This window comes from Dysidea avara, chromosome 14 (assembly GCF_963678975.1).
Source record: "Dysidea avara chromosome 14, odDysAvar1.4, whole genome shotgun sequence".
Classification (NCBI taxonomy): domain Eukaryota; kingdom Metazoa; phylum Porifera; class Demospongiae; order Dictyoceratida; family Dysideidae; genus Dysidea; species Dysidea avara.
In genome coordinates, this window is record NC_089285.1 from 9,795,959 (window position 1) to 9,857,360 (window position 61,402).

Here is a 61,402-nt window from a genome sequence, read left to right on the forward strand (position 1 = left end):
TACTCTACACCTGCTACTTTGATCGGCGCATACAGTTTGATTGTACCATTAACAGGAGTGGTTATGTCATTAATGTAGAGTAAAAATAGTAGTGGGGCTAGTACAGTCCCTTGCAGGACACCTGAAATAACTGAAGTTGGTCTACTAGATAATCCATCAAGTACTACAGATTGAGATCGATCAGATAGGTAGTTCTTGATCCATGATAAAAGTTACCATTGATTCCATAAGGAGATAGTTTGTGACAGAGCTTAGTGTTAGAAACTTTGTCAAACGCTTTAGCAAAATTAAGAAAGATAGCGTCAATGTGTTTTTTATTGTTGAGGCATTGTTGGAAGTCAGAGATAGCACTAATAAGTCGAGTTCCACATGATGGTCGTGTACAAAACCCATGTTGGTTATCAGTTAATATTTGGTGGTTTTCTAGATGTGAAAATATTGACGAGTATACTATGTGTTCAAGAGTCTTGCAGCAGACACTAGTCAGGGAAATTGGCCGGTAGTATTGAAGGGTCTGTTCTTTTTCCTTTTTTGTGTATAGGTGTGACATTAGCTGATTTCCAGTCAGAAGGCAATTGTGACCCAGTCTGAGAAAACCGGTCTTATCACCCATGTCAGCAGATTCAATTTTTCACCCAGGACATAAAGCTACATGAATGAACTATCTAATTCCACAATTAAAATCAGCTAGACTTGAGTGGTCTGGTTTTGCTGGCAGCTTTTCCCAAGCCCTGTGGTGATCCACACGTGCGGTGTAGTGCCTTAATGGAGCTCTGGTCAGCTTGGGGATGACTGTATTGGGCTGTACAGCTCTGTGGTGTTGAAGAAGCACCTCTGCTGTCAATTTTATTTTACTTTAGCCAATTTTGAGACCTCAACACAGCAAAAATAGTGTTCCAATACTACGTATTCTAACCCCGTCTTTATTCAGTATTGGAACAACTATTTTTAAAAACTTATAATGAGACAAAACGAAGATCAAATCTATAAATGACTATAAAGTTTTTCACTATTGGGGGCTGTGATCTGTTTTTGTTTGAGCCAAGGTAGAATATTTGGACTATTAGTTCCAACACCTAAACATAGACGGAATAAATACAGTCAGTATTTGTGTAAGAATTATGCTGTGCAATGGCCCAAGGCTTGGCCTAATTCATCCCTAAGCCTTCTTTTTCATTTTATGAACACCATCTTGCCCGCCTTCCAGGCCCCCTGTCTCCCACCCATTTTGCAGCTCGCCTGATACAGTTTAAAAATTATCTAAAATGGCAGGAAATTTAGTTGTTGGCTACTTGCACAGTGGATGCTGTGGAAGGTAAGGAATTGGTGTAAGATGTGTGAAAATTGGATACACATAGCTTCAACCATTGGCAAGCTACAGCACACTAAATACTTAAAACCGGCATTTCTCGATACTTTTAAATAGGCGGTTTTCCCATGCTGGGTCACAATTTTACCTGCTTGGAAGATAAATGTAAGCAGTGGGGCCATTTGCTGTGCAGTTTCTTTAAGCAATCATGTTGGTATGTTGTCAGGACCTGCTGCTTGTAAGGGTCTAAGTTGACTAAAAGGTTGCACACTCCATCTACTTCAACTGATATTTGTGAGATGTTAGGAACTGGCTCATTGCTTAGGAGTCATTGAAAACAGAGGAAAAGTGGTCATTGAGAATGTTGGCTTTGGAGCAGCTTCCAGTTGACATTAGGAAGGTTTATGTCCCCACCTATCCATATGGAAGTTGTTGGATTGTTTACTGCAATATCTTCAAGTATTGAAATTAAATCTTGAGTGTAGGTGATGTCTGATGATGGTGGTCTATATATGGAACAAACAATAACTCTTTAAACTTGAGAGCACAAGCAATTATTTCACATTCATTTGCATTAGTTGTAACATAGTGATGTATTCTATGATGATGCATTATAGCAATGATGTATGACTGATTACGTAATGATTGATGATGTAACTACACTGTATGACTGTAGTATATGTGTTTAACATTGTTATGATGAATCAGTCGTGATCGTAACATGGTGTCAGAAGTGCTGTTGTAAAGATGTCCATTCTTTGCAAGCCACCAGAGCCTTTGTCCTTCACAGGAAATGTCGCACAAAACTGGCGAGAGTTTGCAGAGCAGCTGCAATGGTTCCTTGCAGGAACTGAATCAACCGAAAAGGGTGACGAAGTCAAAATTGGCATAATGCTGTCTTATGCAGGCAAAGCACGAGAAATTTACAAGACGTTGCCGTGGACCTCCGAAGGAGATGCAAACAAATTTGATAAAGTGCTAGAAGCCTTTCAGAACTATTGCTCGCCGCGCAAGAACATTATCTACGAGAGATATACATTCTGGAGCCTTCGACAAGAAGAGGGTGAATCCATTGACGCGTACCTAACGCGACTGAAAGTCAAGATAGACACGTGCGAGTACAACAAAGAAGGCTGGCCTGCAGCTGTGCGACAGGAACTAATTCGCGACAAGTTCGTCTTCGGGCTGACCGATGATTCCCTGAAAGAGAGACTTCTTCGCGAAGCATCCTTGACTCTCAGCAAAGCGATAGAGATAGCTCAGCGTTCAGAATCGTCGAAACAGCAAATCAAAGACATGACTCGGTCTTCGCACAGTCCGAATGTACACACTATGAAAGGACGGAGTGGCTCAAAAGCTACCTACTGTGGACAATGCGGACAGACACACAAACCGAAAGATTGCCCAGCATATGGACAAAAATGCTCAATATGCCACAAATTGCACCATTTTGCTAAAGTGTGCCGCAACAAGACGTCCCTACCAAGACACAAATATAGTACAAAACCACAGAGAACCTCATTCAAAAGTGATCACGACTCAAGAACTGGCACCAAACTGAGACGAAAACTCCATGAAATACAAGAGACTGACCACAGCACACAAAGTGATCTGAACTCAGACAACGAGAGTGATTCTTATCAATCATCTGATGAATTTGCTCTAAGCCCACTACAGATTGAAGGTATCAAGAAATCTTCTGCATGGCTCACTGACATTCTAGTCAATGGCAATCGTGATAAGCTGACAGTAAAGCTGGACACTGGAGCAGAAGTGAGTGTGTTACCATGGCATTTGTACAATAAGTTACAAATAAAACCCCCACTCAAAACCACAAGCATGAAGCTGAGTGCCTATGGTGGTACTTCCATTAAACCTACTGGTACATGCAAACTTACCTGTACTGGTAACAGTAAGGTGTGTGACGTTAAGTTTTATGTTGCACCAGTAAATGCACAAGCAATACTGGGTCTAACTGATTGTGTACAACTTGGCTTAGTCAAGAGAGTGAATGCCCTGCAATCTGAGTTGCTGTCTAAGGATGCCATCAGAGACAATTATCCTAGCTGTTTTAGAGGACTTGGCAACCTTGGGAGGTACCACATCACCATGGTAGCTAATTGCACACCTGTTGTCAACCCACCTAGGCGAGTCCCACACTCACTAAAGCAAAGGTTGCATCATGCCCTAGACAAAAATGTGAAGTCAGGTGTTTTGGTAAAGGTTGACCAACCAACAGACTGGGTCAACAACCTGGTCATAGTAGAAAAGAAGAATGGCTCATTAAGACTTTGCCTTGACCCAAGAGACCTGAACAAAGCAATAAAGCGTGAGCATTACAAGATCCCAACAATGCAAGAGATTGCTAGTGAGTTTGCAGGCAAAACTGTTTTCTCAACCCTAGACCTAAAAGATGGTTATTGGCAAGTGCAATTAGATGAGAAAAGCTCACTGCTATGCACCTTCAACACACCATTTGGCAGGTACAGATTCACTAGAATGCCCTTTGGTATTAAATCAGCCAGTGAAGTGTTTCAAAAAAAGAATGAAGAAGCCTTCTCAGGCATCAATGGAATCCATATTGTGGCTGATGACATAATCATAGCAGCTGTGAATATTGAAGAGCATGACCAAATTCTCAAACAAGTCCTTGAGAGAGCCAAAGAGAAAAACATCAAATTTAACTTTGACAAACTTCAATTACGTGTGAGTGAAGTTAGATACCTAGGAACCATGGTCACCCCAGAAGGGATTAAACCAGACCCAATGAAAGTCAGTGCAATTGTCAAGATGGCTAGTCCCACTGATAAAGCAGGTATCAGACGCCTACTAGGTATGATCAACTTCTTAGCAGCTCACATCCCAAATGTTTCCACCATCACCCCTAAGAAGCTTGCTTAAATCTGACATACTTTTCACCTGGGGTCCAGAGCAAGCAAAAGCCCTCACAAACATCAAAGAAGTCCTCTCCACAGCTCCTGTATTAAGCTATTTCGATCCAACCGTCACCAGCACCATACAAGCTGATGCAAGTCAACATGGCCTTGGAGCATGTTTACTACAGAAAGGCAAACCTATTGCTTATGCCTCCAGAAGCCTTAATCCTGCAGAGTGTAACTATGCTCAAATTGAAAAGGAACTGTTGGCCATAGTATTCGCTTGTCAGAAATTCCACCAATACATTTATGGCTTCGAAACCAAAGTACAGAGTGACCACAAGCCACTAGAATCCATTGTACACAAACCACTGTACAAAGTTTCACCAAGACTTCAGAGAATGCTACTTAAACTCCAAAATTATGACCTATCAATCAGGTATGTAAAAGGAAAAGACCTGCATATAGCAGACACACTGTCACGAGCATATCTAACCAACCTTGATGACTCAACTCAGAGCAAAGACTTAGAGTTTGCAATACATGCCATGATAGAGAATCTTCCTGTATCTGAAGAGAAAAGGTCCCAACTCCAGGTAGCAACAGCTACAGACCACCAGCTACAGCAGTTACTGGCACTGATGAGAAGTGGATGGCCAGAGGATGTTTCTAGTGTACCCATATCACTTCGTGAGTACTGGAAAATTAGGCACAATCTATGCTGTGCTGAAAACCTCATTTTCATGAACAACCGAATTGTGATACCATCTACCATGAGGCAAGAAATCTTGAAGTGTATCCATGAGGGACACATGGGCATAGAGAAATGCAAAGCTAGAGCTAGAGTATGTGTGTACTGGCCTGCAATGTATGAAGCCATTGAGAATGAAGTGAGGAAATGCCCAGTATGCAACAAGTACGGCAAGGGAAACCAGAAAGAGCCAATGATACCACATGACATTCCGAATCGTCCATGGGAGAAACTTGGTGCTGTTAGTTATTGACTATTTCTCAAAATATCCAGAAGTAGTTCGTATTAACAGTAAGACAGCTGAAGCAACCATAAACAAGATGAAGCAGATATTCTCCCGACATGGCATTCCCAACACTCTTGTAGCTGATAACATGCCATTTAACAGCAAAGCATTCAGGCAATTTGCGAAAGAATGGGATTTTTCAGTTGTCACCTCCAGTCCCAACTATGCACAGTCAAATGGTCTTGCAGAAAGAAATGTCCAAACCATAAAGACATTACTGAAAAAGGCTAAAGAGGGGATGAAAGATGAACAATTAGCTTTGTTAGAATTCAGAAACACTCCAATTACTGGACTGCAAGAATCCCTCGCACAGTTACTAATGAGTCGAAGGCTACGTTCAACTCTTCCAATGACTGTTCCGATGCTACAGCCACATGTTAGTGCAAATACTAAGAGCAAACTTAAACTTAGACAAAACACCCAGAAGAAGCACTACGATAAGAGAGCCAAGAACTTACCTACATTGCAGCCTGATGATGTAGTTCGGTACCAAGGCAAACAATCATGGAAGCCTGCCGTGGTACTCAGTCACCATCCTGCTCCCAGGTCGTACAATATCAAGACTGCTGATGGAACATTGCTGAGACGTAACAGGCGACACTTAAAGAAAACTATTGAGAATTCCCCAGATGTAACTACCAATCTGGATGACTCATTTACTATTGAAGACTCAGTCCCAGCAGTCAATAATCAGATGCCACATCCAGAGCAACCACTAGCTAGAGTTCCAACATGTAATGAGAAACGTACAAGAAGTGGCCGAATAGTACGACCTCCTGCTAGATTTTGTGATGACTGCTACTGACTGACTTTATGTATACATGTAGAGTAAGTTGTTGTGTTTATTTTGACTTAGTTGTAGTTTTGATTTTAAAGTTGATTGTATAGGTTTTGGTTGTATACACCTGTTAGTTATTTAGCTTTGTATATCTGGAAAGGAGGGTGTAACATAGTGATGTATTCTATGATGATGCATTATAGCAATGATGTATGACTGATTACGTAATGATTGATGATGTAACTACACTGTATGACTGTAGTATATGTGTTTAACATTGTTATGATGAATCAGTCGTGATCGTAACATTAGTTATTTGGTACTCTATTACAGTTAGGTCTTTCTTGAAGGCTAGTAAAACTCCACCATATCCATCAGATTGATCTTTTTGGAACAAGAAATAGCCAGTTGGGAGGAATTCAGTGGAATTGGTGTTAGGGGAGAGCCACATTTCTGTGCCAAAAATAACATCAGGTTGATGTTCGTGAATTAGAATAGAGAGCTCTGCTCTTTTAGCTAGCACACTTTGAAAATTGATCACAAATACTTTTAAAGAGATTGGGTTATTATTTATCAGTGCATGACAGGGATCTAGTCCCTCCTCAGCACTATTATCCCGTTTTTATTCTGTAGTGATTTCCGCCCTTGTTCATCTCTGAGCTTAAGACACAATTGTTGGTTGGCTTCTCTCTCAGTGGGAGTTGGATCTGGAGTGATGTAAACTTTGGTAAAAAGGCTAGATGGATCAGCCTTTCGGAGGTTTGTACAACTTCGCAGAATAAAAATCTTGGACTCTAAAGTGTCTACAGTTATCTTCAACAATCTTGGTTTATTGGATTTTTTTCCTAATCTAATAGCTTTGGTCACACTAGCCTTTGCCCCGAGAAACTTAAAAATATCAGTAACATACTTAATATCATCTGTCTTACGAACTCCTTCATTTGTATTGGATTCAACAAGGTTATGAACAATCAAGTTAAGTTGTCTTCTTTCCCTTTCTCTTTCTTCATTAAATGCTGTGGTAACTGTGCTTGCTATAAGTGCAGGTGGTTTAGGGGCACTGTCATTATGTGTATACGGCATTTAGACAATTGAAGGGTCAGTTCTTCCTTAAATCTCAAGCAGTTTTGTTTCAACCACTGTTATTTTGTTTTCAAGTTGGTTCTGTTTATTAGGTAGACTGTCCTTCAGAATTTGCGCTGCTGGTTTGGCCTTGTTTTCATAAAAAAACTCAAGGGCCTCATCAAGGTTTGGTGCACTAGTGATGCAAAAATACACAAGATTGATGCTAGATTTATATAGAATATTACCTCATCCATCAATTTGGAGCAACTACTGTGCACCCATGACTGACACCACTGGCACTGAATACTAATTCCTTATCACCCTTAATTACAGACTTACACTCAACACATGTGTCACTTCCCTGGTATTGTTTCTTTGACTGGTTTGCTTCCGTTGAGACTGAGCTAGTCAGTTCTTTTCACTAATGCTATTGAATCGTTTTTGGGATAATGAAGGAGTTTACTAAAGACCTAGATAGGTAAGCTTGCTTGTAGAGTGGTTACTCTGTGCAGGGTAGTAGCTTCATGATGAGGGCATGTCCATATTCGAAAATGTGTGGAAACAATTGGTGAATAAGCTACAACAGCTAGTTTTCACCTTTTCCCAATGTTTTTCAATTCTTACGAAATGCTCTGTCTATTTTCATGGCGAAATCCAAGGTGCACATCCTAATCAATCCTTACAATCGACGTCTATATAATCACTGCCCAGTTGTAGCCCGGTCTACATTTCGTAAATTACTATAGTATGTTCACGCTGAGCTGAATCCTCAAAAACATTTAATAACTCACAGATGCAGTTATACATGATCTTGAAATTTGGCTCATTTGTAGTGCTGCTTGGCCTGCTAAAAATATTTCAAAATCTTGTTGTTCAAATGTTTTACATAATATTTACAGCCAATCAAAATTTTCACAATACATTTCCTATGGGGAAGCCATATAAGTACAGTGTCCATTATAGCCCTTTCCCGAACTTGTAATGGATCCAAACTGTACGTGTCTGTTGTTGACACCTTTGCTGTTACCAATAATCATCTGGTTGGTTGAAATGTTAAATCTTTTGAGAAAAAATCAACTTTTAATTTTAGCTGTTTTTCAGGATTCAGCTCAACGTGAACATACTATAGCTATTTAAAAAATTAAAAATTTCTAAAGGAAGTAGGGTGAATATACACGCTACAAAAAGTACGGAAACAAGTTTTAAAATGTTACAGCTGAAATGAGAAATGATCCAGCAGTGAAAAGCAAGGAAACAAGATTAGACAACTACTTGCTAAAATGAGACACACTTCAATGCTTTTGGCTAGCATCTTGAAATGAACCATCAAGTTAGCCAAAAGTAGATATTAAAGTGTGTCTCATTTTAGCAAGTAGTCGTCTAATCTTGTTTCCTTGCTTTTTACTGCTGGATCATTTATCATTTCAGCTATAAAAATTTTAAACTTGTTTCAATACTTTTTGTAGCATGTATACTCATTATATAGTATATCAACCCCTACCTCCTTTAGAATTTTTTACATAGCTAGCTTGTTAACTTTTTGTCTAGCTAGCTAGCTATATTATACTCTTTTTGTTTTCCACATAGTATAAATATCACTTGAAGCAGCTCTATTACCTTCATATGCAATAAGCGCCTTTAAAAATTATCATTTTGTATTTAAAGCTATTACAGCAACTGTTTAAGGCTTCAGCTACATTTCTAATGGCCTAAATGTTGATAATTTTACAGTAAAACATCACTGGAGAGTCCACCATTATAAGAGTGGAACCCTCGCTTTTAGAAGTCTGGATCCTGAGGTGGATCCGCCCCTCAAAGACATTATTAGCTAGCTACCTCACAAAAAAGCTAAGCTGGTAATTAAGACTATATAAAACGACTATCCAGCATTAATAAATGCTAGGGACAACTCCTTGGGTAATACACCCATTCACCCTCATCTTACACACACGTATTCACACTTTGTTAAAATCACGTGTTTGGGTTGTGGCGCGCGCCGCAACTATTAAGCACCACAACTATTAATTATCCTTCGACAAGAACAAAGAAACAAATCAATGATAGCATAGTGCAGCGGACAGAATACAATCGGAACAACAGATTTGTGAATCTGCCGTCATTACCTTGGCTGTCTGATGTTTCTGGAGCTGTACACCTAGCGCTACCGGGTCTTACAGCAGGCAGGCAAAATGTACATGAATTTAAAACTCACTGTACATTGAAATATTCGGGGGAATCATTTCGGGGGAATCATTTCGGTTTTGGGGAAATCATTTCGGTTGCGATCGGCCAATACTGAAGATGGGGCACGTCTTGATGTTGTTGCTAATGGCTTCTGGGAACGCGGGCAGAATGCTTATTTTGATGTTAAAGTCTTCAATCCTTTTGCTCCTACGCACTGTTCAATTTCTTTATCACAGTGCTACAGGCGTGCGGAGCTAGAGAAGAAGAGAAAATATGAGGAGAGAATCCGGGAAGTTGAGCATGGGTCATTTTCGCCATTGATTTTTTCATGTACTGGAGGTATGGGACCTTTGGCCACCGTTGTTTACAAACGAATTGCCACACTACTCGCTGAGAAGCATGGACAATCATATAGCAAAACATTGTACTGGTTACGATGTAGGCTGGGATTTTCATTGCTCCGTTCAGCTGTTCAATGTTTAAGAGGTTCAAGGTCCTCTTACCACCGCTGTGGATCGGGCGAGACAGCTGTCATTGACCTTGCTTATGCAGAAGGCAGGCTGGACTCAGCTTCACCTGACTAACTTTATATTTGTTTCATGTGCCTGTAAATATGCGTCCTTTATTTTATGCACAAAATATAACAACTACTAACAGCAAAAAAAAAACAAAAAAAAAACATTGAAATATTTAACTTTTCGCTTCGTTTATGCAAGGTACAGCATCATTATAACAGTACTAATGCATTCCAGGTGGTTTTTCGGGTAAAACTTATTGCAAGGCCGTTTTTGTGGTCTAACGTAAAAGGGGCGTGGTCATTGTGGTCTTGATCAATAATACACACATCCCACCGGTGAGTTTGTTGTTGTGGTGTAAAATGGTGACCATATGCTGCTTCGTTTGGGCTCTAGGCTTGTGACTGTGGTCAGTGAGTGAGTGAGGTAGTAATACGAAATTCGAGTTTTTAAAAAATTCTATATCCGGCTGCCAGTAAGCATTTTCTTGTTTTTAATGCTACATTTAATATTATTCCGTAAAAGTGATTTTCGTCGTGTAAGAAGTTTCTAAGCTGGTTTTTTTAAAAGGCGGTATTTTTGGCAGTGCACGTTGTTTTGGGGGGATTCCTACTTTGATAATGTAGCAAGAGAAGGAAATATACAAACTAATCAAACAGTACTACCTTCTCTTGCTACATTATCATAAAAAATATACTCGTTAATTCGTTCGTTCGTTCATGTAAAGAATATTCGAACACTCATTTTTAATATTTGTTTTGCCCCTACTATTCTATGATACAAACCTATCTTTGCTCCATCGTTGAATCATGTGATATCCATCGTTGAATCATGTGATATCAAGTCTTTCAACTTATTATGCACTAGTTCAGCATGATTCATCATCGAAATCATCTCTCGTATCAGTATCCAGCAGTGGATTTATAGTTCAGCACAGATTTTCTACACAATGCACCTCTTAACTGCTGAAATTAAGCAATAAACGTTAGTACGTAATAACATCACTGGTAAGATTTCACCTAATTCTTCACCTCAAAAGTGGGTAGTCTTTTCCCAAAGGATTTCACCTTCAAATAGCAATCATTTCATTGAGTGTGATTGCATATTCACTCATGGCACAGTCAAAATTACAGAAGACCACTGAAAATTCCAGGGGTGTTCCATTGTCTAAGTAAATGATCACGTGATATCTGGTCTACAAGACATTTGGGGCTTAAATCAAGGAGATTTAGTGTGCCTTAGGAAATTTTATTGAAAATCGTGATAACAAGGCTGAAATTGTGTGTCTCACTACCAAATTTTGAGAGTTGAGAGGTCTGTATCATACAGTATGATAGGTCTGTATCATACAGTATGATAGGACTGTATGGTAGGACGACAAAGATGTGGGCGTGGTCTACAAAGATAAATCAAGCCAAAATCATCTTTGCAAACCCTTCACGGCCACTTGACAGTATTGGTCAGGTATAACCAAGCCCAAACATGCCTTCAGAACAACCAGAAGCATGTTCGATTAGGTGCTACGAAATTTAAAAAATATATATTTTCGCGAATTTTCTACTGCCTCACTGCCTGCCTGCCTGATGCGTTCAGTCAAGCGTAGCGGAAAATTAGCTACAGTTACAGCCTTACTTCTTTGGCGGAAATGCTTCGAATTTCATGGAGATGAAACTTTTAGTATTTTAAATATCCTACAATGTATGCGGTATTGCTTACTGATTTTCCTTTGATCCTTCTTTACCGTGGCCATTGCTCATCAGTAGGGCTTCCATAATCATTGTGAATACATGTGTTATCGCACCAAACTTTTAGAATACGTTTGTGATTTGACGTTTGGTTTATACAGGACCTATTGTGCATCGTCGACAAGATACACGCGTAAGACATCTTGTTTAGTATTAGTGTGTTTGTTGTTTAGCAGCTAGGTTTAACTGCTTGCATTTCTAAACGCATTTCATTGCGACTAACACATTCTTTGCTATTACAGTATTAAAACTTCTTTATGTATCCTTGCATGTGCTTGCTATTGTTTACACAAGTCAGCAAAACCATATACATACTTGATTGGAATAGTCAAATAACTTTCCAAAGCTGTTAACACTATTAAGTGTAAAATGCATATACAAAACTTCTAATTCAATGCATGAATAATAATGTATTAAGTACATAATCTCATAGAAACCCTGCATATTATGTTTTGTCACAATTCCTTGTCAGTTGTCAGTCGCTCCAACAGCATCGTCCTTATGTGCAACAATTACTTATTGTGTTCCACCATATTCCCACTACAATGATCAATGTGTACTGTATAGCTAACCTATGACAGGTACAAAGAAAGCATAGCTTATTTGGTGACATCATTGTTAACAAAGTTATAGCTAACGAATGTGTAAAAGGTAGAGTAGGGCTTATCATACTGTACGATAGTAACTGTATAGTAGGGACCACAAAGGAGTAGGCGTGGCCCACAAAATAATATCACCCAAACATCAGCCTCAATTTTCCCTTACAACGATGAGGCAGTATTGGTGAGGTAAAACTAAACCCAAACAAGCTTTCAGATCAACCCGAAATGCTTTCAACAAGTTCTTGATTAAAATGCTGTGTAACGGGTTGAACATAGCTGACAACGAAGTGTAATGGTAACTTCACTTTTCACACGATAATTGATGTAGCTGGGGTACGCGGTGCCTTTTCAGATGCGATATGCGTGGGGTCACTAGCTATAATAAAAAAATTATTTACAAAAAAAGTTAACAAACAAGTAAACGAAAAAATTCAGAATTTTCAACCAGAGTAGGGACGACAGTACATTGATAAAAAGTACTGAAACAAGTGCATAGGGGTAGTGAACAATACTAAAATACAGTTAAATAATAAGACGTGTTATATCCCTACTATTATTTAATTGTATTTTAGTATTGTTCACTACCCCTATGCACTTGTTTTAGTACTTTTTATCAATGTACTGTCGTCCCTACTCTAGTTGAAAATTCCAAATTTTTTTGTGTATTTGTATACTTGGTTAAATACCATGGCATTTATTACCTATTGATGTGGGATCAACTAGGGTTCCACCGATACAGAAAAATAACTACCGATCCGATACCGATACCTAGAAGCAAATTTTCACCGATACAGATACCGATACCGATAATTGCTATACAATTTACAATCATCTCAAGCTGGCTATGTGTGACTGTTCTAGTAGAATATATTATTGTGCAGTGACTGTTCTATTAGAGTATTTCGATCTTTTTCATGCAAACATAGTAAGTAGCAGTTGCTTGATGTTTAGCAAAGCAATTCCTGCACCTTTTATGCTAGAATAATACTCAACACTATTTTCAACTTGTTATACCTCACGTTTTGCTAGCATAGGATTTATGATGATAGTTATGGTTATGACGATTGGCGCGAGTGGCTATTAATCGGTATCGGAATACCTGAATAACCGATACCGATCGATACGAAAAGCCCAATATCGGCTCCGATACGATACCGATCCGATTATCGGTGGAACACTAGGATCAACCACTACCCAATGCTCAAAGCTACTAATTTTTAATTTATCATTGCACCAAGAGAAAAGAAAACTACAGGTGCTGAGCACCACATAACATTAAGTTCATATGAAGAGTATGTAAAACCAGATAGAAATTGCTGCAGGAGTAAAGATTTATGAATCTGATTTAAAAATTGGGAAAACTTTGCTGAAGAGTAAGTTTCAAAACGTAGCAGGCTTACAGAAAAGCCAAAAATGTTTGTTTGATAATAAAGAGTAAATCCTTTGGATTCTTGCGTCAATAGAACTGCAAGATTAAACTAGTTAACGTTTATGAGAGCAGTTGTACAGGAGATGATCCAATCAGCTCCAAGGAAGTTGTGGCTTTATTAGTTAACACACCTGGAAAGCACTTGTGCCAAACGTTTCTGGATGACCACCAGCAAACAGATGGTTCTGACTGTGCATTGTTTGTTCTTGCATTTGCTTATACTGAGCAGTACCAGAGAAAATGACATGTCACACTTTTTCCAGCTCATGAGAGCTTCTGCAAAACCATTACTGAAAACCTTTAGGGATTACTACACTTGTCAACTTCCTGACATTAGGAATGGTCAACTACCTGATATAAGGAATGGTATGGTAAAATGTCATCAGTGCTTGACACGTTTTCACTGGTCAAGTATTCAGGCAGATAAAGACACTCTACTCTCCACGTGGTACTGTTCTGCATGCATTAAGGAACATGACGGTACAAACTGAGGAACCAATTGTGTGTTCTGTATTTATCTTTTCAGTGCAAAAATGTACAGAGGGGTTGTGCATGTATATATTACAGTGACAAATAACTGATTTGATAATGCACTGATGGCACAATGGCATCCTGTGCCAGTGCCCAAAAACAAAAGTAAATATAATAAGATCTCATTAGATCAATACCTCTGTCATCTTGACACACCAAATAATCCATAAACTAGCTATCTCAGACTAACAACCCAGCCAGTTGAAAGTTCACCTTGAAAGTCCACTGAATTTGAAATAACACACACCTCAGGTTACTATAATTATTGTGGATATCAACGTCCTAATAAGATACAACAGAGCAACTCAATTCAGGTACACCTATTTTCCAACAACCTTATTTATTCTAAGCGCAGAGCTATTAATTATGAACACCTGTGTACTCTTATATCATCGCCCAATCCTTACATTATAACATTACATTATAACATCCTTACATTATAACATTTACAACATTATAGCAAAAGAGCCACGATTCATAGAGTACTTCAACGGGCAGTATGCAAATCGGACTGGTACGGTACATTTGTAGTTATGGCAAGGCTTTGTCAGATCCCCACCCGCATTGCAATGTCTCACTGCCTAAATTTAGTCAAATTATAACATCATGCAAGTTTTCACTATTATTCAATCATTTAAATGATTAATGATTGCATGGGAGTAATAAATTAATTTTCTTGCATAGTTAGGCATAAAGAAAGTACGCTAGGTAGACTAAAGATCCATCTAATGTCAAGGGGAAGCTGCTTTTAGCCCATTCTCTTCTTAAGATAGTGGGGTAGTGATTACTAGCAGATCAAAATACTGTAATAGAGAAGTTAGTTGACTTTAATAAAACAATCTAAGAACAGTGAGCTGCTTTCCCACAACGGTTTTCCTAATCTGATACATAAAACATTAATTAGGGCTGCAGAAAACTAAAGTGGCATGCTGGCACTTTGATCACAAAGACACCGACATTAACATATTTTGTGGAAAGATATGGATTAGTTATACATTATGAATCTTATAATTGTTACATGTGCAGTTTCTTTAATAAACTGAAGTAATCCTAAATATTTCACTCACAAAGTTAAGAGATGTGATGATCTCACTGAAGTACTGATAACAATTGAGACAGATGTATTTTTGAGGATTATTATCTACAGGCGACGCTTCAAAGAAGCAAGGAGACAAACATAACAGGGGAATGAGGGTAGAGGTTTCAAGATGTAAGTACACACATAGATAATAGACCCACCTGGATATGAAACTAATCACTTGCGCGCATGAGTTTCTATTGGAATTCAATATCCTATCCTAGTTTCGCACGTAAAAAAAGAAGCCGTATGGTTTGTGGCCTAGCCAGCTGATAAACGCTTACAAGTGCTGCAAGTAGTTTGTTTAGGTGGTTTTGTGGATTGTTCTCTGGTTGAAGCCACTTATCGTAAGTGGGTTTATTATGTTGATATTGTGGTCAGTCATATTTGTCAACGCATTGCTCGCTAATGTATTGGTTGAGCTGTAATGTCGTTGCTAAATCTTGCTTTGTTACTCTGTAACGTGTGTTATTATCCCTGTTTTGAATGGATTCGGTGTTGTTTGCTGCATGCGTTTGTTCCATGCAATCAATTTTGTCACCACATTCATTTGGTGCCTGTATAACCCAGAGCTTTAAACTCACATGATTTAATCTTTGTACATTATACTGTGTTATAAAGCAAATCCCATAGCCACAGTGTATTTTACCACAGATTTATATTATCATGAAATCAGTGTATTGAAATGTTGTATTCATCACTAGCTATAGCCCTCACTCTCCCTGCATATCACTTGATGTACCCCTGATGCCCAGAACACAGAGGAAGCATGGTAAAGGCCCCAGAAGCAAGGCTCGTATAGGTCGTAGATATAAAAACAACTTGTGGAGCAGAAAACAGACCAGCTTGGATAATGAATTTGGATCAACTAGATTGGAAGATGAAAGCGGGAAGCCACCAGATAGTAGCAGGGAGCCATCACATGATAACAGGGCTGAGCCACGTGAAGATAACAGGAAGCCACCAGATGATAGCAAGAAACCACCAGATGATAGGCACCCAATGTTCCTGTAAGTTGTGGCGTAGACATTGTGATATTAATGCTCTTGTTTAGTAATTATTAGTAATTAATAGTGTACAGTCACTGTTAATTGATGTGTTTTTGTATAGGCAGATGATTGTTCAGAAACAATGCAACTGCAAGCCTCTGTTCCAGGTATTGTCATTAGTGTATATTGTGGTAGAAACTATCTAGGAATCTCTTGACTCTTGTGCTCAGTTATTAGCTCTGAATGGACTACCAGAAGGGTGGTTCTTTAGCTATACTCAAGTGGAGTTAAGAATATTTGAAACTTTCAGTCAGTGTCATCTCAAACCACTAATCATATTACGGCTTTTGTTAATTAAAGAAGATCTTACCTGGGAAGTTCATGTTGCTGACCATGCTGTTCCCTATCAATGTGCTATTCTTGACCAATTTCCCTCATCTATGAATAACGAAAGTTTGTTAAGTTTGATTGGTGCTGTTTCCTCTGCTAGTGTTTGTCAGGGAAATTTTGATGTCAGATATATTGCCATGGCCAGGATTCGGAAAGGAATTTTCACATCACAAGGTGGAGAAGTTGTGGCTTACTTAGATCAATCATTTTGCATAACGGTCAACGGAGAACAGCACAGTACAACCATTCGACATGCTAAATGTGAACTGCTAATTGCTGGCGATCTGTGTGCTCCATGTTATGGATTTCGTAACACACTTCGAGCATTGTTTTCTAAGCTCAGAAACAGGTCAGTTGTTCCATCTGTGTATACCAACACAAGATGTTTAAGAACACCACAAAAGAGTGCTCGCATAAAATCACTTCAGAAAGCTTTACATATTAAAACCAGGCAGTTAAAGCAGTTGAGAATGAGGCTAGACAGCATACTGGAAAGCAATGGAGTGGTTGTGGCAGATGATCTCAGATGTGATTTAGAAAAGGTTGTAGACAGCCATCAAGTACCGGAAGAAGATGAATTTAAGCGGGTATTTTGGGAACAGCAGGTAGGCTGTGTACCTATGAAAAATGTAAAGACTACAACTTTCTATGTTTTAGGTTGCTGCATGGAAAGCAAAGAAGACCGGAGTTCGATGGCACCCTTTATTCATACGATGGTGTTTAAATATTATGCTAACATCAAGCAAAACATACCAGATAATTCGAGAATCTGGCTTTATTTGTTTGCCATCACAGCGAACTCTTAAAGACTACACACATTGGACCAAATTGCAACCTGGCTTTAATGCAGACTTGTTCAATCATATGATCCAAGAAGCTAAGGTAGATCAGATGAAGGATTGGGAAAGGTCTGATCATGGTTACTAATTAAGGTTTTTGTATTTTAATTTGTGTACAGGTACGTTATTTTGGTGTTAGATGAAATGAAGATCCCTGCTGACTTGGTGTTCAACAAGATGTCTGGGGAGATTACCGGCTTTGTTGATTATGGAGCAGGAACCCTAGAGCACAAGTTTACACAGTTACAGCAACAATGCAAGCAGCAAAAACTTTCTGACAGAGAAGTAGCAACACATATGCTAACCGTGATGGTCAGGGGGTTAACTTTTCATTTGGATTTACCAATTGCTCATTTTGCAACAACAGGTGTGATAGTTCAAGTGTAAATTGTAGATGATAATTTTTGTAGGTGCAACAGCAGAGCAGCTCATGGCTGTTGTGTGGAGGGCCATCAGGATGTTGCAGCTTGCTGGTTTGACAGTTGTTTCTGTGGTTGCAGATGGTGCTTCTAGTAAGCAAAAATTTTTCCGACTGCATAATATTTCAGAATACCAGAAATCTGGTGTTACATACAAAGCACCAAATATCAGTCGGAGTGGCCACTTTGTGTATCTCATGCCAGATGCACCACACTTGTTGAAGACAATCTGTAATGCATGGTACAATTCACAAGTTAAAGGAACCCGGAATTTGATAGTAAGAGTAAATCTGATATATATGTTATTCATGTTAATTTGTATGGCAGAATGATGGACATGAGATACAGTGGGCACATTTGGTAGAATTGTGTGAGAAAACAGTTGCTGAGACTGGGCTGTACATTGGAAAAAAACTGACTCGTGAACACATACAACTGACATCTTATTCACGTATGAATGTGCGACTAGCAGCCCAGGTATGAGATACTATCCCTTGTTTTATGTTCATTATAGTTATTTATGTTTAGGTATTGAGTACTTCAGTTGCCAATGGTTTCCAGACCCTAAGGACACTGAAGGAACCCTTGATACCATAGCAACAGAGATGTTTTGCAGAATTTTTGACAAGTTTTTTGACATATGCAACACGCGCTCTGTAGATGAACATATAATCAAAAAAAAGCCTAATGTCAAACCATTTTATGAAGCTGGTGATGAAAGGCTTGAGGTAGTTCATATATTTTCCTTGGTCTAGACAATACAATACTTGGTGTTTACATTATAGTGGTTGGAAGGGACCCTGCTTAAGTATTTGGATGACTGGCAGAAATGGGTGGAAGGCAATGAGAAGATTCCTGCTGGAGTCAAGAAATACTGTTTATTACCAGACCAGACTGTGGAAGGAATAAAGATTTGTGGAAGGTGATGCTAAAAAGCTGTTATTGTTTAGTTCATTCACTGAGAGAAGTAATCAAGTTTCTATTGGATCAAAATGGAATAGAGTATGTGTTGACAGAGCGCTTTAATCAGGACCTATTTGAAATCTTCTTTGGCCAGCAGAGATCCAGGGGTTTCCGCAATGACAACCCATCTATGAAGCAGTGCTTGGAGAATGCCCAGGCACTGGTAGTTCAAAAGTCATTAGCCTGTGGCGGGAGTAGTAACATTGCCAAGAAAAGAAAGAGCATGGGCTCAGTATCCCCATTGTCCAGACCCTTACCCAAGCGTAAATGCAAACGACTTAATTTTAATTAATTACTGTTATTCTGACTTGAAAAGAAATTAAATTTATAACAATGTGACAATGTTTAATTACTAACATAATGATTGTACTAATGTAATTCTTTTCTTGTTCCTTTTGTACCTTTGATGTTCTTTTTAGTAGCTAATTTGTACTGCTCCACAAGCTGGCTTGCAATGGAGAATCCTCTAATAGTAAACCACTCTTGAGCAACTTCTCGTAAAAGTGACATCTTTACTTTTCATCAGAAATATCAGTAGCGATTTCCCACAGGAACTTTACATTTCATCACAAACCACCTCACACATCACCTTTTCTTTTTGCTCTCCTGCTGCAATAAGCCTATATAGGTGATCATCTCAATGGCGACAAAGCACCTATATGTATCATCAGATACATGCCGCAAGCCTCCCCTATCATTAGTGCAGGTCCACGTTTTGACATAGTCCAGGTATGAGCTGGTATCCTGAGGGGTGTCCCCAACAGCATCTTGCCCAACCATGGACAATAATGCCCCCACAATTTTAACTGCCCTTTCTTCTGTGCTCTGCCGATGTTTCTTGATTAGTTTATAAACAACATATCCTGCGGCATAGTAAATAGCATTTTCTTCAATCTGCGACAACTGGCATGTTGGCTCTGCCTCAGTGGGTACTAGCTGGTCTTCTGCATTATCAACTTGAAATAATCTGTCCACAATCATCTATGTATATATAAATGTATTTATGCTCGGTAAGCATAGACATAATATACTCCACATGGATATGAAACTAGGAAGCGCACTCATTCTACACTACTAGACAGCTTTAGTACGACAATATTATTATAAATTTAAAAGATTAAAACAATGGTTCAAAATACTTGCCAGCAAAGTATATTATTCAGCTACACAGGTGCACATGTAAAGTTGGCATTTCTTGATATCACACCAAATGAACATACTCAAAGGCCTCTAGCCTAACCAGGTACGGTCAAGAGATGTGACCTGCCTACTGATAAAAAAGTTACAGTGTAACCGGCTAACCTGCCACAATATGATGTCGTTCATGCTGCCTTCTTCCTCGGTCCCTAGTCGCTGCAGCACGGTAGGCAACCTCTCTACTTGATATAAGTATGCAGCTTGAAACAACTTTTGTTTAACGGTCACCGTCTTCCTCTTCTCCTGTATTTCTTCGCGTATTAACTTGTACATAGCACAAGAATCATTGTTCTCTTTAACACACAAACCGTCGATTGTCACCAAAATGTTTTTACATCGATCAGACTGAATCTTTAAGTCTTCAGAAAAATAAATATCTCGCAGGACTTCTTGGAAACAACTAACTGTGCCTTCTGTGACGGATTTTTACCTTTAGCCGCCATATCTGCATTAACAATAGTGTAGTGGGCGCGCGAGGGGCGCGAAACCAGCCTATAACCGGGGGCGCTTATTAGTTTTATATCCAGGTGGGTATATTATCTATGGTACACATTAAAGCCGTGTAATGTTATCAATACTACCCAGTATCATGATACCGAGTGGAAATTGTTTGCAATATAATTAGACAGTTGATGATGCTGCCTTGATGGAGTTTTGGCCAGCCTGGGGATGTCACTTGATGATATCAGCAGCGTCCAAGGAATGGAGCACCAAAGTTTCAGCCTTCTGTGGTGCGTAGTTTAGGAATTATAGCGCTAGACAGTGGGAAGAGCAAGATAATCAATTTGTACAGCGACTATACTGAAAATAAACTACAGGCGCTTACATTCGCAGCCATAACTTCCGTTTGGATTAGTCTACAATGTTGCAATTTGGCTTAAAACATTCAGCATGGATCAGCACATCAACTAAGGTATAGTATTAGCCCTGTAGATACTTGTACATATGAATATAAAGACGGTTTGGTAGAAGAAACGATGACAATATTGTTTACGTTTACCGCATCGTAAACAAACGCATGTGACGCGCATACCGTTGGAGATGGAGAAACGAAACAAAGAGTTTCAAACTCTCCATGAACAGGCAAATAAGATGGTATATAGTTTTAATCGATTTGCGTCTTTTATCTTCGAGTACTGGCCCGTTTAAAACTTGCATAATTTTTTTGTAGCATGCGTAATTTTACGAATTATTTTTAAATATACGCATACTTGTGCGAACAAGTCGGGTTTTTGCTGAGACGGTCACATATATATATATATATATATAATACATATATTGATTACAGAAATCTCCATGGTGGTTTCTTTGTAACTGAACACTCTACAAGGTGACTTCTTCTAATTGCTCTCTCTACAGGGTGAATTGTTTGTAGCTGAACAATCTACAAGGTAACTTCTTCTAGCTGATTTCTCTACAGGGTGATTTGTTTGTAGCTGAATTCTGTACAGGTGATTTGTTTGCAGCTGAGCTCTTTACAGAATGGTTTCTTTGTACCTTAACTCTCCACAAGGTAACTTTTCTAGTTGATGTCTCCACAAGGTCACTAGTTTGTAGCTGAACTCTCTACATGGTGGTTTCTTTGTAACTGAACTTTCTACAAGGTGACTTCTAGCTGATCTTTCTACAGGGTGATTTTTTTGTAGCTGAACTGTCTACAAGGTAACTTCTTCTAGCTGATCTCTCTACAGGGAGATTTGTTTGTAGCTGAACTCTCCACAGGTGATTTGTTTGAAGCTGAACTCTCTAAATGATGGTTTCTTTGTAGCTGAACTCTCTACAAGGTAACTTCTTCTAGCTGATCTCTCTACAGGGTGATTTGTATATAGCTGAATTCTGTATAGGTGATTTGTTTGCAGCTGAGCTCTTTACAGAATGGCTTCTTTGTAGCTGAACTCTCTACAAGGTAACTTTTCTAGCTGATGTCTCTACAAGGTCACTAGTTTGTGGCTGAACTCTCTACATGGTCGTTTCTTTGTAACTGAACTCTCTACAAGGTGACTTCTTCTAGCTGATCTTTCTACAGGGTGATTTGTTTGAAGCTGAACTCTCTACATGATGGTTTCTTTGTAGCTGAACTCTCTACAAGGTAACTTCTTCTAGCTGAACTCTCTACAGGGTGATTTGTTTGTAGCGTGATTTCTTTGCAGCTGAACTCTCCACATGATGGTTTCTTTGTAGCTGAACTCTCTACAAGGTAACTTCTTCTAGCTAAGCTCTCTACAGGGAGATTTGTTTGTAGCTCAACTCTCTACATGATGGTTTCTTTGTAGCTGAACTCTCTGCAAGGTAACTTTTCTATTGATCTCTCTACAGGGCGATTTGTTTGTAACTGAAATCTCTACATGTGGTTTTTTTGTAGCTGAACTCTACAAGGTGATTTCTTCTAGTTGAACTATCTCTTTCCATAGTTGCATGAACTCTCTACAAGGTAACTTCTTCTAGCTGATCTCTCTACAGGGTGACTTGTGTGTAGCTGATCTCTATACAGGTTTCTTGTTTCTAGCTGATCTCTTGAATTCTCTTCAGGGTGACTGCTCTATTAGGATGACTGCTCTATTAGAGTATCTCGATCTCGCACTTGCTGCACCAAGTTGGATTCATGCAGTTACTCCGTGGCTTTAAGTCTGATTCTTCTACACCATCGATGAGCCTTTCTAAGATGATTACTCCATCTGTACAACGATTTTCAAAGCATTACCCCAAGTGGTTTATCTGGTAGGCGTAGCAAGCAGTCGTTTTTTTATTAGCTAATCTCGATTGCATAATTGTTACACAGTGTTGGTTTTTTTCGTTGTATCTTCCTGTTTTTTAGCTCGATTTCTTTCAAACCACAAAAGGTTTGAGGTTCAATAGTTAAGCTATTCACCCACCGATTTTCAGCTTCCCATATGCAGTTTATCCTGTAGGCGTGACAACATATTGGTGTTATTTTTCGTGAATAATCGCTCATAACTCTTTGCCTGTTTATTGTATTCCAGCCAAAGTTGGTATTGAGATGCACCTTTATATCCCCCTTCTGTGTGCCAAATTTCAAGGCAATCGGATATGGCATTCGCGTTTTATAGCAGTTTTTGTAAGTGTGCGACAAGAGGAAGAAAAATAAGAAAAAAAACGAAAAAACTAAGCCAATTTTTGAAGTTGCATATCTTGGGAACGCGTGAAGCAATTTCACTCAAATTTGGAATGTGGAGTGCTGAAGTTGGAGGGAGTGCCCACAGCAAAAATTGTCTTGTTTCATCAAGGCAGCACAGAGCCACGGAGGTGCAAAAATTGCGTTTTCTATCTTCCTGTCAATATACTCACGGGTGTTACACGCTGGCTTCTTGGGCCGCACGATTGATTTTATTCATACCTTTTGTATAACAGGATGAAAACTGAAGTCAGTAGCTATCACGTTGATTCCAGCAATTTAACAATGCAGTATGCAGTAGATGTGCTCTTAACAGCATGCATTACTCCCCTAAAGTTCTATAGTGTGGTAAATTTAGCAAAAAATCTTCATACTGTATGGGAAGCTCACTATTAGGTCTCCAAGAAACGTGGCGACTTCTTCACCAACTTCTCCTTCACTGTACCTGTCATACAGTTGTAATCATTCTGCTCCACAACTCTCTGTTTCATGCTTAATAACTGTTTTCCTTCCATGCTGGTATGTTTCCATATACAGGACAATGCACGCAAACTTAGTCACTGTTCAACACAAAGAAGGTAAGCATCCACGTTTGTAGAGTGTTACTAAAACACTTGCAATGTGCTAAGTTGTAATGAATTAAGACCGCCAGTAAGATTTGCTAAACCTATAAAATTCAGATGTGTAGCGAACAGTTAATCCATCTCCGGTAAGGTTACAGACCAACCACAGCAAGTTGCAGGCTACAATAGACTCTGACTCAGGCAATAATGCAGCTATACGGAAACCAGCCCGTACAGGGATCCATGCATTATATCAGTGGATACAGTAAACAATGACTTAAAATGCATTCAGTGGAATTTTGACACTTTGGGATCTAGGCCTATAGTTGCTTTAACATAGAGGTTTTTCTTTTTCTGATGTTAAAATGTTGAATGAGATTAGATCTGTTGTGACCAAATTCCTTATTATGGAGTTCTTTTATTTTTGTGTCCAGGTAGTTTAAGAGAGGCTACTAAAACATCATGCACTATAAATTTCTGAGGTAAAAAATGGTCAAAATAGAAGGATTTGCTCAGCAAAACTTCTTACATGGTATGAACTGGACAAAAAAGATATAAGTGTATGATAAAAGTGCTGTTGAGTAGCTTTTCCAGTAGCTTTTCCAGTAGCTTTTGATCACTACTGTGACAAGTGTATACAAAGCTTTCCTGCTTTGAAGTGCTGTATGGACAGTGAGACCTGTCAATGTGGGAAATTGAACTGTAAAATAAGGACATAGTTCTGTGAAGACATTCTTTTTGCATGTAAACTGTCCTGAAAAGAAATCAAAGGATGTTTAGGTTTAGTACAGTAAATTATTGCCATTATTTCAGGAATTACAAAAGAATAGAATATATAGCCTGAAGGTTTAAGATACAGAATTACTAGATAACAACAACCTATATGTATTACACCTATATCAAGCAAGACACACGGTAGTGTGTCGTGCGGCCCAAGAAGCCGGCTCGCCACACCGTGAGTATATTAACAGGAAGAAAGAAAAAGCAATTTTCACACCTTTGTAGCTCTGTGATCTCTTATCCAATTGAAACCAAATTTGCTACAGACTTGCTGGCTAGGCAGGGGAGTCTACATTCCAAATTTGAAGAAAATTGTTCTAGCCATTTCCGAGATACGAGCGACCAAAGTTAGGGTTTTTTTTTTCTTCTTCTTTTTGCACACTTTGCAAAATCCGCAATAAAACACGAATGTGTGCTCCAATTGGGCTGAAATTTGGCACACTTTAAGGGCTGATTAAGGCGAATCTCAGTACCAAGTTTGGTAGACATCCGATGAAAATTCACGGAGTTATGACCAATTATTGGCGTAAAATAAGGTTGAAGGTCTGTCATGCCCACAGGGTAAACCGCGTGTAGGAATGAGCTGAAAATTGCTAGTTATGTTTTTATTATATTTTGTTTAGTGATGCATACAGAATTTATGAGGGACATGATGGTTAAATATGGTAGCAAAATAATATGCATGGATTCAACCCATGGGACAAACATGTACCAGTTTTTGCTTATTACCATTATGATAATTGATGAACATGGTGAAGGATTGCCAGTGGCTTGGGCAATCAACAATAAGGAAGATACCACTATGCTTGTTAAATATTTAACAGCAGTAAAAGGGAAGACTGAAAAGATTACTCCAACTGTTTTTATGTCATATGACGCTGACGCATTTTACAATGCATGGAAATGTGTGTTTGGAGAAACAAAAAGGCTTTTATGCTTTTTCCATGTCGACCGAGCCTGGAGAAATAAACTTAATGAACTTGTTAAGGATAAACAACACCTGCTTGAAGTGTACCACCAACTAAGGACCTTACTCATGGAAAGAGATGAAGCCAAATTTCATGTAATGTTGTAGCAGTTTGTGTCACGAATGAAAGACTGTCATCCATCATTTTACACTTATTTTTCTGCTACATATGGCCGAAGAGCAAGTATATGGGCCACCTGCTATAGAATTGGTACCATCGCCAATACTAAAAAAGAGGTATTTAACCGAAAGCTGAAAGTTGTGTATTTAAATAACAAACAAAGTCGGCGTCTTGATTATTTACTTCATGTTTTGTTAAAATTATCCCGTGATATCATATTTGAAGCCTTCAGAAAGCAAGAAGTAGGCAAAGTAACTCACAGAAAATGTGAAATCAACCGAAGGCATGCACGGGCAAAAGAAATGGATATAGCTACAGTTAAGGCTTGCTCTGACACTGCCAATGAGTGGCAGATTCAGTCCTTTAGTGATCGTTATTCTTTCTATTATGTGACTGTGCAAAAGAATGACTGTGATTGTCAGATGAGGTGTGAACGATGCAATGTCTGTGTACATATGTATTCTTGATGCCACATTGCACTATACAGTGTGCAAGCATGTGCATTTAGTGTGTATGCACCGCAGCCAAAGCAGTGATGAACTGGATTATCAAGTGTTGCAGCTGCACAGAGACAGTATTAAGCAAGATGATCAGATGTTGCAGCAGTACAGCCAAAGTAGTGATGAACAGGTGTTGCAGCTGTCCAGTCATAGTAATGAACTGGGTGATCAGATGTTGCAGCTGCACAGACACAGTATTGAGCAAGATGATCAGGTGTTGCAGCAACACAGCCAAAGTGGTGATGAACCAGATGATCAGGTGTTGCAGCAACACAGCCATAGTAATGAGCAAGACGATCAGGTCATGCATGGTAATGATGAGCAAGATGTTGAGATGCTAAAGGAAGGAAAACAGCACAGTGGTCAGTGTGCAGACACACACATGTACTTTTTGAAAATGTTAAAGAAGAGGAAACAAGCACGTGCAACTGATCTTGATGCAAAGGATCAAAAGAGGATGATGTTAAGTGATGAAACTCTTATTGGAATTCGAATGACTGGTTTGTGCAAAAAAAATTATTCTGCAATACATTAATTTGATGTTCTTTTCAGTGAATTCATTTGTGGAGTTGGTAGAGTACTTGTTTACTGTTCCTGGTGTTAAAGTCTTCCTTAGCTCTAAAGTTAATCAAGATGGATTAGAGAAGTACTTTAGCATGGTGAGGCAGAACAGAGGAAGTAATGAAAATCCGACAGTGCACGCAGACACTACGAGTTGCAAATTCAGTATGTAGAAACGTACACATTAAAGGTGGCAATTGTCACAGGGAAGAGAAGAGAAAGTTAGACCTGGCCCAAGAAATAGAAGAGGGTAAGCTCCTACCAAAAAGAGCAAGAAGGTCATCCATTCTCTTATTGTGCTTGTACATCACATTATTTCTATCATGTTATTATGTGTGTAGTGACTGTGCAGTATGCTTGTACATCACATAATATACTTAATACGTTGTGGGATATAGCATATACTCAGTTTAAGTAATATTCAACCGTTTTCTAACTCCCTTGGACTTTTGTAGCTGTTTTGAGCTGGCTTGTTTATGAATTTCGATCCATCCAGAAGCAGCTGAAAACTTTCGTATTGTAATCCAAAGATTTACGATCATACGCAGCATAGTACTTGCAACTTCCTCCTCCCAAGATTCTGACACAATGTTCCAATAAAAGAGCACATCAGCACTGTTCACCAACCTCTCTGTAATTCATTCTATGACATTGTCATACTCAATTCCATGTAACCCTTCTTCAAGCATTGGCAGTAACTCTAGTTCCATTTGGAAAACTGTCATGTACATCATCTCATTGACATGGACCAGGCCACCACGGTCAATAAGTTTTATCCAGTCACTACTTGAAGATGACTCATCGTCAGAGTCTGGAGTGGTTGTCAGTTCCTCTAAGTGTAATAAGAGAGACTGCTTGAGGAAGTGAGCAGATGTTTTCAAGCGTTCCTGAGTGCTCTTATGATATAACCTGAGGCATACCTCAAAGCATATTGCTCTTCATAACTTAGGCCATCACTGGTAGTACTCGTTCTGTTTTCTACCACAATGAAGTGTTCATGTATGATTTTTTCAGCAACCACGTCTATGACACACTGGTAAAAAAGAGGACTTCCTTTGATTCCTATCTTGGTAGATATCATCATCCAGTGATCAGCAAAGGTTTGAGACGTTTGTAACTTTAAAAGCTTCTCCCACATCTGTGCTCTATAGTTGGCTGATGCTGAACACTGGTAGTACAAGGTTCTGTGAACTTTACCAAATGTTCACAGAACCCGGTACAAGCTGCTTTATTTTGTGGATCATTTATCCAGCCAAGCATTACTTGAGCTGAGTCATTCATTGCTTTAGCTTGCTCTGAGATTGGCTCTTCTCCAAGTAGATCCTCAACAGCTTGTTGCACCAGAATATCAGGGTCTAAAAACAATTGAAACGAAACTAGTAAACTCTGCAGTGTAAATACTCTACATTTAATACCAGACATTACACACACAAATTCTCCACACATGAAATAATGGCGGATAGTCCGTCCACATAGCAGGAAAAGGCGTGAAACATTCATTTCTTATCCTGCTATTGCATGTATTGCTATGAAAAACTGCCAGTAAAAGTGTGATGCAGGTTTGTGTGCATTAAATAGAATTGTTACAGTTTATTTAACATACTAGAAGCTGTACTACTCAGCCAAGAAGATGCCATTCTTTTCGAATTCAACACAACGAAGCAACTTAGTCCACTGTAACACCACTTGAAACAAAACATATATGGAAGAAAAACAGAAAATAAACGGAGAATTAAGAAGCCTTACAAGAGGAGTGTCCGCAACAAATCTATTGCATTTCCAATCCCCTGGTTACTATAATATCTATGCCCTAATAGAGCATTCAGCTATACGTATTAAATTTACTCCATTGTAAAATTGTATACACTGCAAGTTATTTTGTAGGGAGTTCAGCTACAACAAGTCACTCTGTAGAGAATTCAGCCACTGAGTAGAGAGTTCAGCTACAAAGAAACTACCCAGTAGAGAGTTCATACACAAGTTAGCTAACCTATTGAGATCAGCTACAAACAAGTTACTTGATACAATGTTCAGCTACAAGTAAGCAGTGTTGGGAGTAACGCGTTACGTAATATTATTACTTTTGTGGTAACTAAGTAATATAACGAAATACGCTATAAAAATGGGTAATATAACTCAAGTTACTTTACTTACAAATGTAATGCATTACCTAAGTAATATAGTTACTGTAACAAGTCTAATATTACATAATATTATTACTACAAGTAACGAAGTTACTAATCTCGTTAGCTATCCTCTGAATAACGCCTAGTAATGCCTAGCCAAAACGAAGTAACGAAGCCTACTGAATGAAGCTTATTCACCAGCTTCTTACTTATAACCAAGATTTGCACATTGTCCAACAATGCAATCATGTCATGTGATAAAGTGGTAGTTTCACACATGACAGCTTAAGGCTGTGGACACAAAGTAATATGTAACTGTAACTAAATAGTTCAGTTGCAAGTAATATGTAACTAGTTACTTTTACAAAGTAACTTGCCCAACACTGCAAGTAAGTCATTCTATAGAGAGTTCAGCTACAAAAAAACCACATCCTAGTGGAGGAGGCAACGCAAATTTACCTGAATTGTCGTAATTAAAATTTTTGCCATTAACCTACTACCATCACAGCCTGTGTGTATAACATTAATTGCAACAATTTAATTACTTGCATGGGTGGCCAATTCTACAATGTTTGCTACCAGCATGCCACTAACCCCTTTCATGGAAATAAAAGCCAAGTAGTTATAAAACTCCTAAGTCAGCCTCTCAAACAGAGTTTTGGTGAGATTCGAGAGCCTTTGCAAATAATGATTGGTTAATTGCGTGGGCAGCTGATAAATATATCTAATCCAAAACAGCCAAGCTGTAAAAAAAGAGTGCGGCCCTGAGAAAGGCTATGGTGAAAAAAGATGTGAAATCCAAGGTGGCGGCCAAGAAATGGTTGTGATGGTAGGTTAATGGTAAAAATTTTAATAACGACAATTCAGGTGAATTTTGTGCCAAGACCAAGCGGCACCAAATTCACCTGAATTGTTGTTATTAAAATTTTTACCATTAACCTACCATCACAGCCATTCTGTCATTTTTTCTTTACTACAGGAAGAAGAAAAGATGAAGCAGGATGATTTCTTTGTAGCTGACCTCTCTGCAAGGTGATCCTTCTAGCTGATCTCTCTACCAGATGACTTGCTTGTAGCTGAACTCTCTACAGGGTGATTTGTTTGTAGCTGAACTCTCTACAAGGTAACTTCTTCTAGCTGATCTTTCTACAGGGTGATTTGTTTGTCTCTACAGGGCAATTTGTTTGCAGCTGAACTCTCTACATGGTAGTTTCTTTGTAGCTGAACTATCTACAATGTAACTTCTTCTAGCTGAACTAGCTGAACTCTCTACAGGGTAACTTGTTTCTAGCTGAACTCTCTACAGGGTGATTTGTTTGTAGCTGAACTCTCTACAAGGTAACTTCTTCTAGCTGATCTTTCTACAGGGTGATTTGTTTGTCTCTACAGGGCAATTTGTTTGCAGCTGAACTCTCTACATGATAGTTTCTTTGTAGCTGAACTCTCTACAATGTAACTTCTTCTAGCTGAACTCTCTACAGGGTAACTTGTTTCTAGCTGAACTCTCTACAAGGTGATTTGTTTGTAGCTGAACTCTCTACAAGGTAACTTCTTCTAGCTGATCTTTCTACAGGGTGATTTGTTTGTCTCTACAGGGCAATTTGTTTGCAGCTGAACTCTCTACATGGTAGTTTCTTTGTAGCTGAACTCTCTACAATGTGACTTCTTCTAGCTGAACTCTCTACAGGGTGACTTGTTTCTAGCTGATCTCTCTACAGTGTAACTTGTTTATAACTGAACTCTCTACAGGTTGATTTGTTTATAGCTGAACTCTCTACAATGTCCTTCTTCTAGCTGAACTCTCTACAGGGTGACTTGTTTGTAGTTGAACCCTCTACAGGGTGATTTGTTTGTAGCTGAACTCTCTACAATGTAACTTCTTCTAGCTGAACTCTCTACAGGGTAACTGCTGAACTCTCTACAGGGTGATTTGTTTGTAGCTGAACTCTCTACAAGGTAACTTCTTCTAGATGATCTTTCTACAGGGTGATTTGTTTGTAGCTGAATTCTCTACAGGGCAATTTGTTTGCAGCTGAACTCTCTACATGGTAGTTTCTTTGTAGCTGAACTCTCTACAATGTAACTTCTTCTAGCTGAACTCTCTACAGGGTGACTTGTTTCTAGCTGAACTCTCTACAGGGTGATTTGTTTGTAGCTGAACTCTTTGCATGATTGTTTCTTTGTAACTGAACTCTCTACAATGTGACTTCTTCTAGCTGATCTCTCTACAGGATGACTTGTTTCTAACTGAACTCTCTATAGTGTGATCTGTTCATAGCGGAACTTTCTACTGGGTTTAAAACGAAATTTTGTTCGCTCGTATCTCGGAAATGGCTGGACCGATTTTCTTCAAATTTGGTATGTAGACTCCCTTAACTGGGCGGCACGTCTCTAGCAAATTTGGTTCCAATTGGGTAAGGGATCACAGAGCTACATAGGTATGAAAATTGCGTTTTCTTTCTTCCTGTTAATATACTCACAGTGTGGCGCGTCAGCTTCTTGGGCCGCACGACACACTATCGTGTGTCTTGATACACAGCCTTGCAGCCGCAGCCACACTATTCACAGATAAACAAGCCTAAATAGTTATAAACAGGTACAGCTAATAAATGTTTACCGCTCACCTCTGCATTCATTGCTTTCTTTTAATACTGTCATGTGTTTATTACTGTCATTAATGATTGATTGTGGGTTTAGGTTATCGGAAAATAATCTCCTTTTCGTAGCTGATATTGATACTTACAAAATCACCTTATATCGGCTGTTACCAATTATTCAACAATTATCAGTGCAACACTATTTGTCACCCGAAGTTGCTATTAGGCTTGTGCCAAATATGCCGGCATAATTTCAAGTTAGCAAAAGCATCAAGCATTACGCCAGCATAATAGGACAATTTTCAAGATTTTAAATTAAATGCACAATGTGTACGCCAAGAATACGGCAAAACACAAACACATTAAGTCTTAATACTGCATTTCATATCAAGAAATTGTGCAATGTTATCATTTTTATTGTTTCTTAGCTGATTATTCATACTTAGCGGATAAAAGATCAAGGTACTCCAGTAGAGCAGTCACTTACTCTAATACAGCAGTCAGGAAAGACTGATATACTCTAATAATTCAGCCAACTCCAGAGCATAATCTTGATTTTGAAAGCATAATTTTGAACATAATAGGCTGGATTTTTGAACACTGCTCAAAAGCATAATAGGGTATTTTCAAAGCATAAATGGCTCAAGCCTAGTTGCTATCAAAAATCCGCAAACGCTCTTTTTTAATAGCAAAATTGCTACAGTAACTCGTCCAAAATTTTCATGCCTTTTGGGTGAAAAATTACAGACTAGTTCTATTTTAAACTTAAGGGTGTAGAATAGCAAGGGGTGTGCCTGTTGCCTAACACACAGATGCTAAAAATTCAGTAATAAGCCACAGACTAATTAACGATCATTATATTTTCATCAACATAAAAAGATAACCTGTTTCGCAATGTGACTTGGGAAGCCTTACACAAACTGTACAGAACACCCTTAAGCCCTGCGCTTACAACTGGTGTTAAATTTTCTTTTTTGTACTCAATTAAAAGTGCACTTTTCACTTTATGACTTATAAACAGTCAATACTGTATTTATGCTAAATACTTCACCTGCAAAAGTAGTCACGTTCAATTTAAAAAATAAGTACTTCATCATTTTCAAGCATCGAGTGGTGGTCAAATTTGAATAGTTGCTGCATTGATTTTATGAATTAGGGTAATAAATGCCAAGGTGTTTAACCAATTGAATATGGTACAAGCTTCAAGACTTGTTAAAGAGACACTGTTACTTTGATTTGTGTTCAGGTTAATTGCTGCAATTGTTTTGTGGCTGCTTCTCAATTTTACAGGCAATGGGTGGTAATGGGCATGCAGGCTTTGAGCTTGATAATTGCAAATATTTCCATGTCTGGTAAGAGAAACAAAATATGTTATTAATCAAGATTATTTATGGCATTATTACGGGTCAAATAAGATACTGACATGTAACTGTAGCACAAGTTGCTGTCAGACTTTCCATCCAATATATCAGTCCTGTAGTCACCATAAAATGCTAATAATAATTAAGGCTTCTTTAGGCCCCTATATGATTAGTTTCTTATCCAGCCTTTCTAATTATTATGATGCGTGTGGGAGGGTATTACCATTATGCCATTATTTTATAATATTAACACACTGATGTACAGACCTTGTCCAAATTGTCTTTCTTTCTTACTACAAACATTTCCTTCACCAGCTGATTCTACTTTTCGTGATCGCCAACTGTTTTTCGACAGTCAACTGAAAGCCTGCTTTGATGAAGTCGATAGAACACGATTGCAACTGGTACTGCAGCAATTTGCTAAGGAAAACAACAGTTCTCCTGGCAATATATAGCGCACTGTAGCGTTCATCAACAAAAAATTATATCAGTTTGGTATCACGTGTTCTTCTGAGCAGAGTAAATAATGGCTTACCATGCGGTAGCTTAAGAAGAATGCGCGCGGTGGATGAGAAACTAATAATCACCAAATAGGGGCATTAGCATAGTCATTGTGGTTTTTCACTTAGCAATTATGCAGAAAATGCAATAATATTGAACAAACGGTATTGCGGTATTTTTAAAATAGCTGCGGTACTCAGTATTGCATATTATAATATTGTGTACAGGTGATATTATTGAAATATTGCTCAACCCTACTATGTGCTACAGTCACATACCTCTTTTGTATATACAATACCACTTACAATAGTGTTTAAATTTACCTTTTATTGACAGGTTCTTTCCCTGAAGTCTGATTCTGAATTAAATGATATCATTGAAGATGGATGCTTTGATGATTGCAGCTTTATGAAGATCCCAACTATGGCCAGTAAGGAGCAGTTTGGAAGAACGATAATACTTCACCACCTGATTTATACTTGTTATGCCGAGCTGAGTCAACTGCGAGAGGGACTACTACTGCACACTCTTAATTTTTCCATAGTTATTGAAGATCACCCTTCAATTATAAGGCCTATTCTTATTGCTGGAAAAATCAACCTTACTGCCGCTCAAGTCCAAGATATATTTCGAATTAAATATCATGAAGAAGGTTCCAACACGAGAAGAAACAGTTATCATGTATTTGTTTGATTTTTTGCAGTTATGTGAAGGTAAATTATGCAATGTGGTTTTGCAAATTATACTCATGTTTTCCTGTTTACAGATGATCCCTCAACTGCTGGAGTGAATTTGGAGGAATTCCTAATATTTGTGACAGGCGCTAGCGCAATTCCTTTGGTGGGATTGGACACAATACCAATCATTGATTTTACAGATAGTGAAAGATTACCTGATGCATCAACGTGCAGTTTGACACTAACTCTCAAGATGAATTTCCAAAATTTTGAAGCTTTTTGTAGGACTATGAAGAGGTCGATTTTAGATAGCCATGGATATGGTACAATCTGACCTCTGACTTCAACCGTTTTGACCTTGAACGTTTTACTAGGATTATTGTATGATTTTGTTATAGGTTAGCAACATAGATGCAGTGAGGCCAATTCACTTTGTTTTTTTCTTTCTTGTTACTGTGTTATAAACCATATGGATTAAACAGATAAACTTAAAACAGCTATGTATATTATATAGTCCGGTCTGTTACATCACATCGCAAAATCGTAACATGGTGGGCCAAAGATTGGTACAGTGACAAATTAATTTTAATGCCAATTTCTGCAAGTGGCTCTAGCCAGGTACTGGTATAATCTGGCATAGGTAATTTGACAAAATTTGTTAATCATCTTGAATAACACAATTCGCCTCGTGCTGTCTGCTGACGGATTGCAAGTTGAGTGGTTTGATCATGGCTGACCCAATGATAGTCTGACATTACAAAATGGGCAGAATATCTTTGGATACCAGATAGGTCTCAATTTGTAAGTGTAATGTTTAAATATATTATGATCATACAGTAGCTACTATAATTTAAAAACCAATTTGACAAATTCTAGTGATTGTGATGAAGGAACAGTAATTTTTAAGTGGTAGATATATAGCTATAATACCTGGATATGTTGGCAAAAGTTGAAGGACAACATTGGCTGTACATGTGCTCCAAATGTTACTGGAGGATATAGTACACTCTGCAGCATATCTATCGTGAACCTTTAGTTTATTGGGGGATGGATTTGATGCATATCTTTGGCAAAGCTTTAGTTTTTTGGGGGAATGGGTTTAATGCATACCTTTGGCGAAGCTTTCATATCTTTGGTGATGGATTTACTGCATACTTTTGAGGAAGTTTTCGTCTCTTTGGTGATGGGTTTTATTTTTGTGCATCATTTGCTTTATTGGTGATGGATCTAGCTTGTATTTTTCACACACATATTTCTTGACTCATGATGGATTGGCATGATATCTATCAAGGACCTTCTGTTGCTTTTCTGTAGGGTGTTTGGCATAACTTTCTTGCATTTTTCTTTTCCTTGGCAAAAGATTTTCAGTATAAGCTGCTCTACTCTTTTGGCTTATAGGTACCCGATTGGTAGAGTAGAAATGTCGCATATGCTCCTTTATTGATGACTTGTGCAGTTGGTAATAGTTTGACTTTCCAACCTTTCGACTTGGTGAAGCCACACATTTCATGCGTCTTTGTAGGTTTACACCGTTCCCAAACATCAACCTCTGAATCTTCAACAGGTTCTCTTTCATCTTTTTGCTTTTCTTTGTGCTGTTGTTGTCATTTCTCTCTTCTCTTCTGGACTTTACTAACCATAATTGTGGTTCACATAAAGTAGAAAATGTGCATGTTATTAAACTGTATGTATATGTAAACATTCTGTATATGTATACAGAGACAAGAAACAATTTTATCTTAGCATAGTGGAAGTAATTGCACAATGAAATATAGGATACCAATACATCTAATACAGGATATAAGAGAATGCTATATATAAGTACAAGAGAAAACACAATAATGTGATCATTATTAAATAGTACAGCAGCATAAATAATAGTTACACGGGCACAATGTGGAGTCTATGAAATTTATAAACCCGAAGACCCAGGCTGTAGCACACGAGCGAAGCTAGGGTGCTACTAATGGCCTGAGGGTTTATAGATTTCATAGTCTCCACATTGTGCCCATAGAACTGCTTTAGACTCTATTTCACATTACATCAGATTACTTAGCTGTTTCTGCTGTAGGCTTAGCAAAAGTGGCTGGTTTTCTTGCGATTATACTAGTGCTATGGCAACTGTGCGTCCTCACGTGACAAAATAATAGTGCTGGTTAAATCACTGCACGTGAACAATGCATAGCGATTGGATAAACCTAGATTTTGAGCATGTGTTATATTGTGCCTGAAGGCGTGGAGTATATTAGAAAACAATGTGGAGTATATGCGATTTATTACCCACTCAAAACAGCCTAAATAGAGTCTAAGTAAAGTAAGCTAAAAATTAAGTATGTAATAAAGTAAATAAGCATATAAATGATCAAGCAAATTAGTGATTAATTGAGTTATTAAGTAAAAAGTGATTAAGTAACTAACTAACTAGGCAAGCAAGTACTTAAGTAATTAAGGAAGTAACACGCATACACATTTCTAGACGCCCAACTATCTACTCCCACAACAACTGAGGTATATTTTTGTAATTTGTGAACAGTAGTACTAAGGTGACTGCTACTGTGTTTGGTGTACTAGGCATGGTGAAATCTAAAGTAGGTGACCACTGCTGTATGCGGGGCAAGATGTAGTAATCTTGACCAGGTGACTGCCATTGTGTGCGGTATACCTGGTATAGTGTAACTTTGACCAAGTCACCGTCACTGTGTGCGGTATACCTGGCATAGTGTAACTTTCTGCTGTGTGCTTGCGTGGCATGCCAGGCATAGTGTAACTTTGTGACCAGCTGCCAACCTCTGTAGTCTTTATATAAAAACTCAGGAAGTTTTATTGCTACTGTGTTTATGCAAAGCATTTTATTGCAGATGTACTCAGATCCAACAGCTAATATTGATGCAGTGAGGAAAGTCAAAACTCACAAGGTATATAATTAGCACTAAGTAGCAATACATATTCTTAACCCTTAATACCCCAAGTTTTGCATGCGTCATATTAAAAAAATGTACTAATCCGGTATTTTCAGCTCTCCTGATAGCACACTCTACCCAGACAACATTTTTATAGTTTGCCATAGTAATCAGACCTGTGGTATCTATTTATCCAAATTTCAGAGAAATGCCATGTTATTTCTAATTACAGCAAGCAAGACAACACCAAGGAATTTTTATTTACAACTCGATAATTTTTTTAAAATGGTTCCCATGAAGCTTTAGCTTTAAAATTTGAGTTACAGTATGAGTAGTCATGTATCTTCAAGTTGAAATAGTAAAAATGACTAAACAAACAAAGATACATACAGAAATTGAAAAAAAAAACTAAAAACGTGTTTTTCCTGTTATCAGCTACCATTTCATCTTTCTCCTTTTACCACGGCCCTTTGCCTTGAAGCTCCCAGGTGGCCTCAATATGGGAGTAGTTCTCATAGGCTCTGGGGTAGGTGGTGAAGTTACTGATTGTTCCTCAGATGATTCAGAATCTGTACTGTTTTGTAAAATCGCCTCTCGTTGGTACTGAAAATTCCGGTGATGAAACTTGATGAAACAGTCTCTGTTTCGAGTGAAGCACAGTGGCACTTTACAAGCAGCACATGTCCTACTGCACAGCTGTCTTTTCTGATGGACAGTTTTACAGTATACACAGTTGACTCTTTTTGTACCTTGAATTAGATAATGTTTTACTGTTGTATCTTTTGCAGGTCTCCCACCAGATCCAGATCTAGGAACAATGACTTCTGGAGCACAGCAAAGAGCTCGAACCAGATTCTCCCTGAACTGGTAGTGTGACATTTTCGACTGTGGAGCTACAATTTTGTGTAATATAAATGCATTGACTGTTGCTAAATCAACTAAATGGAAAAAAATTGTTTTCCAGTATTTTTTTGTCTGGCGTACCACCTCATAATATTTTAGCAACTGATCGGAACGATCCACACCACCCATATATTTATTATAATTGTAGATTCACAGTGGTATAGGTACTTCCTTTTTCTTACGTTCCCCTTTCTCTTTCCAGTTCTGCTCAACAGTGTTTTCAGAGTGTCCTGGGTGCTCTGTACTTGCAACAACAACACATTTGGTGTCCTTCCACACATTGAAAACAATTTCATCCTTTCTCATGTAGACACCTGATCCACGCGGCTTTTGGTTATAGTCGGATACAGTTCTTTTAATTTGTTCTAGATACCCTCTCCTATTTGAGGCCATAGTCCAAGTGCCGTGTACTTCATTTGCATACAAATCTTTCAGGAGTTGAGGAGAAGTATAGAAATTATCCATATAGAGTCTGTAGCCTTGATTCATGTATGGTGTGTATGGTGATGCCAGTTTCATCACTACATCATAACTTAATCCATGAGTAGACATTGATTCTCCTTCCTTGCCTCGATATACGATGAAGTTGTTAGTATATCCAGTACAAGCGTCACACAGGCACCATAATTTAAAACCCCATTTTGTGGGTTTATTTTTGATATACTGTTTAAAAGAGAAACGGGCTTTTGATTGAACCATCCTTTCATCTATACTTATCTCAGCATCAGGCTAATGTAAACTTGTACATTGTTCACTTATGTGATCAACAAGGGGTTGAACCTACAGAACGGATATTATAAACACATTATACCATAGCAACAATAAGCCACAATGTAAAACAACAGTTATCTTTCTTCTTTTTCAAATCTGCTTCAGTAGCTTTATCGACAACGTGTAAAAAAGCTAGTAGAGAATCAAACCTGTTGCGACTCATTACAGATGCTACAAAAGGATCATGACATAGACATTTCTGCCTCCAGGCAAACCTATACTGGGGTATTTTCCGATAACCAAAGTGAATGATGATTCCAACCAATTTATAAAAGTCTTCTTTGGTCATGGACTTATAATGCTTGTATGCGTAAGGTTTTTTATCTTTCATATCTTGAGTGTACTCATCACTACACCGAAAGATTTCTGCAACCATGTCATCAGAAAAGAATAATTCAAATAGACCTCTCTCTGAGGTGTCTGCATTTGGCGGTAAATAAATACCAGCATCACGATTTGGTGAAAATGCAAACTTGTTTGTACAGCCACTATCATTTACGTCCATTGCATATCATGGTAGTATTTCTTCTGCTGGTTTCTGTTTCTTCCTTGCAGTACACTTCATAGTATGTTTTGTAGCTTTTCTCTTGGTCTGTTTACCTCTCTTACCTCTCCTGACTAAGTGTTCATCGCTTGAAACTTCATCAGAGTGTTCATAGCTTGAATCTTCATCCGAGTGCTCATAACTTGCTTTTCCTTTACCCTTACGTACATCTGCTTTTCCTTTACCCTTACGTACATCAGCTTTGTCCTCATCAGAGTGATCTTCATCAGAATGTTCACTTGGATCATCTATGCTTGCATAGTCCATTCCAGCCTCTGGGTTACTCAAATCATATTCTGAATCTTCATCAGATTCTGATGAGGATGACACAGACCACTCACTAGCACTCACAATAGCATGTCGTGCTTCACTGGCACTCATACACTTGGACAGTAAGCCACTCGAGTTACTAGGAGTTCTTATAATCTCAACTTCCTCCATATTAGTTGCAATACTTGGGAAAGGCAACTGCTCGGGCATGGCCACACAATAGCCCTTGTCCTCGCCTTCATCGCTGGACTCGGATTCGTCTGTATTCAGCACTAAGTCACATACTGTTGAAGAAAACAACTGTTTCCGTGGATTATAAGATGCCAAAGGGTCCTCATCATCACAGTCCTCTTCGCTATCCATTATTCTTTGCATGTCAACCACCACGGAAGCTTCTAACAACAATAGAGCACCACGCCGTAAACAAAGAACTTGTAACTATTTTAAGCTATTAAGTAGGCTATTCTATTTATAGAAAGCTATAAATATCGCTCAATTGCGTAGTTAGTGAATTAAAAAAATATTGAAATAATTTGTTCAAAAATGCACATTTTTTCTATAACGTGGGGTATTAAGGGTTAAGGTTTCAGAGAGGAAAGAGATCTCACAAAGCGATTAAGAGGAGAAAGAAAATTCACATAATGAGAAGTGCTAAACAACGACAAAATCTACTATTGCCTGTTGGAAGTGAAGAACCAGAACTACCATTAAGTGAGAGACCAGAGCTACCAGAACCTGTTGGAAGTGAATATGACCAAGGACCAAAGGTACCAGGAAGTGAATTTGATTCCGATGAGCCTTACCCGCAATTACGTCACAACGCGAAAATAATGCAAAAATGGCAAAAAGTGTGGGGGCCAAGTGGGATACTTGGTATGGAAGGAATAATGTTTCGAGATGTTCCACGTGAAGAAAGCATGAGAAAAGTCTGGTGAGGCTTATTAACTATCTTACTATGTAGGGGCACACATTTCCGTACTTCTCGAGTAGTCCTACGGTCTGCTTTTGGTTTCTTCCCAATGGCTCTCTGTACAAAAGGCCCCCACACTTTTTGCCATTTTTGCGTTGTGACGTAATTGCGGATAAGGCTCATAGCAAGATGATAGTCGAACCCCAATAATACTTACTACAAGTTAATAGAGCTACCCCCAGAGCTTGCCTGCAAGTTCACCATGCGTCCTTCTGAATCCTCTCCTCTACCTGTTGGTATTATAGAGGATGACGCTGAAGATAAATCTGACATTGAATCTGTGTTGCCTGTGGCAAAGAAACTGACATGTAGCAGGGAAAGTAATGATACAGGAATTGTTGGCCTAAACCACAGTGATAGAGCTCTGTTGCTGGATCCCATTGTGATTCCTATTGAAGAATAAAGTCCCACTATAAATACAGGAAATATTGAGCTGGATTGTAAATTTATTCAACATATCAATGCTGCTCGACATGAAAGAAATAAGGCTCTTCATGTTTCCCAGCTATATAGAGATTTAGCTGAAACACTCCAAAAAGAAAAAAGGAAAGTTAACAATGAATTAGAATCTCGCATAGACAATGTTCAAAATTTTTGGCGAAACCAAATTGTGGAAGGCCAAAGTCGTGCTGGTCGAATATTAAGAGCTGCTTTATTCAGAAAATAAAAATACTAGTGGCAACAAAGTTTAATCATACTGTAACATAATCCCTGTGTATCTCATGTTTATTATGACACAATATGTAATTATCAGTCCTGAATACCTGGCATGGGGCATGTTCTTAAATGTCAAATTATACGTAATTGCTCTATGCTAACTTGTGTATGTCGTTTGCATGTGCTGCACTTGTTATTGTGAAAAACTACTGTACCACATTCGGAAATATAGAAATATTATCCCAAATTTTAAACTAACTCTCACCATAGTTATAATTATGCAGCGTAAATAACAAATCATAAACAAAACTTCAAAGCTACTGGCGATGCTACAAATACAAGTTCACGAATATGTCACGGATAAGCCTTTATAGGGACAAAAACACTCTTATTTCTGCTTCCGATTTTTATTTCCTTTAGAAGTGGTGAATTGCATGGTTCCCTCTGATTACGACGACTATGACTCAGAAATGCAACATACTTGCACTTGAGAAATAGAAAGTGAACTACGGGTGAGAACACTGATTTATTCTGAGAGATAACAATACAAACATGAACGTACAAGTTGATACATATGCATAAACAAAGTGCCTAGTGTGTGAATAACAATGCCACTATACACAAGTAAACAAACCAAAGCTATAATTAATTTGTCTACTGCGTATGCCAATCTATCCCGTTTTGGATTAAACTATTTTATGCATTTTATAATTTTATTAATTATTTTGTAATTTATTGATTACTTCCTTTCTGGATGTCACTAAGAAAGCTTTAAGGTTACGGGATACTGAGCGACTGTCAAACAAAAAAATTATTAAGTAATTAAGGGGGGCTTGGTGTTGTTGTGTTGTGTATCAGATGGTAACAGGCTTAAATTATTGGGAGAATCATAGCATGCTGACTAGACAGGTACAAGAAAACACACGTAACAGTACAAGATAACATAGAAACAACACACTTAGCAACTGGCGCACCTGTAAGCGCATGCGTAGTTTTACTGACTAATGGCGATATTTTCCTGAAACAAAAATCAGGACTGTCAGTAGTTGTTAACATTTTGTATAAACAGACTACTAGTTTGGCTTCTTGTCTAGGTCCTGACGGAGCCATTTGTTAGAAATAATGTTTCTAGTGCTTGTGACATCAATTTAAAAATTAATTTTGTGACCAGTGTCTTGCTTTAGGCCATATTGTAGTCATATTTCAGCAACTATACACATTATTCACAAATCCTCTTGTCAGTCCCTCACAAGTAATGTTCTTCAAACCTTAGAATTGTTAGTAAGTTCTCATGGTTCTTCATTGGTCTGATTTTTGGTTCATAGTTTTCACTAATCGGCATGGGGACAACTCATGTTTCCATAACAACATTTGAATTCCATGTCGATTAATGAGAGGTTAAGAATGCATAAATATTTGATAACAATGCATTAAGAAAAATTAAACCCCTAATTATGAAAAATGATTGATAGTGCACATGTAGGGTTTACAGTATCCCGTAACCTTAACCAACTACTCTCAGAACAATCTTTGCAACAATGTTACTTTACATTAATCTTCTTGACAAAGCTTTAAAGTATGGTCTTGGATTTTAATTTGTTTAAGTGGGATGTGCCCTATTCTATTACCATTGTTGCTACCACCAGTGGTCGAATGGTTTTGCAGAACGCATATGTGCCATCAACGTTTATACAGTGCGCTTTCAGCTGGGCAGGGGGGGGTTGAAACAGAGTACTCTGTCATAGACTGAAAATTCCTTAATAATTCTCCACAACATTTTATAAGTGAACTTAGCATCCTGTGTCATACAGATTGTACCTTCTGGTCTTATTTCAATGCTGGTGGTCTCTTCATGATCAAGTGGACGTTCCCATGAAGGATTTTCGTCATCATTGAAGTTGCAATTCGTCACACCATCGTCATCCTCAACTTCAGAATTGAAATTCACCCATCCATTCGATACATCTATACCAGTTTCCATGTCGTCGTGATTTCTTTCAATCATCTCGCTGATACTAACATTTGTATCTCGGTCAATATCCTTCGACAAGCGCCAAACACTGGTAATAGGATCGAAAAATTCTTCTTGGTGATGATAAAATGTTCTTCTCTAGACATGTGCATTGCAATGATGACAAAACTTTTCTTTAGACAACCGCTCAGCTGTGGGAGGCTCAGCACTACTCTCCTTCATCTCGAATCAATAAGTGCGTGTTATTGAAGCGCTATAATTCAGTTGTGAAGGCGCTTAAGTGCTCCAAAAGGCGGGCTAATGTGCTTTTGCGTGTGACTGATTAATCAGCGACACGGACATAACTGCTGCAGTTTCTTAGGAGAACCGTACTACTGACCGTATGAGTCGAAACTACCGACAATCCGTATCTCCTTGCTACACTCCGTATCTTCGTTAAGGTTTTCCTGTGCCAGTGCTGGTTCACTGGGCGGCAATAGCTATGTTTCGTATGGCTGCCGGAAGCTTTGCTTTGTGTGTGTGGTGAGGCAGCATAGCCAAGTGGTTAAGGTATCGGCCTGGTAATCGAAAGGTCCCAAGTTCGATTCCCAGTTGAGCCACTGTGTTTCGCATGGCTGCCGGAGGCTTTGCTTTGTGTGTGTGATGAGGCACCATAGCCAAGTGGTTAAAAATTTCGGTAAAAATAATTCAGGTAACGTGGTATGCGTGCCACTTTAATGGCTTTTAGGTAACAAAGGGTTAACCCTTTGTTACCTAAAAGCCATTAAAGTGGCACGCATACCACGTTACCCCTTTGTTACCTAAAAGCCATTAAAGTGGCACGCATACCACGTTACCTGAATTATTTTTACCGAAATTTTGTATATTACACAGGCGTGAACTCACCGCTGTAACTCTTTAACTAAGAATCCTCCGTGACTGAAAAGCGGCCTGAATACTGTCCATTAACTGCTCTACAAGGTGAGGTGTTGTTTAAATAATAATTGTAACATCATTGCTAATTTTTTTTTTTGAATACGCGTGCATCTTTTGTTCGCGATGGCCACAACTTCGTCATGGAAACAGTCAGCACTGCCAAATTTGGAAGAAATACTCTGGAATGATACATTGACGTACAATGACATTTACAGACACATAAAAAATCGTTTGATCAAGTTATGATTTCTACAAAAATGCTATCACATTTGTTTACAAGCTTACATAAAATAAAAAAGACAAATCTGTATAATGGCATGATTTCAGCCATCTAACTTTCAAAGTACAACTCTTCCGTGGCTGAAAATCAGCATGAACAGTCTCCGATAGCTGCTCCAGAATATGAAATGATAGTGCAAGGGGTATTGTAACACTATCGCTGTCTTTGTTAGAAGATGCGTGCCTTGTTCAGTCGTGGCGACCATAAATCCACTTTCAATGAAGCCACCAGTGCCATATTCGGAAGTAACACTTTAAATTACTAGACTGACGCATCGTGACGTTTACAGACTCAGCAAAATTTATTTGATCAAGTAATAATTTTAAAAAAATGCAGTTGAATTTCAATATGCGTTCATAATAATAATAATAATACTAAAACCAGACCTGGGGCAGACAGAGAGAAAATGTTTAGCCTAGATTTAGGAGATGGTGCCCCTCCATCTCTTGGGGAAAACCTCTGTACAAAGAGGAAAAAACCCTTTGCTCTTGGAGCTCTGTTTCTGTTATCCACACACAGACACACACTCGTGCAATAAAAAAACAACATGCGTACATACAATAAAAATGTTTTCTCTTCACTTCATACAGTAGCTACCTGAAAGACTCAAATTGTGCAGATAAACAATATGGATTAGTTAGTGGGTATGGTGGATCTCAAAACAGGGAACAGGGTACATCCGTTTGTTGCCACACAAACCACAGCCAAACTTAGTTCTCTTACGACCTGGGACCCGATATTTACACACAACATACTGCCCCTCGCTCGGAAACTCTATAGGATAATGCTGTCTATCAAACACAGCAGGTACTACTTCTGCACTACACCTAGGCCTTCCCTTCTTTCCCCTTGAGCTGAAATTTCCTATAAGCTCTAAAGCCAAACTTTTCCTAAATTCTAAGTGGGACCTATACTGTTTCTTCTGTCGCCCAGTCCTAGCTATTCCTGGGCAATAGTTTGGGCTGACAGACTCAAGAATGTAGGAATTTACAATGGACAAATCAAAAAAAAACCCAGAACATTCGCATGTACCACCTAGATTTTGATCTACGAGAACATGTGTATGACCTACGTAATTGATCAGCCAAGTCTACCCCTCCCATGTTCTGGTTGTAGAGATTAACTGACCGTGGACAGCTGAAGTCAGCTTGGCTGCCATCAGCTAGTTTCCGAGACACAGAAGTAATGTCTGTGTGATCACAAATGGTGTCATTAAAACATACAGGTTTCCAGTGTTGGGAGTAACACGCTACTTATGTAACGCGTTACGTAATATTATTACTTTTGTGGTAATAAAGTAATATAACGAAATACGCTATAAAAACAGGTAATATAACTCAAGTTACTTTACTAGCAAATGTAACGCGTTACCTAAGTAATATAGTTACTGTAACGAATCTAATATTACATAAGATTATTACTAAAAGTAACGAAGTTACTAATCTCGTGAGTAACCCACTGAGTAACGCCTTGCCACAACGAAGTAATGAAGCCTACTAAGTGAGGCTTATTCACCAGCTACTTACTTATATCAAGACTTGCACGTTGTCCAACAACGCAATCATGTCACGTGATAAGGTGGTAGTTTCACACGTGACAGCTTAAGGCTATGAACACAAAGTAATATAATATGTAATATTATTAGTTACTTTATTTTATGGGTAATATGTAACTGTAACTAAATAGTTCAGCTACAAGTAATATGTAACTAGTTACTTTTAAAATGTAACTAGTTACTTTTAAAAAGTAACTTGCCCAACACTGCAGGTTTTCTATCCCTCCAAACAAAACAGTGGACTTTATTGTCTATGACTTGTGAGGTGATGTGCTCTCCCCTTTCCAATGCCTTGACCCAGGCCTTACTATATTTCGGAAAATGTTTCCTATTTGACACCACAGTCCCGATGCAATAGATTTTGAAATCCAATAGCTCAGCCAAAAGTGTGGGACTGGAAAAGAAATTGTCAAAGTAGAGATGATAGTTTTTACCCCTTAATGGTTCGAACAAATCTTTAACTACCCTTGCCCCCAAAATTCTTTTCCGTGGTCTGGCCTACCTTTCCCGTATATACTAGCTTCCATCACACCTACACCACACTTTAAAACCTCGCTTGATTGGCTTTTTGGGCATGAATTGCTTCAGGGATGACTGACCTTTATAACGATCATGGCTTCATCTATGGAGTTCTCCCTGTGTGGATTGTAAAGGGCCAAAAACTTGCGTGAGAGGTGATCAGCAATGGGACTAATTTTGTGCAGCTTATTATAATTATCATGTCCCCGTGGAAAAGCCTTGGTATTGTCCAGAGGAGGGCGGAAGCGACACACGTGAGCCGTATAGATCAGCAGTAAACTTCTAGTAAAGAGTTTCAACGACAAAAATAGCACTAATTGAGAGATTATTTAATACACAATACTTACACGTTGTGATCCCCATCGATCTCCACCTTCTATCCGTGTACACATGGATTAAAAGTAAATGAGATCACGTGGGTAGTAATGAATGGCGGCATCAGATTGCGCGAGAACCATGGAGGCTAGGAGAAGTCCAAATCTGCAAGTTTCTTCTAGTTTGAAGCGACCCCGAAGTTCTCCCACTTTGTGTACTCCTTATAGAGAAGAGAAGCGAGTTCCTCTCCGAGAACTAGCCTGCCACGAGGCTGCAAGCGTACCCCGAAGAGTAGCGTTGTTCAGCCAATCGTCAGCATCCATTAATACAAATTTGGAGAGCCCTTCCTGTTCCACGACTGCGTCGTTGGTATGTACTATTGCTTTTTTATTTAATAATATTACAGTATTTGTTTTATGTATTCCAGAACAAATGGTCTGAAGAGGAATTGAAAGCACTAACAGAATTTGTGCTATTCCACACACCAGGGGACAAGTGGCCATCTCACAAACAGTCTGAATTTTGGGGAAAAGCTAGTAAATTTATACAGCAAAGGGTAGGATCAAACGCTGTTCGCCGAAGTGGTAAGTGCATGTCTTAATTTGTGTGTATGATTTTATACTTGTTTTATTATAGCAAATGCTTGTCGTAGTAAAGTTACCGGGTTGCTAGCTAGGAGGTAACATCGCATTGTCAACATTACTGCCAAATATTAAAGTCACTTTTAGGTATAAGACACCTAAGGAAGCAGAAGCTTGGTATAACCAGCGTGAAATTTCTTGTGATCAAGATAATGGAGCAGCTACTGTGTCAACAGAATCCTGTGCTCCTCAAGCCTCTATTGCACAAACTTCTACTACTCAAGCCTCTACTGCACAAACTTCTACTACTCAAGCCTCTACTGCACAAACCTCTACTACTCAAGCCTCTACTGCACAAGATGATACACTAACTACACCTGTGTTTGTTGACATGCTCAATCGAATGCCTGCAGTTTCACGATTGCCAGTACTGTCAGAACTTTTTTCTGATTGTGTATCTGGCTTGTTTAAGTATGCAGTTCCTAAGGATTTTTTGTGCCTTGCAGCAAGTGCTATGAGTCAATTATCGATTGGCGGTAGGACAAATGTTTTATATAATCTTGCCAAAGGAATGGGAACATTGAGACCTGATTCGAAGGATTCTAGATTTCCCATCAATCGGATGCCTATGGGCCTCATTGAATATGCAGCACAGTTTTTTGCTTTTGACAATCTACAGCAAGTAAAAAGGGAATTGTGTCAATGCAATGTTTTTAATTATATTCATGCAGGTATCTTGTCCCATGGATTATCGTATTTGGCTACAGACTATGTATTCCAACTTTGGAGAAAAATGGATAAAGTTACATCGTGGACCAATGTGGTGCTTTGCTAATGTAATGCAGAATGTTGAAGGTGCTTCTAATAAAACAGGACAGCAACAAAAGACTATGGATGTAAGTTACATTTATATAGTCTTGTTAGTGTAAATGGTTTCCGTACATATAGGCTTTGGTCAATATACCGGCAGTTTCTGAAAGATCCATCAGAACTGACATATCCAAGTGCAAAACTACATTAGATTCGCAAATACAGGTGAACCTTGTTTGCTTTGAGGATGTGCAGCCATTTCATGTACTGTAGGCAAGCGTTCTTGATGAAGCAGCTGCACATAATCCTGGGGCATGGTGGTGGTTAAAGGCTGACGGATGTGATGTCAACAAAGGATTGAAAGAGTCAGCCAAATTGAAGTGGAGTGGTGATGTGGATTTGCCTGATGGATCCCTTCAAATACAGTATGGCAAGTACAAACAACGTCTTGAAAGGGCAGGAACAGTTGGTTTACACAAGGAAAGCATGGTACAGGATTTAAATTGTGTCGTGGAAGAAGTTAGCCAAGATTTAAAGTTTCTGCAATCAGGTGGGTATGACCAACACAATTCATATTATGTTTTGTTTATGTAGAAATTGTCAAATTCAACAATGAATACTCAGAAAAACTTCAATCTCATTCGCAAAAGGAAAAGGATCTAATAATTTTGGCCTGGAAGGTTAAAGAACTAACTGAGTTGAATGAAATTGGAAGGGAGCTGTACAGCAATGTTAGTCTTTTGGCTAATAAAGTTAAAGAAAATGTGCAGACTCAAGAAAACATTCCATCCCAGCTCACTGCAGTTCGTAAAAAGCTGTTTGCTTTTATTAAGGGAGTAACTCGTCACCAGCGAACTCCAGCCACCCATGTACTAGTCTTCATGATTAGTAGTGAAGATCGAAGGAAGAAGCCTTATGCTCTCCCTGTTCAGTGTATCCCATACAAAGGTTTGACAGATGCTAAGATTCGCCAGCTAGCCAATAGCATCATCAGTGAAATGGTTAAACGGAAAATGAATGTTGCAGGTAAGTAAAACAAAATAGATGTATTAGGAATATGTAAATTAAACAGGATTTACCACTGATGGGGAGTGGAATTCACTTCGCTGTAAAGGTAACACCAGGCCCACATCTGTCTTCCAAATCTGTGCTGATGCAAGAGCAAAGTTTGGCCGTGTTGGAATTAACAAGATGATTAAAATGATAACTCTTACTCGTGCGTACAAAACTAACCTTAATGTAATTCAGTATTTATGCTGCAAATATAGGTAGCGATGATGGAAGTGTTGCTGCATCCTGCTAAACCCTGCCATTAGCACTGAATTACTTGAGGAGATACGGGAGTGGTATGATCATGGAGCTACTATTGATGATGTAATTGACAGACTTCGGCTGAAAACAGTGCCTCCTGGTTATGTACCCCATAGCTGGATAGAAGGTGCAGTAATTAATTACCTGTATTTTGAGTATAGTGATTCAATCTCTAGGAAAAGATGAAACTAGGCTTGAAAAGCTGCGCTCCATTATGGCACAGCTAGAATATCAATATAGAATTAACATCTATGAGTCTCAGGGTGTTCCTTTTAAACAGCATTTGTATGTGCCAGAAGTTCACCCGATAACACAAGTCGGATTTTGTGAGCGAGAAGATGAAGGCCACATTTTAAAGGTACATTTGGTTTGCTGTTTGCTAAAGTATCCAACTTAACATACAATATTGATGTTTTCAGCGAATTGGAAATAGTCTCAGACAAGGTGGACCACCAAGAATCCGTTTGGAGAGGTTTGAAGAGGCACTACACCACCCAACATCTGGGCTCACTTATCCTGCACTGTCTGGTATCCGCAAGCAAAGTGTTGAGGATGTTGAGCGTTTGTTTGGACAGCCATTGATAGACTGGATGGTGCATAAAGAGTACTGCAATGAGGCAGAGTACCTCCAACGCATACGTAACTGGAGACGTGCTTGTGACGAGAGAGGCTTAACTGATGATCAAAGGAGCACGTTTAATACAGAACTGTTGAACTATATATTGGATGATCTGATGCCATGGCACAATGATAATGGATTGAGAGATTTCAGTTTGCTAGAAGTTAACTGGTACGTTCACTACATTGGCATACACTAAACATTAAAATCCATTATTACTCAATGCAATGTACCATCATAGGAATACTGGAGGAGTCAGGGGTTTCACAAGGGAAACATTGATAGCACTTGTTGCTAACATTGAATCAAGGGAGTGGAGGAGGAAGTTCAATAAAGACCAAAACATTGCCGCCGAGCATCCTCGAGCCAGCACTACAGACGATGTGGAATGCTTTTTCAGTGTCCTGCGTGACACTGTAGGAGCAGATTTCACTTTGAAAGAGGTATGCATACAATTTAACTAACATTGGTTATGGCACATCTCAAACAGATGTACTTTGGCTGGAGGAAGGTGACCGAGGAGTTTAAGAAGCGAATGGACCCCAACTTACCCTTCTATTACCACACCTCCAAACATAGTCAATTCTATGAAGGGCTGATGCCAGATTTTAGTGTCAAGCCAAGCAAGATTAAGTGCAAAAAATTGCCTAGGTACAAGCTGCTTGGATCAAATAACAGAGTTTCATTTTCTATACGAGGAGACTCTTCTATTTGAGCAAAATTTCACAATGTACTTGTTGACCTCCCACCCCCACCTGGTTCATGCAATCCATGCTTACTTGACCATTCTTATGCTTCATCTCGTACATTACCATGATTCATTACAATTTTTAAATAAATTATAATAATAGTCAAAAGGTATTATAACTAGCAGCACGACTACGGAGAACTTTTGATGACCATTCACCACTTCTTGAAATGCGTATTCCAGCATACCAGCCTAGTTTACTGAAATGAACAGAGTACTTGATGTAGTCAAATGATACGCTGATTATTTTTCCTCCAGAGATCGCGTCATGGAGCTCATCCAACACCTCTGATACTGCATATCCAATTCTTTCCCAAGCTGAGTCAACAATTTGGCACATAAAAGCTATTGCCTTGGAATCAACTGGATTGTCAGGCTCAGGATAAAGCTTGACTGGCACTCTTTGTCCATCTTCAAGCCTTGTGCTTGCTTCAGACAGTATTTCTTGATATCGCCTCTCCTTGTGCACACCTATGCACTTGAAAATCACTGCATGTGTGATGACAGGAATGGAATCATCATCAGATTCATCCGATTCTGAGGGTGTGGTGACATCAGGAGAATCAGGAGGTGGTGGGGGTAGTGAACTGCTCGAGTTATTAGAGTGCTGACTTTCAGGTGTCGAAGCTCTGGAATCCAAATCTTCCAGCCAGACCCATTTCCACAAAACAAAAACCTGGTTACCTTCGTACAGATTGTAACGATCTATATCTACAGATCTGCTGAATTCATTGCCCTATTAAACAAAATAAAAACTCCATAAAAACATTATGCAATCGTGTAATTGTGTGTGTTACATACGTAAGTATAGATATGACATAACAAACCTCAACAATAAAAGCACTGTTGTAATTATTAGAGATACACAATGCGGCCGGGAGAGGGTGGTCCAATGCTTCACAGTGACGAGCAAAGCCATCGAACACCATAAGCTCTTCACTGTCGCTCTCGTATTGAAGTTTTACCTCAGTTAACCTTGCACCGAAGACGGGAAAACTTGGAACAATGTATTCCACTGTGTCACCCTTAGCCAGAACTGTAATCTTCGTTAAAACCTTCACGCCATCAAAACACTCGTGCACCACACTTTCAGCCATTTTTACGCAATCATTCAAAGTATGCAATTACAGCACATTAATTTTGCATGCGCTTATATCGCTTCCACCCTCCTCTGGGTATTGTCATTGAAATGCAAATTCCATAAGATCTAAAAAAAAACGATCTCTAGCAAAGGCATCAGTAAAACATTCCCCATAAATACGTTCTTGGGACCAATAATCACAAACCCGGGGTAGCTTAACTATTCCCATCACGGTCCATACCCCTAAGAAGGCCTTTAGTTCATCTACAGTTAGAGGCCACCTCCATTTAGAACCCTTTTGAGAGGAATACAAGTTGGTTTCATCTACAATGTGCCTAAAAAGATCGTCATCAAAACTCTGCCCAAGAAAATCCATTGCTGTAGCTGTTGGTGGCAGGGGTGTTGTAGGACCCACAGGCTCAACAAATGGACCCCCCCTGAGAGGAATAGAGGCACTAGCAGTTGTAGTAGAAGGTGGAGGAATGGGACAAGTTAACTTTGACAAATCAATAGAAACACCTAACCTATTTGATACTCTGCTTAAATTAGAAATGTTAATAGAGATTCCTAGGGAGCCACTTTCACTAGAACTGCTGTTGCTACTGCCCCCTCCACTCATGCCTGCGATCTCATTCCCTCCAGCACTTTCGGTCAGTGCAGAAACATCTTCTTCAGCCTAAAAGGAATACATTATCAACAAGACAAACTGTTCAGTGACATACCAGTATTCTCCCAGCACCACTCTCCGACACTCGATCACTTCCAGTCGAGCGTTCTTCTTGTACCTATAAATACAATTACAGTGAATAGCTGACAATGGAAGAAAGTGTGACATACATCATCATCAGTAGCTTCCACAGTCTCCTGATCATCCACTTCAGTAAGGCTACTTTTGGGTGGTGGAATCTGTCCAATGTTGTTGTCGTCATCATCCGATGGTGGAGGTTCCCAGTCTTGGAGACCTAACCAGTACTAAAAATGGCTGCCATATAAATATTCCCTTGCCAAAGAAGTACAAATAACCTTAGAAGAAACTAATACAACCATTGTTATGGGTAAATAGCAATTGCGTTTTGAATTATAAAAAAAGAACAAAAAGAAATCATTGTTTATAAGCACAAAGGCGAAAGAATACCTGATACTTCTCAATATAGTCTAGAAAACCTTCTAGGCCTCCGTGTTCTTCTTCACCACCGTCGTAATCGTCACTAGCCTCACGCTTTTCATCTCGTTCGGCTTCTTCATCCGAATCATTCCAGTCACTATCGTTGTCCAGCATAGCAGCGACTTCTTTCGCTCGTAACTTCGCCCATACTTCGTCAAGTTTTCACGCTTTAAAGACGATTAGAATTGTGAAACCATGGCGAGCAGCTGGGCAGTAACGGTTCATCAATCGGATATTCTCCTCGGACGTTATGCCTCTTTAAACGCTCATGTATATTTGCACCACTTAAATGGCTTTTCGGTAACAGCGGTTTTACGCATTACGTATTTAATTGGGATAACAAAGGGTTAAGGTATCGGCCTGGTAATTAAAAGGTCCCAGTTGAGCTACTTTGGTGTTGTTTCCTTGAGCAAGAAACTTTACTCACATTGCTCCAGTCTGACCTTGTCAGCAATCTCAAGGTTAGATGTACTTAATACTGGTATGGAACCTTCTGTGGCATAGGCTGCTATAGCCATTTTCTGCTCCACAATTGACTTCAACATTTCAAGCAAAGAATTTCATCTGGTTGCTTCATACTATACATTAGCAGACCCAGGCTATGTTGAATATCTTTCAATTCATCAGTGGCTTTGGTGGACCTTTTGAAATGTCCCACAATGCTTCGGCAAATTGCCAACAGGTCACTGACTCCTCGCTGACAAAGTACTCCATCGTGGACAACTAACTGAAGACTATGTGCAAAGTACCCAAAGCTTACTATGTAATCATCTTTCATTGCACAATCCATGTTAGAGGCGTTGTCCCGTAAGACAAGATGAACACGTTCCTTACTAATTTTCCAACGTGACAGCATATCCTCAAGCCTTTCAGCTATATGAGCCTTCCAAATTTGCCACATGCAGCACAGCTGAAGCGTGCACAAAATTATCTTGTACCCAGTGTACAGTCGAACTGAGCAGTGATTCTCCAGCTGAAGTTGTGCTCCAATCATCAATAGTAAAACTGTAAGCAGTTAAATCAGGTGAATGCATCTTTTCCACAAGTTGTGCTTTCATCCACTCGTGTATCTTGGGTATTACATTCTCTGAAAAATACTTCCTACTAGGAATGACCTACCATGGCTCAAGTTCCTTCACAAAACAACTGAAACCTATATCCTCCACTATTGTGAGCGGCTGACAATCCATGCTGTCATTTTTCTCAACTTCTTGTGCACCAACGCTGCCCTTGTATCATTTATATCCCACTGCTTAACCACTTTACCCATGCTTTCACCAAGAAGTGTCAGTTGACGTAAGCCACCAATGTTTGGGACTTTCTTTCTCTCTTTTCTATCTGTTTCCCTTTCACTCTCTTTCTTTGCTTTCAATTTGCAAAGCTCGGTGTGCACGTCGGGATGCTGTATCTTCAAGTGAGAAACTAAATTTCGAGGTATGTATGACTTTGTACTTCCACCATCTCGAGACACAAACTCTCCACACTTATTACACACAGCATTTACATATAATTAAGGGCATTCCCACTACAGGATAAGCACAGGGCTACTTGACTAAAGTTACAGAACATTTATAATGTGATGATACAGGTGTATATAATAGAAACTGCCATACGGCAGTAGGGGCAGTGAGAAAGCAAACTTTGTATCCTCTGCCAAAGAATAGAAGTGCCGCACTGGTGATCTCCACACGTGGAGCAAAAACGTCCGACAAAGTTGAAGTATCTGCATTACCAGGAGTACTTGAAGTGGAAGAAGTACCATCATCCAACAACAGCGTTAAAGACTCCGATTCCAACTCTGACTCAGAAGACAAAGGTGACAATGAAGCCATCACATACGGAAACACATGTTTTCGCATGTGTTGTGAGTATCGGTATAATATCGATTCGATTGCCAACTTCTGCTGATCACCAATATTGCAAAATAGTTGATATCGTAGGCCGATATTTCTGCCGATCCGATAATTGGTACACCTCTAATACTAGGGATATGTGTGTGTGTTTGTCTCTGTGTGTGGAACGTTTGTGTATGTAACTGTGTCTGGAGGGCTTGTTTTTGTGTGTAAATGCGTGTGGTAGTGTACATAGGTAGGTGACTGCAACCACTGGCGATTCTAGAGTTGTCAAACAGGGGGGCACATGCTCACCTTAATTAATGTATGCTCCTGCTAGGGGTCTGGTGGCAGGAAATTTTGAAACATTTACTTTAGAAGGATGCATTTTTTAAAGTCAGTCATAGAAATGGTCACTATATGTACATAGCTATATATACGAACCTCAGACACTAGTTCTTTACTGTATTTGCATCCTTACATTAGACTATTATAGTACATAACCAAGTGATTGAGGTGAACCTTATAGGTAATGTGAATGGCATTCTGCATGTCCACGTAAAAATATAAAAATATACAAAGTGTAACTAACAATTAAAAACCAAAATCAAGTCTTCGATTTCCACTCCCTCCAAATTGTTGTAAAATATTTGGAGGACTCAGTTTCTCAGCAATGTCTTGTTCAACAAAAGGCAGCATGAGACACACTAACCACTCTTGACACATGGTAGTTCTGAGTTTAGATTTAAGTAGCACAAGTTTGGAAAAGGAAGCACTTGTAAAGGGTATAGTGCACAATTTAACTAACAAAAACGTTAGTTCTATGTAGACATTTGTTCTGTTATGCTCTGCTAGCTGTTTAAGCATTTTGTAAGGTTTTGTGGCATCAATAGCACAATCGTTAACAAAAAGTGAGCTTTCATATTTTAAGGAAGCTAGATCCAATGAAAAATGAGCTGATATTTCAGCAAATAGAGAATCCGATGAAAGCTTTCGTTTTTGTAAATCCCCCAACAATGACAAGTAAATTCTTGATTAAACCTTGACTGAAATTCATTTAAAATTATATCTAAGACTTCATAAACACGCAGCCTGTCTTGATAAGTGGCAGGTGTATGCTCCACAGACCAATTTGCGTCTAAATGATGACTAATTTTTCTTGCTCTAGGCTCAGAAATCTCTATTCCGACATTGTCAGCAAATTCAGTAGCTTCATCGTAGAATAACTTGAACTTAGCTTCATTTTGCATTTCTTTTATGGTTTTGACTGTTGTATCTACAACTTGTAAAGTACTGACTATATCAATATCTTCTCTTTGAAGATAATCACTAACAGTGCGGCATTTAAAAAGGATATCCTTTAAAACTACAAGGCATATGCAGAACTCAAACTTCATTATGGAAAACACAAGTCCGCCAGCATCTGCAGCAACTCGGCCATCCGAGCTTTGCTCCTCAATTTCTTCTAATGCCTTTTTAATAGCTGTAAAGTTTTCATATACAGCTTGAATAGCATCACTCCTACAAGCCCACCTTGTGTCTGATAATTTTTTGAGACTTTTAATCCGTGGTTTAGATTTTAACTCAAGCATCAGTGATTCAAGTTTACTGTGTCTATGTGGACTAGCTTCAAGGAAATTGTAAAGATTTTGCAACACACCAAAAAAATTTCTGGTATACTGATTAGTGGATGTAGCTTCCACAAGTACCAGATTAACACAGTGGGCATAACAGTGACTATAAATAGCTTTAGGTTGAGCAGCTTTAACTTTGGCCTGCACTCAGAGTTTCAGAGTCTGTGCTATCAGTATGTTCAATGTCAACTAAACGTTCCTGAATTATGTAATCCTTATCTACATACCTTACAACAACTGATACCTGTTCTTTATGACTCAGATCACTAGACTCATCCATCATAACACTAAAGCAATTATCTGCAGATAATTCTTCCTTAAAAAGAGCGATCATATTTTCATAAATTGCAGCTATTAAGTCATTTTGAATCGTCATGGATGTATACATAGCATTTCATGGGCCTTTCTCAAAATGGTTCTTTAAAACGATATCATATTTTGCTAGTAGTTCTGTAACTTCTAAAAACAATCTTTATTGTTTGAGTCACTGTGTTCCCGATGGCCACGTAAAGGATGACCTGTTTTTGCTAAAAGTAACACAACATCTATTATACGATACAAAACGTTTCTATTACATTCCTGCTGCTTTTCCAGCCTAGAAACATTTTCTGCAGCAGCTTTATCCAACTGAAAGTTAATTGGAATATATTTTAGAAAATCGGCGTGGAACAAAGCAGATTGTTTGTGCACAAAACAACTTTGGTGCTTTGATAGAGCACTTCTACCTTTTTTCCATCGTTGAGCTTGAGTCCCATTTGTCGCAAATGCTGGATCGATTGTGCCTGTATTACCAGGGCCCATTACTTTGTGAGCAAATATACGGCAAAAAAAGCAATATGGTGATAGGAGAATATTCCAACCAGTTATAAAAATCATACCATCATTGACAGAAACTTCTTGCCTTTCCATTGTGTCTTGTTACAGTGTAATTATTCAGTCGAGGTTGGTAAGGGCCTTTCCTGATACGAGCATTTCTTTCAGTCTCATTACTTGGCAGAGGTAAAGAAGGATCGTTTAAATCATTATTTGTTTCTGCATTTGCAATAGACTGAGAACAACAAGGTGAATCAGATGACAGTACACTAGTTTGTCCACATGATGACTCAGGATAACTCTCTGTATCTGATTCTGATGTACCTGACTCACCTTCATTCAAGTCACAACTACTAGAAACATATTTTAAAATGCTCAACTGACTCATCAATAGTATATACACACTAGACACTAGAACACCCGAGAACAAGCAAAAATTAATAGTTAAACAAAATAAAAACCCACTATCAAAATGTAATATTTGTACACGTGGGTGAGCATTATTTAGAATGATATGTATGGCGCCAGTTTTCAGCAAGTTCAAAGGTAAGATACAGGGGCGGATCCAGACTTTCAAAACGGGGAGTTCCACTTTAGTTTTGCTGACTATACTTCACAATTTCTAAAGCTGAGACCAAAAAAAACGTCTCAGCAATTTTAAGTACCCTTCCTCGTCTGTTCAGCTCAATTTAGTACCGATACAGGTCAGTAAGTTGCATTATTCAAGCTTGATTTCTAAATGTTCTATTAGGGTGACTGCTCTATTAGAGAGTTTCGATTCTGCTTCACTGAAGCTGACACAAAAGGGGGTTCCATGGAACCCTTTGAACCCTCCTGGATCCACCCCTGAGCTATCAATGTACGCACATCATGAAGATATGATAAGATGTTTACAAACTTTAAATAATGTGGTAGCCTATCAGTGAGTGTTAGTTAGCTGTATTATATGAAGTGCTACATTTTGAACAAGGGGGGCCTGTGCCCCCCCGTTAAGTTGCCTCTGACTGTAACCAGGGGGCATAGGGAGGGGGGGTTCCAAGGGGCTCAGGCCTGTAAAATTTTGACTTCTGCAGAGTTTACAGCAGGTCCTCTATAAACACACCATTTAGTGTTGCAGGACAAAATGAGTGAGTAATAGTGTATGGCACAGGACAGCAATTTATAAGCTTGCATTTATCTCTCCAAGAAGGATTTATGGAGGTAACATGAGCCCTCTTGAAATTTGTTTAAAGATTGATATACTCTAATAGAACAGTCACGTATACTCTAATAGAACATGCTTCATTAGTGGAGTTTTTCAGACATCCTAACAATGTAAAACTGGCTACGCATGACCTTATACTGCTACAGTCGTTGTGCAGTGTTTAAAGATATAGAACTTTAGTAATTTATCACTTGGACGTGCAATATGAATCCATGCTTATGTATATTATATAGTTATACAACGGCCACGAGTGCTCTGCCTGATATAAATGCACAAGCCTGAGGGCTGAAGGCAAGTGCGTTTATAAAGGCAGAGCACGAGTGCACGTTGTATAACTGTTATGTACCACTCACTTAATAGGTGGGGAGAGTCTCACAAGACAGCTGTAACACTTATAAAGGCCAGGTTTCTAACATCGATTGTGGGTAACCAAGCCATACGTTGCGATGACGTTCCCCCTGCAGTACTGCAGCCACCTGAGATACTGAAAGCTAGTACACTATGGGTTATATCACTAACTTGCATTTGCTGTTTGACTCTCATCATGTAGTGCTCAGCATGCCAGCATGCCATATAGACTAAGCACCAGACTAATCACCATAGTGATTCTCTCGAGCGAAAAAAGTAGCTAAATAGACGGTTTAAGTAAACATAACTACTAAACGATACTAGTATAATTCTTACTATTTACACTGGCTAAACTCGAATCTGGTGGCATGACAAAACTGGTTCCCACAATCGAACGTAAAGGTTAGTATTATTTAGAATATATTTGTTTTATTGAGTCATTGTCGAATTGGACTACAGTTTAATCTGGGCTAAGATGGCACCAGACTATTAAGGTGTATAAGTACGTTTATATATGTAGACTAGAGATGTGGCCACCCGCGTTGGCTTTTTTAATCGCCACTAGCTGCTTGAATGAAACATTATACGTATTGGTGACGTTATGGCCCACAATCAACCTTTACATGTCAGGCCATAAAAGAATTTGAGTGATCTGTGAAGTGTCTTTCCACCTATTAGGTGAGGTGTTGTAGTGGTCTTTGTCACCGGCACTTGTGCTATGCTGCACAAAACCGCAGCCAGTGCAATATCTGTATATTACACTGCGGTCGGTGCATTATAACTTATAATGCACTCGTTGTGGTCTACAAAACCGCAACCAGTGCGTTATAACTTATAATGCACTTGCTGCGGTCTGCAGCAGTGCAATATACAAATTATGGCACTGGCAGTGCCTTTGAACTGCCCACGCAGAGTGGTACATTTGTAGTTACAGGTTTTGATTGTAAGTCATTCCATTCGTATCAGTGGATTCATGGTTCTTATTAGTGCATAAACAAATGCAAGAATTGAGATACAGGATTCAAAAGTTATCAATTTGTATTCGAATACTCTCAAATGAACGAACATTAAGTCTCTAAGCAGCCCTTATTCTGATAACTCAATACTGCTGCTGGAGCCCAATGGCTATGCCACTGGTAACCACATACAATAGTACCTGGAGTCTTTACTTTTCTTTGTACATTTGTGCGTAAGGAGTGTACAGGTTGCATATTTATAGTGATGACATGGTAGGTGTATCTGTGCCTACAGTATGATACATGCCAACTACTTGTAGTGTGTGTCACTTTTTGCAGCTATTTACCTTGTTGTGTTGGATAAGTTTTTGGAATGAGATTTGAGACTTGTACCTGATCAAAACTATGAATGACGAAACTAATAGTGTACTCACTCCAGACTAACTACGTATCATAGACCACTTACAGGACAATAGTATGTTTCTGAATATTGCAGAGAGTGTGAAAAGCAAAGTTTGTTTTCAGGATTATTGTTTAAATATTTTAATTTTAAAAGTACTGCTGTTGTATCAGCCATAGTTGAACTGTTTACTAGTGATTCAATTAATATGGTCTGTGCATTAGCTACAGTGAGTTCTAATTTTTTTGTTGGAGCGGCAACCCTGATTCTTTATGAGAGTCCTACTAGCTGTGAGTAATCAACCTGATAACAGCATAGCCCTGGATGGAGGGACAACATGAATCTTAGCCTTGTGCAGTGGTGGGAAGTCATGCCCTCTTAGAGGTATATTACTAATTATATACTTTAACACAAAGCTCTGCATTAAATTATTATAGGTATGAACAGAGGAATACCAAATGTATTGATGCAAAGTAACAACCAAACTGGCCAACTACCTTCACCAGCAGCCCTGAACCAAATGAAGCTTGTCAACAATACCAACACCTTGCTGGTCAAATTACTACATTTTGATGCATATATTTATTAGAGCTGAAACAGATATCCGTATGATCCGGATATCCGGATAATAATTTACTATCCGGATAGTACTTTGAAGCCAAGCGGATAGTAATAACTTAAAGCCATTTATCTGTCCAACTTCTCATCACTAGATGAATTAATTTTCATCATGGAGAGTTAGCTAAGCTACATTATGTGAAGTTAACAGCAGCCTGGTAAGTTAATCAGCTTGCTCGTGACCATGCCCATCGCTAAATTACGAAGCGAGGCTGTGAATGTTGCTGAAGAAGTTGTAACAGAATAGTTATTGCCTTATAAAGAGTTCTTTACGACTAGTTGTACCTGGAAAAGGTCTTGTAGCAAATGCTACATCTTGTGTTCATGTTTTCTCCAGCTGCCAATCTTGTTACAGATGGTGCAAAGTAACACTGTAACATTACCACACACCTTTTGAAAATCTACAGCGGTGAGCAGCTGACTGTGAAGGGAGTAATCAAGGTAGAGGTGCAGACAAAGATCAATGTGAACAATTACAGTTAGTTGTGGTTCGGGGAAAAGGACCAAGTTTGTTTGGAAGGGACTGGCTGACCAAACTTTGCTTGGACTGGACTCAATTGTGTGCTAACCATGTATGTTATTCTCTCTCCCTGCAGGGTATACTGGATAAGTACACCTCAGTTTTTTCATCAGAGTTGGGAACTCTAAAGGATACTACAGTGACAATTTCTTTAGACCCTACAGCACAGCCCCAGTTTTGCAAGGGCCGAACAGTGCCTTATGCACTAAAAGGGAAAATTGAGAAAGAGCTTGATCGCTTAGTACAGCAAGGAGTAATTGAGCTAATTACCTTTTCAGAATGGGCAGCTCCAATTGTCCCAGTGTTAAAAAAGGATGGAACCGTGCGAATATGTGGTGACTACAAGATGACTGTGAAC

General features: G+C 38.8%; 4 protein-coding genes and 1 long non-coding RNA gene across 5 annotated transcripts; 1 reads left to right on the top strand and 4 right to left on the bottom strand.

Annotated features, from left to right (window-relative positions):
- Positions 1-37,035: 37,035 nt before the first annotated feature.
- On the bottom strand, positions 37,036-38,912 carry LOC136244075 (piggyBac transposable element-derived protein 4-like). Its single transcript, XM_066035596.1, has 3 exons — positions 38,448-38,912; positions 37,819-38,365; positions 37,036-37,779 (listed from the first exon to the last, which is right to left on the bottom strand). Exons 1-3 carry the CDS (start codon positions 38,910-38,912, stop codon positions 37,169-37,171), a joined length of 1,623 nt encoding a protein of 540 aa, XP_065891668.1. The 3' UTR covers positions 37,036-37,168.
- A 6-nt stretch (positions 38,913-38,918) lies between these two features.
- LOC136244076 (uncharacterized) lies at positions 38,919-39,584 on the bottom strand. The gene has a single exon (XM_066035597.1). The coding sequence runs from the start codon at positions 39,582-39,584 to the stop codon at positions 38,919-38,921; it is 666 nt and encodes a 221-aa protein (XP_065891669.1).
- A 6,772-nt stretch (positions 39,585-46,356) lies between these two features.
- LOC136244610 (uncharacterized) lies at positions 46,357-49,949 on the top strand. The gene is made up of 12 exons (XM_066036167.1): positions 46,357-46,773; positions 46,832-46,988; positions 47,041-47,083; positions 47,133-47,667; positions 47,717-47,881; positions 47,934-48,020; positions 48,069-48,345; positions 48,390-48,821; positions 48,868-49,011; positions 49,064-49,233; positions 49,283-49,464; positions 49,526-49,949. The coding sequence occupies exons 1-10, from the start codon at positions 46,519-46,521 to the stop codon at positions 49,096-49,098; spliced, it is 2,130 nt and encodes a 709-aa protein (XP_065892239.1). The 5' UTR covers positions 46,357-46,518; the 3' UTR covers positions 49,099-49,233; positions 49,283-49,464; positions 49,526-49,949.
- A 552-nt stretch (positions 49,950-50,501) lies between these two features.
- Positions 50,502-51,594, bottom strand: LOC136244611 (uncharacterized). Its single transcript, XM_066036168.1, has 2 exons — positions 51,301-51,594; positions 50,502-51,209 (listed from the first exon to the last, which is right to left on the bottom strand). The coding sequence occupies exons 1-2, from the start codon at positions 51,568-51,570 to the stop codon at positions 50,577-50,579; spliced, it is 903 nt and encodes a 300-aa protein (XP_065892240.1). The 5' UTR covers positions 51,571-51,594; the 3' UTR covers positions 50,502-50,576.
- A 139-nt stretch (positions 51,595-51,733) lies between these two features.
- On the bottom strand, positions 51,734-52,957 carry LOC136244663 (uncharacterized). The gene is made up of 3 exons (XR_010695500.1): positions 52,690-52,957; positions 52,277-52,526; positions 51,734-52,230 (listed from the first exon to the last, which is right to left on the bottom strand). It is a non-coding gene; the product is annotated as an uncharacterized lncRNA (long non-coding RNA).
- Positions 52,958-61,402: the final 8,445 nt, after the last annotated feature.

What these genes read in the sequence shown, in the direction of transcription:
- LOC136244075 (XM_066035596.1), bottom strand. Translation starts at nt 38,912, where the DNA reads ATGGACGTAAATGATAGTGGCTGTACAAACAAGTTTGCATTTTCACCA. An exon ending in TGTGGCTTATTGTTGCTATG is followed by an intron (nt 38,366 to 38,447) that starts GTATAATGTGTT and finishes AGTTTACATTAG; the next exon opens with CCTGATGCTGAGATAAGTAT. An exon ending in CTGGAAAGAGAAAGGGGAAC is followed by an intron (nt 37,780 to 37,818) that starts GTAAGAAAAAGG and finishes TGTGAATCTACA; the next exon opens with ATTATAATAAATATATGGGT.
- LOC136244076 (XM_066035597.1), bottom strand. Translation starts at nt 39,584, where the DNA reads ATGGATAGCGAAGAGGACTGTGATGATGAGGACCCTTTGGCATCTTAT.
- LOC136244610 (XM_066036167.1), top strand. Translation starts at nt 46,519, where the DNA reads ATGGCGGCATCAGATTGCGCGAGAACCATGGAGGCTAGGAGAAGTCCA. An exon ending in AGCAACAAAAGACTATGGAT is followed by an intron (nt 47,882 to 47,933) that starts GTAAGTTACATT and finishes CCGTACATATAG; the next exon opens with GCTTTGGTCAATATACCGGC. An exon ending in CATTAGATTCGCAAATACAG is followed by an intron (nt 48,021 to 48,068) that starts GTGAACCTTGTT and finishes CATGTACTGTAG; the next exon opens with GCAAGCGTTCTTGATGAAGC.
- LOC136244611 (XM_066036168.1), bottom strand. Translation starts at nt 51,570, where the DNA reads ATGGCTGAAAGTGTGGTGCACGAGTGTTTTGATGGCGTGAAGGTTTTA. An exon ending in ACAGTGCTTTTATTGTTGAG is followed by an intron (nt 51,210 to 51,300) that starts GTTTGTTATGTC and finishes TTTGTTTAATAG; the next exon opens with GGCAATGAATTCAGCAGATC.